The 72,089-nt window shown below is 37.5% G+C and overlaps 2 protein-coding genes and 1 long non-coding RNA gene across 8 annotated transcripts; all 3 read left to right on the forward strand.

The window, feature by feature from the left end:
* The first annotated feature begins 17,530 nt into the window (after window positions 1-17,530).
* Window positions 17,531-23,272, forward strand: LOC126726378 (uncharacterized). Of its 2 annotated transcripts, none has more exons than XR_007655845.1 (3): window positions 17,531-18,100; window positions 19,156-19,216; window positions 22,452-23,272. It is a non-coding gene; the product is annotated as an uncharacterized LOC126726378 (long non-coding RNA). The 2 variants fall into 2 exon arrangements; XR_007655844.1 differs by lacking the exon at window positions 22,452-23,272 and adding an exon at window positions 20,971-21,410.
* A 2,480-nt stretch (window positions 23,273-25,752) lies between these two features.
* Window positions 25,753-29,251, forward strand: LOC126726371 (protein SRG1-like). The gene is made up of 4 exons (XM_050431614.1): window positions 25,753-26,240; window positions 27,251-27,498; window positions 27,593-27,917; window positions 28,699-29,251. Exons 1-4 carry the CDS (start codon window positions 25,986-25,988, stop codon window positions 28,963-28,965), a joined length of 1,095 nt encoding a protein of 364 aa, XP_050287571.1. The 5' UTR covers window positions 25,753-25,985; the 3' UTR covers window positions 28,966-29,251.
* A 1,586-nt stretch (window positions 29,252-30,837) lies between these two features.
* On the forward strand, window positions 30,838-46,130 carry LOC126726372 (protein SRG1-like). Of its 5 annotated transcripts, none has more exons than XM_050431620.1 (5): window positions 30,838-30,956; window positions 31,134-31,345; window positions 44,217-44,464; window positions 44,554-44,878; window positions 45,728-46,130. In XM_050431620.1, exons 2-5 carry the CDS (start codon window positions 31,289-31,291, stop codon window positions 45,992-45,994), a joined length of 897 nt encoding a protein of 298 aa, XP_050287577.1. In that variant the 5' UTR covers window positions 30,838-30,956; window positions 31,134-31,288; the 3' UTR covers window positions 45,995-46,130. The 5 variants fall into 5 exon arrangements, with proteins under 5 accessions (XP_050287577.1, XP_050287576.1, XP_050287573.1 ...); XM_050431619.1 differs by having other exon boundaries at window positions 30,941-30,956; window positions 31,084-31,345; XM_050431616.1 differs by lacking the exons at window positions 30,838-30,956; window positions 44,217-44,464; window positions 44,554-44,878; window positions 45,728-46,130 and adding exons at window positions 32,089-32,336; window positions 32,430-32,754; window positions 33,452-33,949 and having other exon boundaries at window positions 30,963-31,345.
* Window positions 46,131-72,089: the final 25,959 nt, after the last annotated feature.

The following is a 72,089-nucleotide window of genomic DNA, read 5'->3' on the forward strand; positions in this document are numbered from 1 at the left end:
AGAGTAGATAATTAAAAGTTATTATTATATGTACTTATTGAAGATGTATTTCCCTGTCAATTTTATATATATAGACTGTTAGCGTGTATAGTGTTATGGGCTTTAGGCCCAACTAGATTACTTGTATAGCACACATTCTTATACTACACTCTTACTTGTACTGCACTCATATGCCTCCTATATAAAGGCACTCATGTGTATTCTTTTATGGTGAAATACAATATACTATCATTTAGTATTTCTAATATGGTATCAGAGCCATTGCTGTAACTTTCTTGTGTCTTGCAGTCTTGTCTTTGTTGGTATTTTCTACTGCCTCGACTTCTTCGGTCAGTAAACCTTTTTCGTGCCCTCTCTTGACTGCTCCACCGCCGTCAGAGGTGCCCAAGGTTGAATCTTCACCGCTAGAAGCTCGATCACTGCCACCAAGATCACTGCCTCCGTTGGATCTTCCACATCAGACTTCCGATTAAGACATAAGACATATCACCGTGTAGATTTTCAACTGATCTACACAACGTCGCCGGAATAATCATCATTTGAACCTACACGCGCCACCACGCGTCGGTCAAAGTTTCGACAAATTCTTCCATGCGCCTCACGCGCCATCAGTATTGCTCCGATCTTGTCGTCACCGCCGCTGTCGGAATCGTCTTTCTTTGATTTAGTCGGAGAAGAATTGGCCTCATTGGACGTCTCACGCGCCCTCACGCGCTACCTGAAATTCTCTGCAACATCAGTTACGCACCACACGCGCTACACACGCCGCCCTGTCGCCCACTGACGTCACTTGCTGACGTCATCTGCCACGTTAGCCCTAGTTGCTCGCTTGTTGATGTCACCTACTGACGTCATCATCCAGTCAACACCCAGTCAGCGCTTACGTCAGCCTCTATTGACCTTAACCGTTGACTTGACCGTTGACTTTAACCCAAAGTTGACTTTTTGCAGTCTAGGTGCTCCTTACCCAGTTTTTCGCATAGATTTCATTTTTGCAGTCCATTTTAGCATATTTTGCTTCTACATGAAGAATAAGGACAGGTCTTCTTCTTGTTGTAATAATCGTCGCCGAAAATCTAGTAAACGTTTTTGCAATTTTTGCAAACGTTTTGGCCACAATATTGAGACTTGCTATCATCGCAACAAATCAGCTGTTTCAATTTCTGCTGCTACTGTTGTTAACATTGAGAGTGTCCAACCAATGGCTCCCGTCTTTGCACAGTCCAACTCTTCAGGTCACACTTTCACCATGTCCACAGATGACCTTAAAAATATCATCACTAATGTCATTCGTATGGTTGGTAATGCATCTTATTCCTCTTCTCTCTCAGTTTTATCTGGTATGTCTCATTCCTCTTGGCTTATGGATTCTGCTTGTTGCAATCACATGACATCTCACTCGTCCTTATTTTCTGAACTTAAACCTGCACCACACCCTCTTAATATTCGCATAGCAAATGGTTCCACAATGTCTGGTCATAATATAGGTTCCGTTTCGACCTCCAACCTCTCGGTTCCTTGGGTCTTTAATGTTTCTGACCTTTCTTAGAATTTATTTTTTGTGGGACAATTAGCTGAGTTGGGTTATCGCATTATCTTTTATTATTCAGGGTATATTGTGCAGGATCCTAGGACAGGACAGGAGCTTGGAACTGGTCCCAGAGTTAGGCGTATGTTTCCCGTGGACAACCTTCGTCTTCCACTTGTTGCTCATATTTCTGTTGTTGTAGTTGCTGCAGTTTCTTCTATTCCTTCCCTTGCACTTTGGCATGCTCGACTTGGTCACGCATCTTCTTCTTGGGTACAACAATTGGCTTCTAGAGGTTTGTTAGGTTCAGTGTCTACAGAAAATTTTGATTGTGTTTCATGTCAGTTAGGAAAACAACCAGCTTTGCCTTTCAATACTAGTGAATCAATATCCACTGATATCTTTGACCTTATTCATTTTGATGTTTGAGGGCCTTTCTCTGTCTCTAGTATTGGTGGATCTCGATATTTTGTTGTCTTTGTTGATGATTACTCTTGCTATAGCTGGCTTTTTAATATGAAATATCGTTCTGAATTATTGTAAGTATATTTTAATTTTGCAAAAATGGTTGAAACTCAATTTTCCAAACGTATCAAAATTTTTCGATCTGATAATGCTCTTGAGTACACTCAATATGCTTTCCAAACTATTTTGCATTCCTATGACACTATTCATCAACTAACTTGTCCAGGTACCTCTCAGTAAAATGGTAGAGCCGAACGAAAACTTCGTCATATTCTTGACACTATTCGTGCTCTCCTTCTCTTTGCTAAAGTTCCTGCTCTTTTTTGGAGCGAAGCTGCTCTTCATATTGTTCATGCTATTAATCGCATTCCAAGTCCTATCATCCAAAATCAAACTCCATATGAGCGCCTTTTTGGGTCACCTCTAGACTATCACCACCTTCGCTCCTTTGGTTCTGCTTGTTTCGTTCTTCTTCAGTCACATGAGCATAACAAACTTGAGCATCGGTCAAGGCTTTGTTGTTTTCTTGGCTATGGCGAAACTCAAAAGGGGTATCGGTGTTATGATCCTGTTTCTCATCGTTTTCGTATCTCCCGCAATGTTGTCTTTTGGGAACATCGCCTCTTTGTCGAGCTTTCTCACTTCCGTGCCTCCCTATATTCCTCCTCTGTCTTAGATCTTTTTCCAGATGAGGTACATATTCCTTATGTAGCTGCTCTTGATCCTCCTGTAGTTGCTCTTGATTCTCCTGTAGACTTCTCTGTCCAACCACCAGATATCCTTGATCCCTTTCCTAGTTCACCCTTTAATGAACATGTGGAAGATGAACAGGTCGAAGACGAACTACCCAACCCTAAGCTTGGGTCCCCTGCTCCTGCTCCGCCTGAAGATCATGCACAAGACATTCCACCTCGTCACTCAACTTGGGTAAGATCCATTCCTGCACATTTACTTGATTATCATTGTTACACTGCCCTTGCTACACTACACGAGCCTCACACCTATTGTGAGGCTTCCACTGACCCTTTATGGCAGATTGCAATGAAAGAGGAACTTGATGCATTATCTAAAAACCATACTTGGGACTTGGTGACTCTCCCCCCGGGAAATCTGTGGTTGGTTGCAAGTGGATCTATAAGATTAAGACTCACTCTAATGGGTCCATTAAGCGCTACAAAACTCGTCTTGTTGCAAAAGGTTTTACACAGGAGTATGTGATTGATTATGAAGAGACCTACACTTCGGTTGATCGTATCTCATCTGTTCGTGTCCTCTTAGTTGTTGCTGCTGCAAGTAAATGAGACATTTTTCAAATGGATGTAAAAAATGCATCCTTTAATGGGGATTTAAGTGAAGAAGTTTATATGCAACCTCCTCTTGGTCTCTTTGTTGAATCAAACAAGGTTTATCACCTTTAACGTGCACTTTATGGCTTTAAACAAGCTCCATGAGCTTGGTTTGCCAAATTAAGCTCTACCATCTCTCGCTTGGGTTACATGGCTAGTCATTGTGATTCTGACTTATTTCTTCGTCGCATTGACAAAAGCACTGTTTTACTTCTCCTGTATGTGGATGATATGATCATAATTGGTGATGACCTCAGTGGCATTCAAGAACTCAAGGATTTTCTCAGTCAGCAGTTTGAGATGAAAGATCTCGGATATCTCAGCTACTTCTTGGGTTTTGAAATCACTCATTCTACAGATGGACTTTACATTACTCAAGCCAAATATGCCTCTGAACTCTTGTCTCGAGCTGGACTCACTGATAGTAAGACTGTTGACACTCTAGTTGAGCTTAATGCACATTTGACTCCCTCAGGGGGGGAAACCATTGTCTAGTCCCTCTCTTTACAGATGCTTGGTTGGCAGCCTAGTTTATCTCACTGTTACTCGTCCAGACATTTCCTATGTTGTTCACCAGGTGAGCTAGTACCTGTCTGTTTCACGATCGACTCACTATGCTGTTGTTTTGCGCATTCTTCGATACCTAAAGGGCACTTTCTTCCATGGTCTTTTCTACTCTGCTCAGTCTTCTCTTATTCTCCGTGCATTTTCTGATGCTGATTGGGTAGGAGATCCCACTGATCGCAGGTCCACCACTGATTATTACTTTCTTCTTGGTTCTTCTCTAATTTCTTGGCGAAACAAGAAACAAACTCATGTGGCCCGCTCCAGTACTGAAGCAGAATATCGTGCCCTTGCTGATACTACATCTGAGATTCTTTGGCTACAATGACTTCTCAAAGACTTAGGTGTGTCTACATCCTCTGCTACTCCTCTTTATTGTGACAACTAGAGTGCCATTTATATTACTCACAATGATATCTTCCATGAACGGACTAAACACATCGAGATCGATTGTCATTTTATCTGTTAACATCTTGTCCATGCTGTTCTCAAGCTAATCTCAGTCTCCTCTAAAGATCAACTTACAGATATCTTCACCAAGTCACATTCTAAGGGACGCCTTCGTACTTTGGTTGACAACCTCAAGTTGGTCTCATATCCATCTTGAGTTTGATGGGGGCTATTAACGTGTATAGTGTTATGGGCTTTAGGCCCAACTAGATTACTTGTATAGCACACATTCTTGTACTACACTCTTACTTGTACTGCACTCATATGCCTCTTATATAAAGGCACTCATGTGTATTCTTTTATGGTGAAATACAATATACTATCATTCAGTATTTCTAACATAAACAAATGGTTTATATATATATATATATATATATATATATATATATCTGTGTGTGTGCGTGTGTTACTGTCCATATATTTATGCAAAATGAGTGGTAGAGATCATGAAAATTTGACAATTAATTTTGATTGTATCTATTTTCAAAATTTTAGTATGAAAACCAAATTAATTCTTGGTTTTTATTTTTATTATTTATATTGATTACATTAGTTGGTTTATATAATACACATGTTTTAAATTATACAAGAAATAAAAAAAAAAAAAAAAAATTGCATACCAAACACCAAAAAACATTTTCAAGCTCATTTTTAAGGTCATTACCAAATAGGCAAATACCAGAAAATGAGATAATTTTCTAAAAAATGCTCATTGGAAAATGAACCATTTTCCAGAAAACATTAATACTGAAACAAACAGAACGTTTATAAATCTTTTATTATAGCCAAAATTCTTTTATTGCTGACAATGTTATTCTAGGAATGGGGGTGTCAGGTTCCATCCTATATTTTATGATTGAATACATGAAGTTACATATAAGGGGTCCGAAAAATAAAAATGAATTCAATCTTAAACCTAGAACTTCATTGATCCAGTGTCTTTTCAAAATCATGAATAACAGGCACCAGGTAAAGTGGTAACTTCTTATAAATGGTAAGGCCAATACCCTCTTCCACGCTTACATCTTCTCTCTTCATTAGGTTTGCCAATGTAACCATAACTACAGTGGATGCCATATTAATGCCCGCACACATCCTCCTGGCAGACCCAAATGGTAGGAGTTCAAAATTTTGACCCCTAAAATCAATGACATTGTCCTCAAACCTCTCAGGATAATAAGTGTAGCCACTTATATTTGCTTGTATTGTTGTTAAAAATAAAAATGCATGCAAGTTAATTATGTGGTTCATGTTAGAATTAGAATGCCAATCCGATGCTAAATCAGCAATCAGGTTTGGATCTTGACAAACATGCATTTTGAAATGTGAAATAAACTCTAACCTTATAAATCTCACTCTCACTTTGAGGGATTGAATTTCATGTCTTTACCATTGGAAAGAGGTCATGTTTAAAATACAACTCGAATGTTCATTGTGGTACACATTTTTTTAAGTGTACTGTAGTCTCTAATTTTAATTATTAATATATTATTATTGAATATTTATCAAATAAGATAATACTCTATGTTAACAATTTAGATTAGATAGGTATGACACACACAAAAAAGTGTGTATCGTATTTCTCTAAATAAGATTTATGAAAATTTAAAAACCCTTTTAAGTGGCCTAAATCCTATTAAATGTTTTGTTGATGATAGCATTCCATAAAAGGAAAAAAAAAAAAAGTGGGAAACTAGAGCCATGGCTTACCATGAGAACTGCTTTGATGTGTTCTTTTGTGGGATTAAATTGAGCTTTTTCATCATTTGACAAGCTTAGCATAACATCAATAACGTCCTGCTCTGACTTCTGCTTGGTTGGATCTAGATGTTCCTCGATCAACTTTTCAAAAAAAGAATCAAATCTACAATGGCAATACTCAATTCGTCGTGGAAGTCCAGTTAATGCATCCACCATCCCCCAAACCATGGAATAATGTCCGAGGTCGCAACCGTGCCAAATAGTTCCATGGATTCTTGAACGAAGGCTTTAAGTGTGCGTTTGTTTGCACTTTTAGGAGTTGAAAAAGCCCATATTATAAAAAGTTGAAGTTTAATTGCGTTTGGCTCAGCCAAAACGCAACTTTTATCAAAAAGTTGCATTTTGGAACTAGACAAAAAACGCAATCTAAACGCGCAAAATTTATGGACCTCAAGAGGTCCATAAATCAAAACGCGCATTCCGCGTTTGAACTGTTACCGTTGTCTGATGGAGAATTACGAAAATACCCACAAACACAGCACCACCCTCACCGGTCTACCCCCACAATCAACAAAACCCATTTCAACATTTGATATTCCGAACACAGAATCAACAAAACCAAACCAAAAATAACTCAAAATCAACACAAAAACAACTTAAAATCAACTCAAATCCCATTGGAAAACCCATCCCAAACCCAACTCAAAATCAACCCAAAATCCATAGAAAAAAAAAACCCAAAATCCTTATGTTTTGATCATCTTCATCTTCATCATCATCATCATCTTCTTCTCTGGAGTGTGAAAAAAAAAAGAATAAAGAAGGAAAGACGAAATAAGGAAATAAAGAAAAAGGACGAAACAAGAGATGCAGAGACTTCATATTCATCATCATCATCATCATTAGCTTTCGAACTGTCAAAAAAAAAAAAGAAAAAAAAAAAAAAGATGCAGAGACCTTGAGCCGGCTTAAGGGATGAGAGAGGGGTTTGAAGTGTGTGGAACATTCTGGAGTGGAGTCTGAAGTGGAAGGGAAAAATAAGGAAATAGAGAAAAAAAAAAGTAAGGGCACGTGTGTGGAGGAGAAAAAAAGAGGGGGGGAAAAAAAAAGAAGGAAACAAAAGAAAGAAATATGGATAAAAAAATAAAATAAAATAAGGGAAACATAAAATAAAGAATAAGAAATTAAAATTGAGAAATGCTGTTACAATATTTTCACAATAAATCTTAAGTGGTAGGTTATTATTAGTTAATATTGGTGAGAAAAAAATAATTTGTTTAGAAATTGAAAAAAATAATTATAATAGTATGTTCAAATTAAAATTAGTATAAATTATCACAATACTTTCACAATAAATCTTAAGTGGTAGATTATTATTAGCTAATATTGGTTAGAAAAAAATAATTTCACAATATTGATTTAAGTATGAAATAAACTCTCTTATATACAGTGTCCTTTTTGGTAATTTACCTTTCAAACTGCCACTTTTATAAGTGCTAGCCAAACACTCAGCTTTTTCAAAAAGCACTTTTTAACAGCTTTTACCAAACACTCAGCTTTTTGAAAAAACACTTTTTCATTATGCACTTTTTGAAAGCTCCACTTTTTCATTATGCACTTTTTCAAAAAACTGAACCAAACTCACCCTAAATTTACTTCCCTCAATTTCATCGTAGTTTTTATTGAATGCTATTTGACAAATAACTGAGTATGTCAAAGAGAGTGCCTTCTCACTGAGGTCAATTGGATTTGGCGAAGCCTGAGTGATATAGTTAATCAATTCAGCAATCTGGGCTTTCCTTTTGTACTCAAAGGATTGCACCCTGGCTTTAGAGAGAAGCTCCATCCTAAAAATCTTTTGCATGTTTTTCCAAGAATCATTGTAGGGACAAAATGCCAGGGTTAAGTAATTGTAAGTGAGCTTCTCTTGGGCAACTGAGAGAGGCCTGGTGCAACATTCAATGCCATGGGTTTTTAACAACTCTTTGGCCATTTGTGAAGATGAGATGACAAGAGTTGGGATTCAGCCGAGTTGTAGGAACATGGCAGGGCCATAATTTTGAGAGTTTCCATAGGGATTTATGGTTGAGCTTCCCAACTTGATGGAGGTTGCCAATGATGGGAAGCTTCGGAGGGCCTGGGGGAAGGTTGGTTGCTTTCTTGCCTTTTCTTTGTTTTAGAAGCAGTGACAAAGAGAGGATGGGAAAGAGTACAAGAAAGATGGTTGGAAGCCATTGTGAGGAAAGAAAGAACAATTCCATGATGTTTATGTCTTGATGGGGTGAAGTACAGAAGACCATAATTCCTTTTTATATATATTGTATTTTCCTGTTTTTGGTAGTACTGGTGGAAAACAAATCAAAGTAAATCTGTCTCTTGATTTCCCTTATTTAGGTTATGTTTGGTAGAGTGGATTTTAGAAAGAATTTTTGGAGGGTGGTTGGTTGGGAGGGGGAGAGGGAAAAATAATGGTGGGGTCCAGGTGTTTTTTTCTTGGGTCCACCAAAAAGTTCTTTCCCTAAAATGTGGAGAAAACTTGATGAGAGAAAATCTGATTGTTAATGACAAAAATGCTCATGTACAAGTTGCACATGGACCTATACTTTGCTCTTTTTATTTTTATTTTTCAATTCCAGTTATGGAAAATGTTTGTTTTTTATGCACATGGGCCTATACTTTGCTCTTTTTATTTTTATTTTTCAATTCCAGTTATAGTAAATGTTTGTTTTTTATTATCCTTCTTTCTTTTTTTTTTTTTTTTTTTTTAACTGAATGTTGCCTCTTCCTTCTTCTTCTTTTCATTTTTTTTTTTTTTTTTTTTTGTTTAGACGTAATTTTTTGTTTCAGGATGTGATTTTTATTTTTTTAATAAATGTGGGTGATTGTATTTTTTTGGTTGTTTGTCACATTTTTGTTTCAATTGAACATCATTTTTAATAAGGGTATATGAGTAAATTTATACAAATTCACTTTTTTAATCCCTCCACTTTTTGACTCTCAATCAAACAAAAAGGAGGGCAGAAAATATTTTAGGGCCTGTTTGGCTTCACTTTTTTGATCACTTAATTTCCATCACTCATCACTTAATTTTTCACATCCGTTTGGCATCATCACCCAATTTCCATCACTCAATATTTTTCACACTATTTGTGGGCGCATACTTGTTAGCCGATGTAGCTTTTTTTTTTTTTTTTTTTTTTTTCAATACCCAAACTCACCGAAGCTTAAAAAAAAAAAAAAAAAAAAAAAAAAAAAAGTCAAAAGGTGGTCAAAAGTTGCGGCTGTGGGTCCCTCCATGTGTGTTTATTTACGGAAATGCCATTGAGTTATGAGTTATGGAAATTGAAAACAATGTTTTCAGTTCCCATAACTCATAACTTAAAAATCAGAGAATTGAGTGATAAAAACAGAGTTATGTAAACAGAGTTATCGTTTGCCAAACAACCTTTTTGCTATGGGTCCCACCATTTTTGTGTTATGAGTTATGGAAACTGAGAATTGAGTTATCAAAATTTGCAATCCAAACAGCCTCTTAATTTCCCTCCTACTTTTCTATCTTTCCATCATTTTCTATTCTCCTACTTTCTCACCTCTCCAATCAAGCGGATCCTTAGTTTAGCATGAGATAAAGTTGTCCTCCTATAGTTTTCTGCTTTTTTAAATTTTTTTTTTTAATTTTTTAATTTTTGGTGTTTGGTAGCATAAGAAAAATGATTAAAGGAAAACTATTTCTTGACTTCCCTTTTTTAGCTTTTCATGAGATAGAGTTGTTTTCCATTTTTGAAAAACTTTACTCCACGTCACGGAAAACAAGGGAAGTCAAATGTACATAGAGTTGTTTTCAACTTCTAAAAAACTCTATCTTGTATAGTGGAAAAGAACCCTGTCCCACTCTAAGGATTCAAGCTAAATAAAGGAAGTCAAATGTAAATAGAGTTGATTTCAAAAGTGGAAAATAACTCTATTTCAAGCCAACCTAAATAAGGGGAGCCAAACGATAGATTTCCAACTAATTTTAAGGTTGCTACCAAAGATAAAATGAGATGGTTTTCTAAAAAATGCTTTTTAGAAAATGATTCATTTTCCGAAAAATGTTAATGTCAAAACAAAAAGAAATAAAAAACTCTTTTTTTATTATTTTTTATGAGAAACTTGTAACTCTATTAAAAAAAAAAAAGATAAATTCAGTACATAATGAGAAATGAAAAACTCTTTGGTGGCAATTTAAGCGTTTGATAAATTACAATGAATAATATTTTTATACTTTAAGTTTTTGAAATATAAACAATAAATTATAAAGAATTCTCTTAAAATCTTAAAATTTCATATTTTCCTTATAAAGTTTTTAGGAATTTAAATATTTCTCTTTTTGGTAGAATATAAGGTTATGTTTGGTAACAGTTTTTGTTTTCTTTTTTCAAAAACTTGTTTTTGAGAATATAAATAAAAAACAATTTTCTTGTATTTTTTAAATCAAAAACATGTTTGGTTGGTTGAAATTAAAAAGATAATTTTTTGAAGGAAAAAAATAGAAAATATTAAAAGAGAAATGCTATGTCTACAACATTTCTACAACATTTTTACAACAAATCCTAAGTGGCAAGTTGTTACTGGTTGTTTTTGTTGGGGCAAAAAAGTAATCTTAGTGTTAGTTTTAAATTTGAACCAATAACAACTAACCACCCATGATTTGTTGTAAAAATGTTGTAAAAATGTTGTAGACGTAGCATCTCTCATATTAAAATATGTTGTTATTAAGATTTGAACTTTAATGCTAACTCATTAAATGAGTTAGATTCATTAAATTAAATATGTGTTTTCATTGACTTTTGAAAATTAGAAACTGAAAACAGTCATTTGCATGTTTTTAGTTTCCTTCACAAATTGAGTTTTGAGAACAGTTTTTGTTTTCTATCCATTTTGAGTTACCAAACAAGTTTTTTAGTTTCAAAAATAGAAAATTGTTTTTGAAAACAGAAAATAAGGGGAAAAAACAGTTACCAAACATACCTTAAGGTTCTAACATTTTTTCCGTAAAGATCTTTTTTTAGGACTCGCTAAATGTAGAGCCTGCTAGAGTTTGTGTCCATATAAAGAAATATTATCAAAATTGGTCAATATAGTTAATAAATGGGTTTGGCTTACCTCTTGTTGGAATATTTTAATATTCATTAATTAAAATAAATGACTATGTAAATGTAAAGATGTGGGAGTTAATATGAAAAATAAGGAGTTAGTGAAAATATTTAATCCCACATTAAAAAGGAGAGGACTATTTTATTCATTTTAATTGTGGTGAACAATGAGCTAATATGAATTGACTCAGATGATGGGCTAGATAAGTGCGCAAGGAGGAGGTGAAGTGAGGATGTGTCAAAAATGGAAATGAATCAGCCTCTTGGATCCTCCTACTTGACAGTTGTTGTATCTTACAAGTTAGAGAAGGTTTGCACCAATTTCAAGGTTTAGCCAACTAAGAGCTTCAATCTCCTTAAAGAGAGCGAGTGCTGCACCTTGGTCCAAATAGTTTAATTATTAATATAATTATAGTGTTGTAAAGACTCTTTTGTTAGTTGGGATGAAAATATTAAGTGTTTTTATTTGGTAGAAAGAGTTGAAAAATAAGTAGAAAAGAATGTCAATTTAACACCACCAGTATAGTATATTATAAGTTAAATTAATAATTTGTTCCTTCAAGTATTGGCTTAATGTGAATTTTGTGCCTCAACTATTAATTATATCAATTTAATTTTTGAACAATTTGATTCACAAAAAAAATAAAAATAAAATAAAAAAATTCGCGAACAATTTAATGTGTTAATTTTATCCCTAACCCTTTCAGAATCAAGTCAATTTCTTCTTTCAATCTTCTCCTCATTTAAAATTTAATGAAATTAGCTACAGTGACAAATGGAAGAGGTCTTAAAAAGGTTATTATGGAAAATGTAAAAATTTTAAAATCAAAGAATTTCAACAACATATTCTTGTTAAAATTTAAATGCCAAGGGGAGTTAAAGGATGAAATTGATTTGAATTTGAAAGTTAAGGGACTAAATTGACACAATAAATAGTTAAGGGGCCAAATTGAATTTTAACAAATAGTTGAGGGTCCAAATTAATAATTTAATCCATATTGTAGATAGAAATTCTCATTTTATGATTTCATGTACAAATACATGATCATTGATGAGCACGATGCTAATGTGGCACCTCAAAGTATAGTGATAAAATGGCACCTTGGCTTTGTTTTGCAGGCAGCATGGTAATAATTAAATGATAGCTCATTGTGAGTGCACTATCTCGCACTAACGTGGTTCTTGCCCCCTATATTATGTACGCCTCAATTAAATGGTCAGTTAAATGGACCAAAGGTGGAGATTTTAGATTCATAACCTGGTTTGGGTTCAGAAACAAAATTGAGTCTTTTGGGTCACTTACATGCATAGATTTACATATCAGATTTTTGGTTCGGAGTTAGGAAATGGCTTAGCAATGTGTTAGGTAGCCAAGACATCTCGGCTTCTGGAGCAACTTCCATTATGTGTTGATAGGTCATATTTAAATAAAGAAGTTATTAAAAGAGCCCTAGTCCTAAACCTAATCATACATTATGAACTAAGACCATTCGCATCCGGGATGTAAAAAAACATCTATTTTACACTCCCAAAACCTACCTTATCTATTTTACCATCCCATTTTACAACACACCTAATATCTTAGTTTCTGTTTTTACATACAACTCATTAAAATAATATAAATTACACCATCAAATAAAATAAACAACTCACTTCTCTCTCTTCTCTCCCATCTCTCTTCCTTTCTTCCTCTCTTCCCTTCTCTCTCTCCATTAGATCAACATAGCCTGCAATCACCACCAAATCTAACAAACCCACCACCACCTACCATGGAAACTCAATCCAACTACCAAAAGCCAACTATCACCATCACCATTGAAACACCATGAAACCAAAAAAACAAAAAAACCACCCAACTAAACCAACCCTCGAACCACAATCTACCACCACCACCAAAATAAACCCAGTTCTTATGAGTCGATTATCAATAATTCGAGACCAAGTAAGTAGTGTAAAATCCTTTTTAGAAGCAATGATGGGTTACCTACAAGAGATTTATCCTTATGAGAAACATTTCATGAAGATTACCAAAAATAAACTTATATTCAATTCCTAGTTAACCATGTTGCTAGAATTAGAATACAAAGTTTAGAAAAGACCTAAGAAGATAAGACTCAAAAGGATGAAACTTGAAAATACAACAAAGAAGAAACTAAAAGATGACAAACCTTAACAATATATGAGCTTAATGCCCCTAGACAAAACCAAGCATGGGCCTAAGGCCCCAAGATGAGACAAAGATGAGCCTAAGGCCCAAGACACAATGAAGGATGGGCCTAAAGCTCCTAGACAAAATAAGGATGACCCTAAAGTTCTAGACACAACAAAGATGGGCTTATTGCCCCTAGAGGAGACAAAGATTGACCTAAGGCCCAAGACAACATGAGGATGAGCTTAATGCCCCTAGATAAGACAAGGAAGTGCCTAAAGCCCAAGACAACACAAGAATGAGCTTAATGCCCCTAGACAAGACAACAAAATGGACTACTAGAATAGGTCAACTTTTGAAAAAAAAAATTATTAATAAAAAACTCAAAATATATATTTTTTTTAAAGAAACTCGTTCTTGAAAACTCAATTAAAAAAAAAAAACATTATTTACAAAGAAACTCACTTAAAAAAACTTCTTAAATATACACACACACACATATATAAAGACCTCACTAAAAACTCACACTTAAAAAAAAAAATGTATTTTGATTTTTTTGAAAACTTCACACTTTTTTTTCTTGAAAATTTTTATTTAAAAAAAGGAACTTGAAAAACTTAAAATATAAACATTCGATTAATGACTTAGTTACTGGTCTTTGATCTTTTAGAAATTTTGCAAGTATGAAAAATATAAGAAAAAATATAACCTAATAATGAATTTGGAAAAATTCACATTTAATAAAAAGATATTGAGTGAAGTTGGAGTCATTGGCTACAACCAAGTTTGGATCAAATAATAAATAATATCAGATTGACACAATAATTTGATATGCATATTAAGAATATAAATAACATATAATCCAACGGTTAATTTTTCAAAATATGTGGTCATATTAATTTTTTTAGTGTGAATTGTAGTTTGTAATTTGTATCCATATTTTGTTCTTTAAAGTGTATTTGACTTGAAATGGAGAAAGTCCATTTCATAATTGAAAATTTAAGATTTTCTTTCCTAGATTTAATAATGTATTGTTTAATACCACCGACAATGGAATAAACAAGACTCATTATTAAATTTGTAATATTTTATACCCACAACAATGGAATAAACTCACTCCATTACAAAATAAAATAAGTGGAGAGGAAGAATTCAAATATATTATTGAACTAGTCGGAAACCCGTGCAATGCACGGGAACTTACCTATTTATAATAGACTAAAATAATTTTATAAAATTTTAAATTGAGTATGAAACTATACTATTGCGTGAATTGCTCCTATCTTTTTGAGTTACAATTTGATGAATAAGCCAAAAACTAAAAAGTTCTGATGTTAAAACGTTCGAAAGGGGAAAAAAATCAGAAAATTTATTGGCACTGCCTAGAAATTATTGAAACAAAACAAAATATATATGACTACCAAATAGAGAAATATAAGAGAAAGATATGTTACCTTCAAGAGAATAATCCATAGTTATAACAATTGAAATTTGCTAAACTATTTCAAATATTGCAAAAAATTGAACCCAAAAATTTAGATGGTCAAACTTTCAAAAGACAATAAAATTAAAAATCAAAACATTCAGAACCTACAAATTATAAAAAAAAAAAAAAAAAAAAAAAAAGTCATTATTGCGAGACAATTTCAGTAAGGATGGAAAGCTTTTCTAAGTTTTTTTTTATCCAATTCTTCCTAATTGATGAAAAATTTGGTTTAAATATTGTCGAACACTTTGAAGGTGCAAATAATATAGGCTTCCAACATAATCTTTAATTAATAAAAAAAGAAGCATGACACCATAAGAGAAAACATAAAATAACATATAGTGTATATACCTTACTCCACAGCTGTGAGAAAATATCCACACAAAAGGAATTGAAAACTTGTACATACGTCTCTATAAGGTAAAACTTAAGGTTATATAATCTAAAATAATATAGAATATAGCATCTTTGAACCACATAAAAAGTTAGCAAACTTACTACAATACTTGTAGTTATACTATATATTGTAAAGTACTACTCCATACAAAACAAAAGCAAAAAAAAAAACTAATTCACAAAAAAGAGAAAAAGCAATAGCAAGCGTACTATATATATATATATATATATAAGAGACTCCTGTTAGGACTCTCTCACTATTTAGTTTTAAAAATTAAATTTTTTTTTAAATTAAAATGATGATGTGGAAAATTGTGGGAGTTTCAAAGATTTCGGTTATATATATATATATATATATATATAGATGATTGTCATGTACCTCATGATCATCATGACATAATAAACGATAGCCGAACTTTTGATTGCCGCAAGGTAGGATATCGAAGTAAAATGTATTTATTTTGGCAACATCTATTTTGTGGCTACCAAACGATGGTGCCATACAAAATTTTACAGATAGTCAGCTAGCCTACAAGACATCAAGCATGCTAAAGAGTTGTGGCTACTTTCTTGGATGTTGCATTGAACCTATAAATTGTGGCTAATTTTTTTATACTTGCTAGTTACATAGATATGTTCCATAAGAAAGAATGTTATTCTTATGCATAAAAATTGTTAAAAAATGCGTGTAACAAAAACTACTCCATTTTACTTCTTTCTTATTATTATTGTTTTTTTTTTAAAGATAAAATACCCTATTCTTATTTGTGTAAGAAAAATTTAATTGATGTCTTAAGAGCACGGATATAAGAAATTTTTTTAGAAATTTTTTATTGAAAAAGAAAAACATAACTATTTTTATATATATATATTTCACGTAAAAATGGTCTATTAACAAATCTCCTAAAGGCATCCATACACTAATAGTATATATCATCTGTTTCTTGTAGTCTATTAATATATCTTCTCTTCTTATGGGATACATTATTAGAAGTATGTGTCTAAATAATTAAATTTATCATATTTCAAAAGTGTAAATTTTTTTAGAAAATTGATAATTTAACACACATCACAAGTGAAAATTGTGAAAGAACATGGATTTGTGGGGTTAAAGATAAGTTTTTGTTAAACAAAAAAAAAAAAAAATGAAAATCACAAGTGAAAATTGTGAAAGAACAGAGATTTGTGGGGTTAAAGATAAGTTTTTGTTAAGAAAAAAAAAAGGGGAGAAAATGAAGAAGGATTTCTACGTCTAGTTTTCGCTTTCTTTATTCTTCTTCTTCTTATTATTAATTTGGGAATCTAATAATAATGACATCTTGTAATTGTGTGGCAAAATTTTAAATTACACCATTTAAGTTTGGTCAATTGTGTGTCATTTTGGACCTTTTAAGTTTCATTTTTGTCATTTTTTTCCTGTACGAGCATTAGCATTAGGTGTGCTAAAACACTCAAAATGCCATATCAACATACCAAATTAAAAAAAAAAAAAAAAATTGGCAATGTATTACAGTAACATCCTACTTGTTAGGTTCTAAGGATTTAGGACTTAAATGTATTAGAACTTTAATGTGTAATATTGGCAAACCATAATCAAAACTTAGAGTCTAGATTTAGGCTGCTCAAAGTGATGTATGTATAAAGTTGGAATCGAGAAATTGCAGAAAATTACTATTCTATTTCTATAAGGCTCGATCGATCAAAAATTAGACTCGATTGATCAAAACTCATGCAGAATGTTTTTTCTGCAGAATTTCCAACTCAGCCCAAGCCCATATGACATGTAGGGTTTTATGTTTTTCTTTAAGTATAAAAGGAAAAACCCTAGCCACATTTTAGAGATTGTTGATATGCTGTGTGTGTGATTCTCTTGGGAAATTTAGAGGTGTTTGCCTTCATACACACTTAGGGTTATCAAGATCAAGATTGATGTCAAGACCTTGGTGATCACTTCAGTTGCTGCATAAAGAGCTTAAAGAAAAACACAAGTGGGAGTACTTGTGGTTGTTGTGAATCCAAGAAAGAAGTAGTCCGTGGACTCGGAACTGTCACATGATCGTGGTAGAAAGTTTTCTACTCGAGGTAGTAATATCTATATATTCTATATATATATATATATATAAAATAGCAGAAGTTGAGAGAAAATGAGTTCCTAAAATTAAGGAGGTAATGACAAATAAGATAATTGTTTATCTTAAATTCAGACACGTGTGCAATTTAAAGTTACAAAACCGCGTACGTTGCACCGTTTGAGAGCCTTAAATTTTACCAATTTACCGTGCACACAGTTTAAAAACAGAAACACCTTTAAATTGAAAGAGACTGAGAGAGACTCTGATAAACAGAGAGAAAGAGCCCATAGTTTCCGATAAAAAAAAAAAAAAAAAAAAAAAAAAATCCGCTTCCCAGTTCCTTTCAAAAAAAACTTTGTTTCCAGTTACGCTAAAACGATCTTTTTGCTTTTTGATTTTTCCAGAAAAAGAAGCAGAAGAAGAAGGAAGATGAAAAACAAAATCCAAAACTTAGATGAGAAAGAAGTAAGCGATCAGAGGTGCCATCTCCGATTCTCTCACACAATGGCCACCGATTCATCAGACCAACAATCTCAACCCTACTACTACTACTACAGAAGAAAACCTAAACAAACCCTAGACGACGACACCACTACTGCTGTCACGCCCATCAGATCGTCTCGAAGAAGAAGAAAAGGAAGAACCAACCGATGAGGCTTCTGATCAGCCTTCTGTAACCACCGTCGATTCCGATGCGAAGTTCGGCGAGGATTCAAAGAGCACTATAGCCGCTGCCTATAGCAGGGGATGTTGTTGATGTGGATCCGGCTTCCAATCGTTTCACTCCGCACTCCAAGTACAAATTTAGGTTTTTGTTTTAACTCTCTCTTGGATTCAGTTGTAGATTTCATTTGTCATTAATTGATTTCAATTCCAATCTGTGTAATAAAAAAGTAATGGGTTTTTCTTTAGCTTTTCTTTTTTTGGGTTTGTAGATGGAAAGGCAAATCATTGGAAATTCTGTTCTTAATTTTAATTTCTTGGGTTTTGTTTTGTTGATTATTGTTTTTTGGTTAGAACTTTTTTTTCCCTGTTTGGTAGATTTTGTTAGATTTAGTTCCTGTTTGCACCTGAAATTTTAATTCATTAAATTGTAGCATACAAAATGGTTAAGAATTATGCACCAATTTCTTTTCTTCATACCCTTTTCTTATTTACTTAATTTTCTGTTTTATTTCAGATTATGAGAGATTTAATTTTTCTGTATATAGGTTATGGTTTTATAATCTCTGAGCATCCTAAGACTCTTATATCAACATGAATTGCAAGTTTTGTAATATATGTGATTCTAAATTTGAACTCAGTTGTAAATGTAGATTGCAATTCATTTGCCTTAGATTGTCGTTTGGGAATACAAGATTGATGAAAATTGAGACTGCTATGAGTGTAATATCTGTTGAATGCTATTTACAGGGGACTGAGTGTAATATTCGTTATTGTTTCTGTGATGTATGTCCATGGGCTGTATTTCTGTTGCTGCATATTTTGTTTTCTGCAGAACACGTTCAGGATTTTCTGCATAATCTGTGCTTACAGGGGGTAATTCTAATATTTGTTGCTGCTTCTGTATTGTATGTCCATGGACTGTATTAATTTTGTTGCATATTTTGTTTTCTGCAGAACAGGTCTTTGTTCCCCTGTATTTATGCTTACAAGGTTGTTGTGTGTTTTTACATGGATTTCCCTTTTATCAAATAAAATTTCTATCTTTATCTAAAAAAAAAAAAAAAAAAACTTTGTAAATACTGCAGACTGCAATTCATTGGCACCGTTTGGTTCGACACTCATGGGTAGTTAGCATATCTTCTCAAACTTTCAAATGTCATTTATCTAAATCACTAATTTAAATTTTTTTCTTGCCAGAAAAGTTACTGGATTCTCTAATAGGAGAATTACCGTTGGGTTCTCTACAATAAAATGAAAGGTACGATAGCCTAAATTTTCCTCCTTATTTCATTGTTCAATGAAATCTCTTTTCCGTTCGCAATTGCTTTGATTTAGGACAAAGATTTCCTTAACAGCAACACAAATAAGACTATAAGTGCAAATGTTTTCTGGGAAAAGAAAATCTTAGAAAAGGAGATTTTAAGAACTTAACTAGAACTTAAAATAGATGGGTACATTTAAGGTTTTACTGTTAAGGTAGAAAATGTTGGAGGAACTATTGTTGGGTGAAAGGAAGGAATTGATCAAATGGGAAGTAAAACCAAACTTCAAAACATAGATTTATGACAAAGGACAAAAAATACAAAAACAAAAACAAAAACAAAATGAAGATTATCAAATTAACACAGTCAGACTATTATTTTCAAATTAAGCATATGGGCCAACATCAAAATGAAGATTATTTATTATGTGACTAATTAGTTAAGGTGAGGGAAGAGTACAAAAAATTAAAATGAAAACTTACTAGGAAATGAAAGAGCAGCCAGTTGTTGGCATGACAGCCCTTCTTTTTTTCTTATGTTTTTTTGCACATATTTTCTTTCTGTATTTCTTTCTCTTTCTTTACTTACTTTCCCATATTTTTTATAGCTTTTTTTTTTTTTTTTTGGGGCTAAATTTTAGTTGACTGCAGATTTTATTTTTAATTCTTTTGCTAAATGTTTTCCAATTGCAGTTTTTTTATTTTTTTTTTATGGGATCTAACAGTAGATTGGTCACGAATAAATGTGCCATTTTATTGGGTTTGGGATGGTATATAATCTGTTAGAAATTGACATGTCACATATATGTCTATTTTATAGAAAGGATTTAATAATCAATATATTGCTTGGCTTTAGGTTTTGCTATTTATAAATAATGTCATGTTACATTATTGGATGACATTTTCCAGAAAAAAGTAGGTGAAGTATATTGAGCTAAGTGTAAATTTCTTTGAAAATATTTAAAAGACAAACAACTATATAAGTTTTGATTGTCTTCTAATACGTAAATGACCAATAATGTTATATAGTCTCAACCTTTAGATGAATCAAAGGACATTTTTAGAGAGTGAAGACAAATAAATGTACCAAATATTATGTAAAGGTTGCTTTAGTCATCTGGCTTAAATAGTAGAATTATTTAAAAAAAAAAAAAATTTAGATAGTAAGGCAATGTGCAAACTTTGGCAATCATGCGTTGTCAAAGATTGGTTTGAAAATGTTGTTGATAAAAGGGGTTGGTATGTTACTAGGGATAGAGTTTAAAATTTCATTGATAGTATTCATCCTCCCCCCCGGTACTGAGTCCATTTTTTAAGGCTTTTGCCACTGGGATAAGCATTAAGTTATGTTTTTATATTAAGGTATATTTTTATACTTTTTGGTATCATTTTGTCATTTAGCATTGGAGTATTTTTTGTTAAGATAGAAATGGGATTACTTTATGATTGTGTACGAAATTTGTGAGGACTTTCTTAGTGACTTCTCCTCCACTATAGAGTTATGTACATTTTTTGTATGTACCCTTGGTCTATCTAATTGGAAGCCTTTTATTCTGGTTTTTCTTGGGTTTGAAAGGTGGTTTGGTTTGGTAACAGACACATTGTTAATTGGCTTATAGTATGCATCTTAGAGTTTGATAGGTTTCGTATTTTGGATGATGTATGTTAGATAATTTGCAGTTGGTTCATTGTGATAACTTTTTTTTCTCTCTCCAATCTTTCTCTTATCTATATATTTTTTTCTTCCTCAGGTCAAAGCTGATTGGTTGTGTTATGTGGAATCTACAACTGTATAGGAGCCTTGCTCTTTTATAGTTTTAGAGTTAAGACAAGGATAGGTTCCATGTACTGTTCCATCTTGCAAGTTCCTAGATGTAGAATTCCCATCTTAGCTACTTTTTGGTGGGAAAGCTTCCACAGTTTGAGTAGGACTGACAAAAACAGTTTAGCTTTAGGCTACTTGGTTCTAATATCTATAGGCTTGAGAGAGGTTACAATAGAAAATGGACTCAAAGTCCTGTATTTACAAAAAGTGATACATTTAGTGTAAATAAGACAGAGATTAGTCAATTCCACAATAATGAATTGTGAACCATAAGATTCACTTCCTATAGATTATTGAAATAAAACAAAAAATATATGTGACTACCTTCAAAAGAACAATCTACGGTATGATTGTTTTTATTGTGTATGTCTTAGTGTTTTGGATTTGAGTACTTATAGATGATTTACTTTTATTTATTTATTTTATGAATAGATGATTACATAATAATGGGTGAAAAGTTTCATGAATTCCATAACTTGGGTGTGTATGTATAATCTAATATATCTATTCTGTTTATCACTACGAGGTTTGTTATTAACAAATTTTCTCTGTATCATTGCAGCTTTTTCGGGATTGTGATTGTTTTTTTTTTTTTTTTTTTTTTTTTTTTTTGCAATTGAAATTTAGGATCAAGATTAAGATTCAATGTTGTTTTTATTGGTTATGACTTATGAATTGGTTTGGTTTTAGAATTTGAGATTCCCATCTACTATTGATTATGCATTTTATTTGTTGTAGATGGAATTCTGTTTTGTTTATATATTGTGGCTTGATTATGCACTACAACTTTTTTTTCTTTTGCAATGTCCCTTTTAAGGGTTATATATTGGTTTGGTTTTAGAATTTGATATTCCAATGTACTATTGATTATGCATTATTATTTGACTAATATTTTTCTGACTTTCAGTTTCACAAACCAGTAGCCATTTTTCTCTTTTAAACTTTTTGGTTTTAAAATTCGCTGACCTCATGGTTTATCGAACACTATATGCTTAAATATACTACGTTATTTAATATTTAAAATGATCCTGCGCATTGCGCGGGTTAAACACTAGTGATGTTAGTGGTTTAAGCCGCTATTGTAAAACTTCAATTCTTTCATAGTGGATCTGTTTTACCTTAAGAATAGCTAGGTTAAATCCTCCCCAAGTTTTTTACCGGTTTGGTTTTCCTGGGTTATCATATCGTGTGTTATTTATTTTCTGCATTGTTTACTTGATATGATTTACTTGTGATAACCTAGATTTGAATAATTTACCTAAGTAATCACTTAACTAAATAACTAGGTTAAACAATTTGTGTTTTAAGGGATCTAAAATGTACACTACTAGCAATAGTTACTGTAGCCATCTACTACTCTTTTTCATTCTTTTCTTATCTCTCATCACACCACACTCTCTCTCTCAGATAAATGGTGAAGATGGCATTGAGATTAGTGACGGCATGGTGAAGATCGGTGTGTGGTGGTTGTTAAGATTAGCGTTGAGATTGATGTGCTGTTTGTGGTGATTGTTGAGGTGGGTTTGCATTGGTTTTTTTTTTGGTTGGTGAGTTGTGGTTGTGGGTTGTAGTGGGGTTTCTTTTGGTGATGGTTGTTGTGGCGGGTTTTTATGGCTAGTTGTTTTATATTATTTTAAGAGGTTTTTATATATTATTTTAATGGGTAATATGCTAAAACAGTAGATTAGATGTAGGGTATATTGTTAAGTGGTATGTTAAAAATATAAAATAGATAAAGTAATTTTTTGGTGTGTTAAAGTTGCATAATTTTTTATCACACCAGATGCTAATGCTCTAAGAAGGACTAAAGGTGACATGCAAACTTATAGAACCAAAATGACAAAAAATAAAACGTAGTGGACCAAAATTACACTTGAAAAATCTCCCTCAGGAATACATGTGGTTAGATTTGACAAATCTTGTGTGTGATGATTTGGGCTTTTTAAAAAAAAAAAAAAATTTATTTTTATGGAAGGAGAAAAAGGGACTCGTAGCTATGATCACTGCCCTTAGCCTATACATAAATCTGACTCAAGCATAGTGTGGGATAACCTGTGCAATAGTAGAGTTTGCCACTGGCGTCGGATAACTTGGAAGCTGGGGTTTGACGGTGGGTTTTGGGTTTTTTATTGAGTGGATGACCAAAAGAGGCATCAACGTGTATAAGTTATAACTTAAGAAAACTCTTATTCAATTTCATTAGATTTTAGTCGATATTATTCTTAAAATCTTATGCATTAGATAATTAGTTGGATTATTTAAAAAAAAAAAAAACTCTCGGAGTCTTTTTATTATTCTCTTTGATTAACACAAGTAGTTGATTTCTATTCATATTTATTGACTTACATGACTACTTTTGAATCATGTTGTCCTATAATTACAAATGAGTTTCAATTTTAACTCTGCACTTTAAAATTTTCAAATTAATAAACTCTGTAAATTTTTAAAAGTTTCAGATTAACTTATTTGTTAGTTTCTACTATTATTGTTGATGGAAAACGACATTGGTTTTGCTGGACTTCAAATTATAATAAAGTTGTTTTCCATTAGCAATACGAGGAAAATTTAACAGATCAAGGATTAATTTGAAACCTTTAAAAATTTTAGAGTTTAATTTTTGAAACTTTTGAAAATGTAAAGTTAAATAGCATTACATTTGGGATTTTTTAAATTATTTTTTATATTCGATAGTTGGGGGTCGAGAGATATTGAATCCTGAATCTCTGTTGAAAACATTAAAATGTGTCAATTGTGTTACTAGGTTCTTGATTAAATTTGGGAATTTTGAATGGAATGGAAACAGATATGTCATATTTTCTCTTGTATGTTTAGGAGTTCATAAAATAATGAATGGAAAGGAAAGAAATATGTCTTCGTGATTATATAACTAGGATAAAATCAATACTTGACCCCAATTTCATCCCACTTTTAAAAGGGCATGGAATAGAATGAACATTCTCTCCTAAATATTTCATTCCTTCACATTAATTAGAGGTTGCAATTCGTATTCACGTGTCAGGTTTATGTCATGTTGATTTATGAGCATTCGACTATTCAAGTTGATACTAACCCGATACGTTTATTAAACGGATTAGGATTCATTAACTCTAACACAACTTGTTTATTAATTGTGTTAGTTGTGTCAACCCGTTTATTAGATTTGATCAAACTTTAGTATTAACCCAATTGAACTAAACTATGAAAAAACAAACAAACATATTTTTTAAATATAAAATTTAGAACTAATAAGTAATTGTATCACAAATAAACATTCAAAGCTAAATCATATCTCAATATCACAAATAATCAATCACAATATGTCAAACAAAATAAACCACAATAACTAATATGTTTATATTCCCAGGGTTTTGAAGATTATATTGGCAAAATGACATTTAGTTAAATAGGTCAATTAATGGACTCTGTAGGTTAGACAGAAACATGATATGTTTATTAAATGGGTCACGTTTAAACACGAATATAACATAAACCAATTATGCTTCAACCCATAGCCTGTTAACTTCGTATCGTGTTTACGGGTCATGTTGGATTATACCACCCCTAACATTAATCTCTTGAAAGATATCCCTTGAAAAATTCAAAATAAAAGAAAAAATGTAATAATCCAAAAAAAAAAAAAAACCTTTCAATCCATTTCATTCTGTCCTCCCTCTCAAGCAAGCTAGGAAAATAAAAAGGGGGTATTGCTATTGCACCTATAAAGACATCCTACACCAACAGATGCATCTTGTTTGGGCCAATGGCACTATGTGGACCACGGCTCCGCCAATATTTGACAGGGGATCCTCTTCTTAAAACCAACCCATCTTAGGCCTTATTAAGACATGACTCATGAGGGCCCAGTTTGATAACCTTCCAAATTCTAGAGTCTTTCGGAAAGATATAGGATTGGGTTAATAATTTGTTGCGAAGTGTTTGGGCACATAATGTTTCTTTTTTCACGGATAAGCCTCCAATTGAGCTTAACAAATGCAAACCAATTGACTTGATTTTGAGACTTTTGTGGTATTTAGGATTCAATTTGAATCAAATCATTTGCAGAATCATGGTCTAAAACTCTACTTTTTAAAAGTAATTTAGTGGTGTATTAACAAATTTCAAAGACAACTTAAGCTTTGTTTAGTTGGATGGAAATTGATTTTCAGAAAATATTTTCTGCTTTTATGGGTGTTTGGGGCGACTAAAAATGTTCATCAACTAAATTTTTTTTTTTTTTTTTTTTTTTTTTTTTTTCGGTTAATCGTAAAATAAAGGCATTTATGAGGAAAATTGATTTACACTTTCATTTTTCATAAATAATTTTTTTGCCTCACCCAAAACATATCAACTAATCCTCTACTCCCACCACCCCTCCACTAATGTTCTTGGTGTCTGATGGCCAACCACAGCTGCCACTGCCAGTCCCCAATCACGAATTTTGATCTGAAGTTTTTTTATTTTTATTTTTATTTTTATTATATATGTGCTTGGGTCGAAAGATAAGAAAATGTGAGAAAATAATAGAAAATATATTTTCTATAGCACTTTTTGAAACGTAACCAAATATTAAAAAATATTTTTTGGAGTTTTTAAAAAAATACATCCAAACACTTAAAATTAATTTATTTTACAAAAATTATTTTCACTTGAAAATATTTTACAATTAAAAAAAATTTAAATATTTTACGGTTAAGAAAATATTTTTCGTCAAAACCAAACACAACCAAAGACATCTTTCTCAAATATTCAATTTGACCTGATAATAAATAGGAATCCATGTCTATGAGACCATTGACAGCTAGTTACATGACTTCAGCTCCAAAATTTATATGTTCTGACATGGAGAAATTTTAAGGTACAGCCGAAAGTCTCTTTGTTCTCTATCTCATTTCTACTTTCAATTAAGCCTAGAAGAAGTTGGTTCAGCTTTTATCCTTGACCATGGAGTCACAAGCAGAAGTTAACTTTGGAAAATCTATCATAGTACCTAGCGTCCAGGAGCTAACCAAGGAACCCATCTTCAACATTCCAGCTAGGTACGTGCGAGATGATCAGGAGGACCCTTTGATTGTCTCTTATGACCCATCACTTCCATCTGTGCCGGTTATCGATCTTGAGAGATTGGATGTTGAAGCTTACATGAATTCTGAATTGGACAGCCTTCACTCTGCTTGTAAAGATTGGGGATTCTTTCAGGTGTGGAATGTATATGGGCTTTATATTTGGACTCAGGCCTTGTCCCAAATTTGTTATGACTGTCTGTAATGCTTCTTATATATATATATATATATATATATATATATATATATATATATATATATATTTTCTCCACACACACAAGCAAAACTGACATGGCTAAAAGTTGATAACTATTCATTAGCCAAATCAAGGAACTATCTCTATAGTTGTTTCCATTCCTGGTTTTTGAGTTGGGTCACTCTCTTATATGTAACTTGACACTTTTACATTTTAAAAGTTTCCAAATTGTTACTAGTATTGGTGATCATAAATGCCTTATTAAACTGCAGTATGCCAGTGGGTTATATAGTCTATACCAATCTAATAAGTTGCTTTGAACAACATGCCTCTTATGCCAAGACACATGAACTCTGCAATATAAATTTGATGGGCTGCAGTGTTTTATGTGAAGTTAGTTATTCATATCAAGCAAGATGTTTACAATATTTATGGTTGTAAGCAAAATGACCGGTATTTGAGAGAGAACAAAACACTAGGTAGGATGATTCTCACTATACTCCCTCCATAAGATATTATTTCAAGTGAAATTGAGACAATCCATTTCACGGCTAAGATTGTGTTCTTTGGATCTAACATCTTCCAAAGTGGCGTGTCATTTAAAATTTTAAATGATGTGACACTGGATACCCCTTTAGATTTGTAAATTTAATCAGAAACATGAAATGGAGAGGACCTTTTTCCTATTACATTGCCAACAAGTTCCCTGCCTTTATCTGTATCTGCTAGTCTTTGATTTGGTGATAGTTGTTCTTCCTGTTTTCAGTTTTACTGCTACTCTTGCACTGCTTAGCAGATGATTTTTGATCTTTGATTGGTTTAAATATATATAATATTCTGCACCCTATGCTTCTATTTATATAATATTGAATAGAATCATTGGATTCTAAGGTGTGTACACACACATATATATATATTGATATGTTAGCACTTTTATATTGTAAGTGCAGGTTGTGAACCATGGAGTTAGTACTTCATTGCTGGAAGAATTCCGGGCACAAATTGATAGTTTTTTCAAACTTCCATATGAAGAAAAGAAGAATCTTTGGCAGGAGCCAAACAATCAAGAGGGCTTTGGGCAGCTCTTTGTGGTGTCAGACGAGCAGAAGCTAGACTGGTCAGACATGTTCTATATAACTACCCTTCCACATAATATAAGGAGGGGTCACCTATTTGACAAGCTTCAGCCAAAGCTCAGGTCTCTTTCTATGTTCACCATTTGGTTTTGGAAACACTTGTTTCAGGTATTACACATGCACATGACTTCACTTCATCTTCATTTTGTGATATAGAGAGACCTTGGAAACTTACTCTATAGAAGTGAAGAAGCTGGCCTTGACAATCTTAGGACACATGGCTAAGGCTTTGAAAATGGATGTTGAGGAAATGAGAGAGCTGTTTAGTGATGGAGTTCAGTCAATGAGAATGAATTACTATCCTCAATGCCCTGAACCAGATAAGGCCGTTGGGTTCACTCCTCATTCTGATGCTGATGCTCTAACAATTCTCTGTCAGGTCAATGAAACTGAAGGCCTTCAGATCCGTAAAGAGGGGAGATGGGTTCTTGTTAAACCTCTTCCAAATGCTCTTGTAGTCAATATTGGTGATATCATGGAGGTACTAGTATTTTATAATCTTGATATAGTATTAGCTTAACCTCATTTTCAATCTCCAAAATATGGGTCCAACTGTCCAAGACTAATTGACTAATCCCTGAAACTTATAAGATTAGGCCACAAATGAGTCATCAAAATTGCATTATAGAAGCAAAAGAATTTGACAAATGGCTTTCCTTTTCACTGTTCTTCAGCTGTAGAAGCCAAAGAATGTGTCCTGTAAGATTATTTTAATTCAATTTAAGTATTAAGAAAGTTAGAACTCTTCCAGACTAATAATTCTAGACTAATGTGACCAATTTTCATGCATTTACTACCATTTGTATCCATTAATTTATTTGGGAAAAGAAAATCTACAGGAAACACAATCATTAACTTCCTTTTTAAGTCATGGCCTAGCTGCTAGAGCTTTTATGAAGATAGAAACTATGTCTGCAATGCAATATCTTGGATTAAACTGCACGGGCAAGAGGATTCTATTCTGACAATATGAATCTACATATTGGGTGATTTCTTCCAACTGCCAAGTCCTGGAATCAGTTATACTTGGCAACTGCACCAGACTCCTGTTTTCCAAGATCTAACTTAAGAAACTTTTATTTAGGACTTTTATCAATTAACTCAAACATTGTCAGAACTGAATCAAGTTAGGGAATTAATTGTTTGTTTTATGTTAAAATTAACACTGCGATTCCCAGTGGGACCTTTGTCATCCCCAACAACTTTCAATGCTACATCAAAAAAAAGAAAGTCGGTATAAACTTTTCTTGTTTACTCTGCAGATTGTGAGCAATGGCATATATCGGAGCATTGAGCATAGGGCAATGGTAAATTCAACGAAAGAGAGGCTCTCCATTGCTACATTTTATAGTTCCAATCTAGACTCGGAACTGGGTCCTGCACCTAGCCTTATTGGTCCTGGCAACCCAGCAAATTTCCAGCGAGTTCCTTTGGAGAAGTACTTTAAGGAATTCTTTGCTCGAAAACTAAGTGGCAAGTCGTACCTTGACTTCATGAGAATAGAAAATGGGGAGGGCAACACCAGTTGAATGCATTATTTATTAGCAAAATTGTGCAGTACTTGAGTAGCAAATGGTAAGTTGCAAGAATATAAGTACCTTCTATCATGAAGAGTGAAATTCAGTGGCTTCATCAATAATTAAGAAAATAAAATGCAGAAACTTCTGTAATATTCTTGTTCTTTATGATCCTGCTTGAAAGACCAGCAAATAAGGGACATTAGAGTTGCAAGGACTTCCATCTTCTTGAAGGTTTATTTGCAATTTGTAAAAGTACATTTAATAAATGTTGAATGTATAATCGAAATTAAGCAAAGAGTCGGGTAGTGGGTACTGAAATGGTGAGACACAAGAATTTAGGTCTCAATGTCATATCTTCTATCATGAAGAGTGAATTTCACTGACTTTATAAATAATCAAGAACATAAAACAACTTCTGTAATATTGTAATTCTTTAGGTTCCTGTTTGATCACGGAATGGACCCCACCACAAAAAAAGCCAACTATATTACTCCCAGAAAAAAAAATGCCCTTAATGGCTACCCACGAACCAAAGATCACTTCCAAGCTCAAGAGGTTCAAATCCACTTTTGAGAGAGAGATCTGAGCCTAAATGTTAGGAGTAGTACATTTGTTATTAGATTTATAATTTGATGGTTAAAACAATGGAAGAAAAGGGATTTGAACCATGGTTTCCTAATAAAAAATGAGGGGGTATACTATGATGTATTTCCTACTAGTATGTCTAGGAGTTTATAAAAGAATGAGGGGAAATGAAAGAAATATAGAATTGATATTCACCTTATTTCATTGAAAGAATGAGTCTTTCTGGTTTTTATGAATGGTTAGAAGAGAATAGAATGGAATAATACACTCTCCTGCCAATTTCATTCTTTTCCATTCCATTAAACTCTCAAACAAGAACATAAATAAAATATTCTAGAAAATTTCTTTGAATTTATTCCATTCATTTCCACCCTCCCAACCTCCCAAACAGGCTGAAAGAAAATAGAAATAGACCCACAGAAAAAGGCATTCTGGACCAAGAGAATGATGTGGCCTGATGATCATGATAATGATTCCAATGTTTGGGCCTAGGGGACTAGGAAACCGGTCCCTGATGTGTCCTGATCATGACAATGAGTCCAACCAATATTTGACATAGGGTCCTCTCCTTGAAACCAGCCAACCCATCTCAGTCCTCTTATATAGATATGAGTGCCCACTTTGATGTGAAGAGTTTGATCCCATAATGCTTGGCTGACAGCGCTACATCAATTTTTAAGTGGAATCAAATCCTCAGCAGATATTGCATGGCATACAACTCTACAAAATTTTAGGTAGTTTTTAACTAGAATTTTAGTTCAGTGGGGCTTCAGAAATTTTTCTCATACAATCTAATAAAAAGAGAAATTCATATATTGACGACAACAACAATTAAAAAAAAAAAACGTAAATACATAAAGTTTACAATTGTCTTTTACAAGTTTTCATATTTTAAAATCGTTACATGATAATCTCATTATCAATGCTACAAGCTACATCTCTTTCAATATACACAACCAAGCAATCATTCATCCACTACATGTAGAACAAATTATAGAACAAAATTTAATTTTATTGGCATAAAAAAAACTGAGGGTGTTCCCAAATTCTTTTAAAGGGTAAAAAATAAAAAATTTTAAATTATTATATATAAAAAAAATTCAGGTCAAGGTGGTCCTGGGACCACCCTAGCCTTAAGGTGGCGCCGCCTCTGGTTTAGTGCCATTTATTAACAAATTTCTATTAGAAAATGCTTGTAAGACCACGTTTGTCCAGTCACCTGACCTTAAGGTGGTGCCGCTCCTGATTTAGTGCTATTTATTAACAAATTTCTATTAGAAAATGCGTGTAAGATCACGTTTGTCCAATTTTTAGCTTGATCCGATGTAAGAGTAATATAATATAACATGCATGTCCCACGAAGTCAGCAACTGCAGCTCCAAACTTTACAAGTTTTGAAGTGAAAAAATTTTGAGGTAAGTTGAATTCTCTTTGTTCTCTCTTTCTCTGATCCTAACTTTCAACTATTGGCCAAGAGCAAAGAACGAAAGGACAAAGATTGTTTTTTTTTTTTTTTTTCTTCTCTACCTCAACTTGCTTCAGTATATCCATGGAGTCAACAACAGAAGTTAACCTTGGAAAATCTGTAATAGTGCCTAGTGTCCAGCAGCTAAGCAAGGAGCCAATCATCAACATCCCAGCTAGGTACGTGCGAGATGATCAGGAGGACCCTTTGATTGTCTCTCATGACTCATCACTTCCATCGGTGCCAGTTATCGATCTTGAAAGATTGGATGTTGAAGATTGCATGAATTCTGAATTGGACAGAATTCACTCTGCTTGCAAAGACTGGGGATTCTTCCAGGTATGTATGGTACCATGTTGTCTAAGAAATGTTTTTATATTGAGTTGGGTCACTCTTTTATGTGTAACATGGTCATGAGACCTATTTATTTTAATGTTTCAAAATATGGTATTCATAAAAGCCTTATTAAACTGCAATTTACTAATTTAAGTTGCTTTGAACATTGAAATGCCTCCTATACCAAGACAAATGAACTCTGCAATTTAGATTGGGTGGGCTGCAATGCTTTTACTTTTATGAGAAATTAGTTATTCACGTCAAATAAGATAGTTATAAAATATTTATGGTTGTAAATAGTAATGATCGGAATTTGAGAGAAAGAATAAAACACCAGGTAGATAGGGTCCATACAACCCAGGATGAATCCATTTTGTATTGCCATTTAAAATTTTAAATGACCATACACTTTTAAATTTGTAATATTTAACTAGAACCATGAAATGAAGATAATCTTTTTCCTATTACATTGCTAACAAGTCCCCACCTTTATTTGTATTTGCAACTCCTTGAGTTGCTGATTGTTGTTCTTCCTGTTTTCAATTTTTACTGCAAGCCTCTTGCGCTGCTGAGCAGATATTTTTTGAACTTTTATTGGTTTAATTTTTTTTTTTCCAAATTTGATGATGTCCTGCACCCTATATATGCTTCCATTTTTTTAGTATTAAACCTAATTATTGGATTCTAAGGCAAGCACACACATACTTAGAATCATTAGCAATCTAATTCTTCTATTGTAAGTGCAGGTTGTAAACCATGGAGTTAGTACTTCATTGCTGGAAGAAATCCGGACACAGATTGAGAGTTTTTTCAAACTTCCATATGAAGAAAAGAAGAAGCTATGGCAGCAGCCAAACCATCAAGAGGGCTTTGGGCAGCTCTTTGTGGTGTCAGATGAGCAGAAGCTAGACTGGTCAGACATGTTCTTTATAACTACCCAACCACATGATATAAGGAGGGGTGACCTATTTGACAAGCTTCCAACAAAGCTCAGGTCTCTTTCTACCTTCTTGGTTTGGTTTTAGAAACACTGGTTTTAGGTATAACACATACACAATTCCAATTCAAGTTCAAATTTGTGATGCAGAGGGGCCTTGGAAACGTACTCTATAGAAGTGAAGAAGTTGGCCATGACAATCTTAGGTTATATGGCTAAAACTCTGAAGATGGATGCTGAGGAAATGAGAGAGCTGTTTAATGATGGAGTTCAGACAATGAGAATGAATTACTATCCTTGTTGCCCAGAGCCAGATAAGACCATTGGGATTACTCCTCATTCTGATGCTGATGCTCTAACGGTTGTTTTTCAGCTCAATGAAACTGAAGGCCTCCAGATCAGGAAGGAAGGGAGATGGATTCCTGTTAAACCTCTTCCAAATGCTTTTATAGTCAATATTGGTGATATCATGGAGGTACTATTATATTTTGATCAATAGTATAGCTTAACTTCATTAGGCAACAAAGTTATCAGAATAGCATTGTAGAAGCAAAAGAATTTGACAAAGGGCCTTCTTTTTTGCTGTTCTTCAGCTGTAAAAGCCAAAGAATGTGTCCTGTCATATTACTTTAGGTCAACTTAAATACTCAGAATGTTTGGAACTTTTCCAGACTAATGCTAGATTAATATAGCCAATTTTCATGCATTTATTACCATTCCACTCGTTTTTTAGAAAACAACTACTCTATAGTAAACACAATCATTAACTTCCTTTGTAACTATTATGAAGATAGATAGAAACTATGAATGCAATGCAATGTCTTCGATCAAACTAAGGGGGCTAATAGGATGTTTATCCCATCAATATGAATCACTTTGTGATATATTCCTGCATATTGGGTGATTTCTACTAGGTCCTGGAATCAGTTGTACTCGGCAAGAGCACCACCAGACTCCTGTTTTGGAAGATTTGATAAAAAGAAACTTTCAATTAGGACTTTCATCAATTAACTCAAACACTGTCTGAAATAAGTCAAGTTTGGAATATAGTTTGTTTTATGTTAAAGTTAACATTGCTATTCCCAATAGGACCTTACTCACCCACCACAACAACAGTTTTTCATCAAATACAAAGTTAACATTGGTATTAAATTTTCTTGTTCACCCTGCAGATTGTGAGCAATGGCATATATCGAAGCATTGAGCATAGGGCAACAGTAAATTCTACAAAAGAGAGGCTCTCCATTGCTACATTTCATAGTTCCAATATAAACTCAGAACTTGGTCCTGCACCTAGCCTTATTGACCCTGACAACCCAGCAAATTTTCGAAGAGTTTCTATGGAAAAGTACCGTAAGGAATTTTTTGCTCGAAAACTAGATGGCAAGTCATATCTTGACTTCATGAGAATAGAAAATGGGGAGGGCAACACCTGTTGAATGCATCGCCAAATTATGCAGTTGTTGAGTAGCAAAATGGTGAATTGCAAGAATTTATCTTCAATCATGAATTCATGATTCATAAAGAGTAAATTCAGTGGCTTCATTAATAAGTATGAAAATAAAATGTAGAAACTTGTGTAATATATTCGTCCGTTATGATCCTGTTTGAAAGACCACCAAATAAGGGACATTAGAGTTGCAACTTGCAAGGACTTCCATCTTCTTGAAGGTTTATTTGCTATTTGTAAAAGTACTAACAAATGTTGAATGTGTAAGCGAATTTAAGCAAAGAGTAGAGAGGTGACTGGTGACATGAGAGAATTTAGTCCTCAATGTTGCTCCCAGAAGAAATGCCCCACTCTTTGGCACCCACAAACCAAAAGTCACTCCTTCCCAAGCTGATCTACTTGTTAGAGAGGGAGAAAATAAATAAATAAAGTACCTAAACATCGATTCTCTTAATAAAAGAGAAGACACTTGCCATTAAAGCTATAAGGCTCGTGGCTAGATCACTAGAGTGATATACGTCTAAAATAAAGCATTTTTTCAACCAAAAAAAAAAAAAAAAAATCATAACTAAGCACTACCCCTTTTGAGTTGCATTTTGATTCAAATATTATATTTTTCATTTTTAACATCAATTTGTATTCTCAATTTACAGTTAAGTATTCAATTGATTTTTAAAAATATTTTATCTAAATCATTCATAATTATATTTTGATTTTTTTATATTAGTTAATAATAAAATGAATGTAGGCAAAACTACACTATTAGTCCCTGAAATTTATCCTGTGAGCATATTTGGTCGCTCAAATTTCAAGTGAGCACTATTGGTCCCTAAAATTTAAGAAATGAGTGATACTAATCCTTTGACTAACTTCGGTTAAAAATATTGCTTATATGGCTAACGGAAAAGTGACGTGGTATTTATAATTTTACAGCAGGCACTTATAAATTGACGTGGCAACTTGAGTGTCCTACACCATATCAGCTATTTAATTATAAAGTTGCAATGTAATCTTTAATTGGATTTTATTTATTCTTATGCCATAAAAGAAGAAGATAGGATTGGCTTCAGCCCCTCAATCTCTCCTCCACTATTTTCCCTTTCTTTGCTTCACCGTTTTCCAGTTTTCTAATCAAGTGGCCGGACCACCTCCAAGCCAACAATAATTTACTGGAAACTCTCTTAACAAAAATCTAGATATGAGTTGAAGAGAACTGCCTTTGAGGATACAAAGTCCTTTATGTAACTCTCTTTCTAATCTAAATTGATTGGCCACAAATCCTGTCTTGTTAACGAGAGTAGTCTAGTGTCAGGAGCAAGAAACCAACAAATATTTTGAGAACAACAAAAGTAGTAGGCAAAAAAGATTCCCACAGTGACTACCATTGGTTCATGGCTGAGAAAGAAAAAGGACCAATTTATTTTTTTAAGGAAAATAAAACTTGAATATAATACTTCAAACATTTGAAGATTTATAATGAAAAAAATTTTAAACATTTTTCATGCTATTTATGAATTCTTTGGAAACAAATCTAGATTTATAATGAAACAAATTTAAACATTTTTTCATGCTGTTTATGAATCCTTTGGAAACAAATCTAAACAAAGAAACATAAAAATCTTTAGGAGATAAGCAGTCGATGGACATTCATGGAGAATGGCAAAGGATAGAGCTTGTGTTGGCTACTGCAGTGGCAACAAAGGCCATTTGGAGGAATCACTACGGTAGAGGAAGAGCGGCAGTTGCAGCCACAATGGTTGGGAGAATGGCAGGAAAGGAAGATGAAGTGCTTGGGTCACAGGAAGATATTGGAGAGTAAGATTTTTTTAGCAAAAAAAAAAAATAATAATGATAATGACTAATATGCCATTCATCAGTTTGTAAAATCACTTGTAATAAACTGTAAAAGATGTACCGATTGTAAATAATTTTGTAATTTTTTATTAAAAAAGCTACATCATTAAAAAAAAAAAATGACAATTCAGTATTCCATTAACCACATAAGCAATACTTCTAACTGAAGTTAACCAAAGGACTAGTATCATTCATTTTTAAAACTTGAGGGACTAATAGTGTTCGCTTGAAACTTGAGGGACTAATTGCGTTCACAAGATAAACTTTAGGGACCAATAGTATAGTTTCGCCTAAAATGTATATCTAGTCATTTGAGATTAGGGAGATACATTAACGTAAAAATTATGTGGACAGTGGACCTTAATTGAATCCTAAATGAATTTGTATAAAGGTTATTGCTTAAGAAGAAAATTATTCTTATAGGTTATTGCATAGATGATTGCTTAAGAAGAAAATTATTCTTATTAGCGTATCAATTATAGTTTATATTTTGTAGGTTTCAGTTAGCTCAACTAATAAAGTCTCTAATAGTTGAATAGGAAATCTGAGGTTCAATTCAATCCCCGCCTACACCAAAAACCGATTGGTGTTTTAGTTTAATGATAAAAAGTTATCATCAAGAACAGATGTCATAAGTTGAAACTTTCTCAAAAAAAAAAAAAAAATAGTTTATATTTTGTATAATAATTAAATTCATGTCTAATTATTTATTTTAGTAAAATATCTTTAAATTTATTTTTCTTATAACACTGTTTTTTTTTTATTCTTATCCCCTGTACTAAAATTGGAGCCCTACCATTGTATTTGATATACCTATGAAATACATAAAGTTGCAAAGACTTGAATCTTTCGAATAAGACATGACTTGAATCTTTCAAAAGAGTATCTCATGGAATGACCAATGTTGGCAATGAAACCACTCTCTCACAAGTCACAACATGTGAGCCCAGAAATGTGTGGACTAACGCACTTTGAGCAAGTATCTCCTGGGAGGTGCTTCATAAAATAATTTTTGGTTTTAACTAGTTTTTTACTATTCTTTTTTTTTTTGTATTTTTTTGTTTGTTTGTTTTTTTTTTTTTTTTTTTTTTTTTTTTTTTTGTTTTTGTTTTTGTTTTGTTTTTTGTTTTTTGTTTTTGTTTTGTTTTGTTTTGTTTTGTTTTGTTTTTTTTTTTTTTTTTTTTGTTTTTTGTTTTTTGTTTTTTGTTTTTTTATGAAAAAAAAACATACTACATATACAATAAATTTCACAACAATATGAATCCTTGGGCTCATAATCACCATGTGTCATGTGATCATGTTAAATGGGAACACATTGATTTGGGCCTATCATTTCACCTTGTCTATTTTTTTGAAAATTTTTCTTAAGGATTTGTTAGGGTCCAAGGAACTTCAAATTATTTTTTCATTTTTGAGGATTTGATAGCTAGGGAATGCGAGATTTGAACTTAAACGTCCTTTGTTTTTTTTTTTTTTTTTTTTTGGAGATTGATAGAATTCTACTTTGACCTAATCTAAGTATATATATATATATGTGTGTGTGTGTGTGTGTGAAGCTCTTGCTCCTTCCTGGATATTTAAACCTTAGCCATTGGCCCCACACCCCACAAGCATGTCTCATTTTGAAAACACCAAAAAATTATTTATTTATTTATTTTTTGATGGGCCTAAAAGATATCAATGCCATTATTATTATTTTTTTTTTTGAAGACAATGCCATTATTCAAAATGGCATTTTCCCAACACATGGATTTGGATGGAATTTTCAATTTTCAACTGCCAATCCAAAGTCTTTTGGCCATATTGGCCAGTAATTGTTTCTTCTATTTAACCAAGGATTTGAACCTGATCAGTTAACTGAAAGGAAAAAAGAAAAAAAAGAAAAAAAAAATTATTACTATGCATTAATAGTGTAATTACACACCATACATGTTATCAATCATGGTCTGAGAATTATTTGGAAATAATTAAGACAATACATCTAAATGCGGCCTAGTCCTCTCTGGTAGAATAGTATACTATCCTACCTATTCTTTTCCTTCCCAGTAAACTCCCAAACAAGGACATAAACAAAATATTCCAGAAAATTTCTTTCAATCCATTCCATTCATTTCATCCCTCCCAAACAAGGCAGAAAGAAAATAGAAATAGATCCACGGAAAAACACATTCTGGACCAAGAGATGACCTGGTTTGGGCCTATGAGACTAGGAAGCAGGTTCCTGATAATGGCCAATCTGGACAATGAGTCCAAAGTCCAAACAATATTTGACATGGGGTTCACTCTTTAAAACCAACCAACCCATCTCAGGCCTCTTATAAAGACATGAGTGCCCACTTTGATAGCCTTCCAAATTCTAGACTCTAAATTCATTATGGGCATAGGTAAATTATTTGTAGTAAAGAGTTTAGATCCATATTGCTTCCTTTTCACTGATAAGCCTCCAATTTAGCTTTTGCTGACAGCGCCACATCAATTTTTTATGTGGTATCAAATCCTTGGCGGATTGTATGGTATACAACTTTACAAAACTCTGTTCAAACTTTAATGGATGTTAGAAATGAGAAACTTCTTAGGGAGGATATAGAAAGCTTGATGGATAGGGAAGAAATCAAGTGAGCTCAAAAAGCTAGAAGCAATTGGATCATTCAAGGTGATAGGAATACTAAGTATTTCCAGACTATTGTGAATCAGAGGAGAGCAAGAAACAGGATTACACCACTTAAGAGAGAGGATGGGAGTAATACCAATAATAATGAGGAAATTGAAGATTTGCTAGTAAAGCACTTAAAGGATAGATTTTATGAACCAAACTCCTATTCCTTTGATTCCATTCTTGAAAATCTTAGTACCCTTCCTATTCCTAAATTGAGCCAACAACAAGTCCTTCAATTGGATTGTCCAATTTCAAATGATGAAATAGAAATGGCAGTATTCCAATTAGGAGCCCATAAAGCCCTTAATCTAGATGGTATTTCTGTAGGGAATTAACTTGAATTCCCAACCTGTGAGAAACAAAAAAATAGAGAAAACACATGCCAAAGAAAGCAATCATACGCACAAGACAATATTTACGTGGTTCGGCAATTTGCCTACGTCCATGGAGTTGCAGGGATTTCACTATTATCAAGGAAAAAATACAAAGTGCGGCTACAGTGTTTTTAGTATCTCAAGAACAACAACAATAAACTCTAATGACAAAATTACGTTTTCTACATCCTGCGCACAGGATTCACAATGGGCTACAAAATGGGCCAAAAATTTTTCCCGAGAGCGTTGCCCCCAGCCCAAGCCTCCACTCCATGGACTAAGTCTCAGTAAATCTCCCATTAAAAACCACGCAACATTATTCGAGTCGGGTCGAGTCGTCAACCGGATCAAACACAACTAGACTCCATAAAGCCCAACAATTCCAACTTTCTTCTTCCAAGAGTGTTGGGCAATGGTGAAACAAGATATATTTAACTCAACCCAAGCTTTTTTCCATTCAGGCTCCTTGCTTAAAGCCCTCAATAAAACCTTTATTATCCTCATTCCTAAGGTGAGTGTTCTTGAGGAGGTGACTCAGTTTAGACCCATCAGTTTTTGTAATGTCACTTATAAAATCATTACAAAGATTAAGGTTAATAGACTAAAGCCTCTCATGAATTCTCTCATCTCACCCTTCCAAAATGCCTTTATACAAGGTAGAAATATCTCTGATAATATCCTGTTAGCTCATGAAATTATGGACACTATGAGGAAGAAAAAAGGGCAGGAAAAAAGGGTATAGGGCTCTAAAAGTTGACATGTGCAAGGCTTATGATAGAGTGAGCTAAAACTTTCTTAGAGCTGTATTAACTTCAATGAATTTTAGTAGCACTTGGATTAACTGGATTATGGAATGCATTTCTTTGGTCTAGTATGCTATTTTACTCAATGGGAGTCCCACACAATTCTTTCACCCCTTTAGAGGATTAAGACAAGGAGACCCTATTTTCCCTTACTTATTCTTGTTGTGTACCAACATTCTGTCCATAGCTCTTACTTAAGCTGAAAGGCAGAAGCAAATCAGGGGTATCATAGTGGGAAGAAGGGGTGTTACTTTTACACACCTCTTATTTGCAAATGATTCCATCTTTTTCTTTGAGAATGATAACCAATCCTTATCAAAGTTAAAAGAGATTATCATGTGGTATTGCTCCTTATCTGGTCAGTGCATTAATTTTGTAAAATCTGATCTGTTATGTACCCTTAATATACCTCTTAACATTCAACAATCTTTGGCTAAAAGTCCGAGAGTTAACCTTGTCCTTAGGCCAAGCAAGTATTTGGGAACATATTTCAAATTGAGAGGCAGAAGATTGATGGACTTTCAAGACTTAGTGGATAAGATGTAGGCTAAACTTTAGGATTGGAAAGCAAAAATCTTGTCTCAAGCAGGTAGGACCACCCTCATAAAATCAGTCTTGCAATCAATGCCTCTCTACACCTTCCAATGCTTTAAGGTTCCAGAAACTATTTGTAGGAAATTAGATGCAACTATAAGGGCTTTTTGGTGGGGGCATGATTTGGGTACTAGGAAACTTCATCTAATTGGGTGGGATAAAATCTGCCAAGCAAGGAGCAATGGTGGACTTGGTTTTAGGAAATTTAGCACCTTTAATCAAGCTATGCTGACAAAACAATTTTGGAGAATTCAAAACTCCCCAGACTCTCTCCTTGCTAGAACCTTTAAATCAAAATACTTTCCTAAAACTCACCTGCAAGGATACATACCCAAACCCAACCACTCATGGACTTGGAAAAATATTGCAAAACCTCAATTTGTAGAACTGGGGAAAGGCGGATGGTTAGTTGGATCAGGTTATCAAATCTCTCTCAACCATCCTGATTGGTTTCATATCCTAGATCATATCCGGAGAGACCACAATCCCCTTTGAGGTACAGTGGTTGATCTGATACATCATAACACAAAAACATGGAATTGGGATTTGCTTGGGAAGTTATATGACCACAACACTTGTGTAAAAATCAGCAAGATTCCTATAGCTAAAACTGATAGAGTTCCAGACACTTTAACATGGAAGTACTCTAATTCGGGGGAATATAATGTGGCCAAAGCTTACTCCTTGATTCAACAAATCCAGAATATAAACACAAGATCAGATCACATCACAGAAGATATTCCTCAATCTGTTTGGAAAGCTTTGTGGAAAGTAAAACTTCCTATGAAAATTACTACCTTTATTTGGAAGTTACTGCATGATAGTCTACCAGTGTTAACAAACCTGATTAGAAGAGGCATTCAAACAGATAGCAGATGCCTAATGTGTGATGAAGGGGAAGAAACAATGTCTCACCTGTTTCTGCAATGCCCTTTTGCTAGGGTTGTCTGGTATGACTCATCACTTGGCATCAGGACTTTTGAGCTGAACATCTTTCTGTGAAACAATGGCTTCTCAATCATATCACTACCACCAACATGCCAGTTCAAACAAAGCAAAGTTCTCTTCAATCTATCTTCACTATTCTATGGACAATCTGGACCTATAGGAACTTGGTTCTTCACAATGGGAAAACTCCTAATCCTGTAGAAGTAATTCTCGCATCTTAATCTCTTATTTGCAGGTTCAAGGAGGCTTTTAATCTGTATAAGGGGTACAATCATTGTCTAAGAAGCAGGAATAGAACAAAGGAATGCGCATAGAATTGGCAACTTTTGATAAAGGTGGCAGCTACCGAGAACAAAAGAACCAGAAGGAGTGGATTTGCTATTGAAGCTAGGAGCTTGGATGCATCAATTTTGTTCAGGGGGGAGCAAGCAGTGCAGTTAAAACACGCCATCAAGCAGCCCAGGAAGCTCTTTTGTTAGCTCTGATGAAAGCAAAGGATATGGGATATCAAAGGCTTTATATTAGAGCATTCTTATCAGGTGTGCCAAATGCCAAATATTTGGCATTTGGCACACCAAACACCAAAAACAGACCCTCATGAGGTGTGCCAAATGCCAAAAATTTTGGCACACCACTATAGTACTGTCTCAAATATGAGACGGTACAGACATCAATGCTATAATTTTTTTGCTTATTTTATTTACTTTTTTCTCTCCTCCCAATACATATCTGTCTCTCCTCTCTGGTCTCCATGTCTCTGTTGCTCCCTATTTCTTTCTCACTTTCATTTTTTTATCTCTCACTCTCTTCCTCTCTCCGTCTACAACAACCATCACCACCACACTTTGCAACTTTCACACAAAGACCGAGATCCGACCCAATTCATATTGACGAGGCCGAGATCGGGTGAAACTTTGGTTTGCTCTCACTAATCCATAGATCTCTCTCTCTCTCTTTTGGTGGTTGTGGCAGTATTTCTAATGGTGGTTGGTTGTTTTGATTGTTGGTGGTTGGCTGATTTTGGTTGAAGGTGGTAGGTTGATCGGGTTGTGGGTGTGAGATTTGGGATGGTCTCAGATTGGGTTGTGGGTGTGAGATTTGTGGCTGTGGATGGGTATCACCAGTGCCGCCGTCGATATTGGTTGTGCTGGTTGTTGTTGTTGTTTTTTTTTATTTTTAAGGCAGCATTGGTGGATGTGGGTTTGTGCCGGTGGTGACTGTCGTTGTTGTTGCGGTAGTGGTTGTTGCGGCAGTTGTGCCGTTGTTGGTGGTGGTGTTGTTGTTGACGATGATAATGATGATGATGATGATGGTGGGAGGAGTTAATATATTATTTTAACATGCTGTAAATATTATTTTAATGTATAGAATTGAAGGATAAAACATCTGATAAATGGTATGTTGTAAAATGATGTGCTAAAATGATAAAGTAAGTTTTTAGTATATCAAAATGACATTTTTTTTATGAAAGAGCTGATGAGATTGCTCTTACCAATGATAAATATTTGGTTCTGATCTGCAACTACGTCAAGAAGGCAGGGTGGATGGACATTTAACCCAAAAAAAAAAAAAAAAAAAAAAAAAAAAAAAAAAGGGGTGGATGGACAGAACCTTTCTTTCAGACTTTAGCAACCTGCACCAACAAGGTGTGATCACTAAAATTTTGTTTGTTCCTAGAATAGTGATCAATTTTGTCTTAAACCTTGCAGACAAAACTACTAGATATCCGGTTCACTGTATAAACTAAATATCTGGACTTTTCTGTAATGCTTTATTAGTATTAATATATGTTATCCTTATTTACCAAAAATAAATAAAAAACTTTACAGTTTTATTTTATTTTATTTTAGTGCTATATATCAACAAATTTCCATTAGATACTAGAAAATTCTCGTAAGACCACGTTTGTCCAATTTGTAGCTTGATCAAACGTAGGAGTAATACAATATAATGTGTCCCACCAAGTCAGCAAATGACACCCGCTCCAAACTTTTATAAATTTTTGAAATGAAGAAATTTTGAGGTGAGCTGAATTCTCTTTTGTTCTCTTTTTTTCTGAACTTTAACTTTCAACTATTGGCCAAAATCCTAGAACAGCATATCCATGGAGTCAAAAACAGAAGTAATTCCTGGAAAATCTATAATAGTGCCTAGTGTCCAGGAGCTGACCAAGGAGCCCATCATCAACATCCCAGCTAGGTACGTTCGAGATGATCAGGAGGACCCTTTGATTGGCTCTTATGACCCATCACTTCCATCGGTGCCAGTTATTGATGTTGAGAGATTGGATGTTGAAGATTACATGAATTCTGAATTGGATAGACTCCACTCTGCTTGCAAAGACTGGGGATTCTTCCAGGTATATATGTATTGTTTGCACTATAGCCTTGTCGCAACGATTTTTCATGACTGAAATATGATTTTCATACATTAGCCAAATGAAGAAACTATTTCTTTGAAGGTAACATGACATCTTTATATTTTAAATTTTCTAAAAAAATTATGGTGTGAATACTCATAAAAGCCATATTAAACTGCTGTATAATAATCTAAGTTGCTTTGAACATTGAAATGCCTCCTATGCCAAGACACATGAACTCTGCAATTTAGATTGGGTGGGCTGCAATGTTTTTACTTTTATGTGAAGTTAGTTATTCACATCAAAGAAGGTAGTTGCAATATTTATGGTTGTAAATAGAAATGATCGGAATTTGAGAGAGAGAATAAAGCACCAGGTAGGATTAGATAGGATCCATACAACCCAGGATGAAATCCATTTTCAGTATGTTAGGTTTTATGGTAATTCAATAGAGCACATGTGATGATTCTTACTGTACTCCTACCATTAGATATTATTTCCAGTGAAATGGAGACGAGACAATTCATTTCACGGCTAAGATTGTATTTTTTGAATCTAATCGTGTATAACTATTTAAAATTTTAAATAGAACCATGAAATGGAGAGAATCCTTTTCCTTAACCAACTAGTCTCCGCCTTTATTTGTATTTGCCAGTCCTTGAGTTGTTGATAGTTGTTCATGTTTTCAAATTTTACTGCTAGTCTCTTGCACTGTTGAGCATATATTTATCGAACTTTTTTTGGTTTATTTATTTGTTTTATTTTTTTATTTTTTCAAATTTGATGATCTTCCCTGCCCCGTGCTTCCATTTTTGTAGTATTAAACTGAATTATTGGATTCTAAGGCGAGCACACAGACATATATTGAATCATTAGCAATCTAATTAGTTTAAGTGTAGGTTGTAAACCATGGAGTTAGTACTTCATTGCTGGAAGAAATCCGGACACAGAATGAGAGTTTTTTCAAGCTTCCATATGAAGAAAAGAAGAAGCTATGGCAGCAGCCAAACCATCAAGAGGGCTTTGGGCAGCTCTTTGTGGTGTCAGACGAGCAGAAGCTAGACTGGTCAGACATGTTCTTTATAACTACGCGACCACATAATATAAGGAGGGTTGATTTATTTGACAAGCTTCCACCAAAGTTCAGGTCTCTTTCTACCTTCTTGGTTTGATTTTGGAAACACTGGTTTTAGGTATAACACACAATTTTAATTCAGCTTCAAATTTGTGATGCAGAGAGACCTTGGAAACGTACTCTATAGAAGTGAAGAAGCTGGCCATGACAATCTTAGGTTATATGGCTAAAGCTTTGAAGATGGAGGCTGAGGAAATGAGAGAGTTATTTAATGATGGAGTTCAGACAATGAGAATGAATTACTATCCTCCATGCCCTGAACCAGATAAGGCCATTGGGTTGACTCCTCATTCCGATGCTGATGCTCTAACAGTTGTTTTTCAGCTCAATGAAACTGAAGGCCTCCAGATCCGGAAGGAAGGAAATTGGGTTCCTGTTAAACCTCTTCCAAATGCTTTTGTAGTCAATATTGGTGATAGCATGGAGGTACTGGTATATTTTGATGTTGTTATAGTATAGCTTAACTTCATTAGTCCAAGACTGCTTCACTAATCCCTGAAACGAAACCTATAAGATTAGGCCACATATGAGTTATCAAAATAGCATTGTTGAAGCAAACGAATTTGACAAATGGCCTTCTTTTTTGCTGTTTTTCAGCTGTAGAAGCCAAAGAATGTGTATTATGATATTACTTGGGTCAATTAGAATATTCAGGAAGTTTGGAACTTTTCTAGAGTAAAGTTAGATTAATATAGCCCGTTTTCATGCATTCACTACCATTCCACTCATTTATTGGAAAACAACGCTATAGGAAACTACGTCTGCAACGCAATGTCTTGGATCAAACTAATGGTCCGTTTGGATTGAGGAGGAGGGAGTTGGAGTAGAGTAGAGTAGAGTAGAGTAGATTTAGCACAAAATTAGCCTATTTTTAGCCAACTCTACTCTACTCCCCTCCACTCCCCCTCCTTCTCCCCTCCATCCCAAATAGGCTATAAGTGGGTTAGGAGGATGTTTATCCCATCAATATGAATCACTTTGTTATCTATTCTTGCATATTGTGTGGTTTCTTCTAGGTCATGGAATCAGTTGTACTCGGCAAGAGCACCGCCAGACTCCTATTTTGGAAGATATGACTAAAGAAACTTTACTTATGACTTTCATCAATTAACTCAAACATTGTCCCGAATTGAGTCAAGTTGGGAATATTGTTTGTTTTATGTTATAGTTTACATTTCTATTCCCAATGGGACCTTACTCATCCACTAAAACATCAGTTTTTTTCATCAGAAATGAAGTTAACGTTGGTATTATATTTTCTTGTTTATCCTGCAGATTGTGAGCAATGGCATATATCGAAGCATTGAGCATAGAGCAACAGTAAATCCTACAAATGAGAGGCTCTCAATTGCTACATTTCATAGTTCCAATCTAGACTCGGAACTGGGTCCTGCTCCTAGCCTTATTGGCCCTGACAACCCAGCAAATTTTCGAAGAGTTTCTATGGAGAAGTACTTCGAGGACCTTTTTGCTCGAAAACTAGATGGCAAGTCATATCTTCACTTCATGAGAATAGAAAATGGGGAGGGCAACACCTGCTGAATGTATCGCTAAATTATGCAGTAGTTGAGTAGCAAAATGGTGAAACTAAAATAAAATGCAAAAATTTCTGTAATATATTCGTTAATTACGATCCTATTTGAAAGACTAGCAAATAAGGGGCATTAGAGTTACAACTTGCAAGGACTTCCCTCTTCTTGATCGTTTAATAGTTTTTGCTATTTGTGAAAGGAACAAAGTTTAGTTATAAAACTAGTTGATGATGCCCAAAAAGTCACCAGTGAGCCACACGATACTTGCACACTCAAAATAGCACCTGCACAACACAAAAGAGAAGACCTTGCAGAGAGCACCAGTGTGGTGTCAGTCAAATACCCTCCGAAGGTCAAGTTAGAACTTCTCACCATTCTAGAGTGCTAGAGAGGGGTAAATATGCATACCTTGGCTAGTGAGGGTATTGGGGCTTTTATAATAGTAGAGGGTTAACATCTCTTCCTTGGCGTAGAAGTCTTTTCCTTATAGGAGTCTTCTTGGGCGTATTTGGCGGGATCATTTCCTTATAGGAATCCTTTGAGTAGCGTCAAACGTGGAAGGCAAGACATTTCCTTATATATGCAATCGTGGGTAGCAAGTAAACCTGTATTAGGGTCGTTAGCTTTATCCTACTTCCTTCAGCCTTACTGTCGTCAGTTTATTGATGTCGTCAGCCTTTAGTTGCGCCTTGCAAACTCTTCACATTGTCCCTATTAGAGCTTTGTTTGTTAGCAGTTACCAAAGCAAGTTGACGATTTTACCCGTAACCATTAGCTTGTGCCCAGTGACTTTATCTAAAACTGTTAGCTTATGTCTTATATGAGTAAGCACTTTTTTTTTATCCTTATCCACTGCCCCCTACTCCATATCCTTGTTGTTTTAGACTGACAGGTTATGGAGTTAAGTTTTTATTGGCTGATTATCTTTTGGTCCAAGAGAGCAGGAAAATCAATTATGGGCAATTCCTCGAGCCGCCAGTCATTTAATGCTTCGGACATGTGGTGCGCTCTCGTTGGCTTCGTTTCTGGACGAGGGCATTGCTTCGTCTCCCGTGCATTTTTCCTCCTATATATAACGAGCATCCTTCCCCTCATCCTCCTATTTCAACCTTGCTGACATTTCGAAAGAGAGAGCTCATCGCCTTTGCTTCCGTCAGCTTTGTTGATTCGTCAGTTGTTGCTAACGCCGTTACTCTTAAGGTTGCCCCTTCCTCCGAGGCTTTTTCAGTTGTAAGTTCTTTTTTTTTTCTTTCTTCGTATTTTTGCTCTAGCTGAACAATTTTTTAGTGAGGACGTCAATTTAGGTAATTAGAATGGATCTGTCACTTGTAGGTAGTCAGATGTCAAGTGACGCGTCAAGTGAACAGTCGTCAGTCTGCGATAGAGCGGGCTACAACGAAATTTTTGGTTCAGGTTAAGAGTCCGACCGCTTTTCTGGGTCATCAGAAAGAGAAACGTCAGCCCAGTCTCCAGGCGATGATGTAGAAGGTGACGTTGAGGGAGTTGAGGAAAAAGTAGTAGGTGAGGATGAAGGGAAGGGAGAGAGTGACGGAGATGAGGACGAGGATGAAGGTGACGAGGAATCCTATGAAGAGGCTTCAGTAAGTCCCAGAGGAAACCGTCCCTTCATCCTTCCCGAGGATTGGGCTGTCAACAAATTTTTGCCTAAAATGAGTGACAGGGTTTTCAAAGAATTACGTACCCGCTTCCAAATCCCAGATCACATCTCAATCCGTCTCCCTAGGAAAAAGGAAAAGTGCTATACAGGGAGGATCGCAGACGTCGACATGTATGATGCCATGCTTGTTGCTGGATTAAGGCTACCATTGACGACTTTGCACCGTCAGCTAGTTGACTTCATGGGGCTATCTGTCAGCCAAATTGCCCCCAATGCTTGGAGGATTTTTATTGGAGCGGAGGTTTTGTGGGGTCGTCTGAGCGGTGGGAACCGTCAGCTTTCCTTAGATAAGTTTTTCTACTACTACAAACCCTGTTAGATCGTTTCATTCAAAGGAACTTATCATTTTTCCGTCAGGGAGAATAATTTAAGGCTTGTATCTGACATGCCAGATTCCAACAGGAGTTGGAAAAGTAGATACTTTTTCCTTGAGGGGTATGATTGGGTATGCCGCCCAGAAGAGTGGGTTACCATGCCTCGTGGTTTTGATAATACCTAGGCACTAGTTAAAGCCTCAAGTTTTGACACTAATAGCTTTTGTTTTATCGTCAGCTTTTAGCCTTTTATTACTCCATTGTTTTAATGTCGTTGTTTTGTCTCTTTTTTTCAGCCGCACCTGTCCACTTCTAACTGCCGAGTAGGAGGCATTCATCCGTCACGTTCTCGAAATCCTATTGGAGAAATGAAAGTGTAGGGACTTAATTACCCTTGACACTATTCACTTGTATTGCGGGGGTCCAGAGCCGACGGCTGAAGTTCGTAGGTTGGACGAATTTTCTCGTCAATGTGAGTAGACTCTTTATTGCCTTCGTCAATTTACTCATCCCGTCTGTTGTATTAACGTTAGTTATTTTGTGCAGAGATGGAATCTACTAAACAAAGGGTGAGGGTTGCCGTGGCCCACAAAAAGGAGGAGAAGGAGTCGAAGGAAATAGAAGGGGGACCCTTGTCAGCCCCCAAGACCATCTCTAAGGTCTCGAAAAGGAAGCCTGACGGGAAGGACAACCGTCCTTCTAAAAAGGCTGCTGTCACTCCAGGGGACGTGTCTTCGAAGAGGAAGTCGCCCCTTAAGTCAAGCCATGGTGCGGGCAAGGGGGTAATGACTTCCTCTGGTCCTGTCATCGAGGGCCCTCGTTACCTTATGACCCATAAGGATTATGCCGTCGAGGAAGTGGGGTCCTTCATAAAGCCGACGGATATAGGGTCTTGCAATCTGTTAAGGACGGAGGACTTAAGGGCGTCGACTCTTTTCGACCTTGTTAGGGTATGCTTGCTTCCTTAGGTTAAGTTGGTTTCGTCTCTTTTTGATTCATCTGACTGACGCCTGTATCTTTTTCAGGCCTTGGTGCGTGTTAAGGCTCTTCAGGATCGTTGTGTTGCCAAGGAGGGGGTCGTCAGCCGAGTTAGGAAGCATAATGCAAACTTGATGAATGAGCAGGGGAAATATAAGGATGTCGTCCGCACTCTAAATAATGAGCTGAAGGAGACAAGGGGAAGCTGGAGGAGGCAGATCGTCAGAAGGAGGCGCTGCAGCAAGAGGTGACGGCGTTGCGTGAAAATGTGGAGATGGCTAGGACTGACGATGTCCAAGAATTTAAGGCGTCGCAATCATTTATTGACTCTTGTGCCGACTATTATGACACTGGATTTGATAATTGCCTTAAACAAGTCGCGTCAGTTTTCCCAGAGCTGGACCTATCTGGGATTACGATGGATGATGAAGGTGACGGCTCCCCTGAGTCCAATCCTCCTCCCAAGGATAACGGCGTCGTCGTTCTAGCACAACCTGCTATCAATCCTCCTCATACTCTTGCTTCCAACCCTCTAACGGTGTTTGTAGATGTTGAAAATCTTGAGTCTCAGAAAGATGACGGGAACCTTACTGACGCTCCTGCTACCTGATTTTGCTTTATGTGTATTTCGTTTATTTTGCAAACAATGTTTAAGTGCCCCTTTGGCTTTTGAGCTTTTATTTGTAGATAGTTTATCTTGTTATATGGCATGTTACTCCCGTCGTTTTCTACTTTTTAATTGATGATGTGTTGTGTGTTGGATGAATTCGTCGGCCTGCAATCCCGTCTATTCTGGGAAACTCGTAAACTTTAAGGGTGGTCTTGTTTATTATAAAAATCCATCAACAAGGGCTTCGTGCAACTTATGTTCTTTTTGAGCTCATCTATCTTATCCCTTGAGTTTGATAAGCTTGTCGGTTTCATGAGCTTTACCTCTAGGCATTTGATTGTGTTGCTAACCTTACGACCTCATCCACTTTATAGACTTTTAAGGAACACTATTTTTATAGGACCGTCAGCTTTATAGCTTCATCCATGTTAATGATCTTGTCATTTTTGTTATCCCGTCGGCTTTATAGCCTCGTCCATGTTATGGACTTAACGACCTTGTTATTTTTATAATCTCACCCATTTTAATGAGACCGTTGGCTTTATAGCTCCGTCCATGTTATGGACTTAATGACCTTGTCATTTTTTGCAATCTCACCCATTTTAACGAGACCGTCGGTTTTATAGCTTCATCCATGTTATGGACTTAATGACCTTGTCGTTTTTTATAATCTCATCCATTTTAACGAGACCATTGGCTTTATAGCTCCGTCCATGTCATGGACTTAATGACCTTGTCATTTTTATAATCTCACCCATTTTAATGAGACCATCGACTTTATATCTCCATTTATGTTATGGACTTAATGACCTTGTCATTTTTATTAGCCCGTTGGCTTTATAACCTCGTCCATGTTATGGACTTTATGACCTCATTTTATAGTCTCATCCATTTGATGAGACCGTCGGCTTTTGTGAACTTCAAACTGTCCACTTTTGTGAACTTAGTCGTCCACTCTAGTCGTCCACTTTTGTGAACTTAGTCGTCCACTTTTGTGGACTTAGTTGTCCACTTTAGTCGTCCACTTTTGTGAACTTAGTCGTCCACTTCTTGTGGACTGTAGATTTGTAAATAGAAATTTCAGCCATTTTTGAATAAACTCCTCTTATTGCCATGCGTTTGTAAAAAAAAAGTAGTTCGAAAATCAAATCCTGCCCTTTGGGCTAAAAAGGAAAAAAGGTATTGTTGCAAAAACTAAATGATAAAATTGAGGAGTATAACTAAAATTTGCTATGATGAACTGTAAAAAAAAAAAAAGGGTTGGTCTTCATGCTGCCATCTCTACTGGTAATACTTCCACAAGTGCTCGGTGTTCCATGGATGCGGCAGCTTCTGTCCGTCTAACGTCTCCAGGTGGTAAGTGCATTTCCTCTGCCATGACGTGATTTGGTAAGGTCTTTCCCAATTGGGGCCGAGCTTCCCTTAGGTAGGGTCTCTAGCAGCGCCCATGACTCTCTTGAGAACGAGATCTCCAACCTAGAAGTCTCTATGTCAGACCCGAGAGTTGTAATGCTTAGCCATGCGGTCCTGGTACCTTACGAGCCTTTGTTCTGCCGTTGCACTGACTTCGTCCACTAGGTCAAGGTGTAGTTGCATGGCCTCGTCGTTCTTGCTTTTGTCATGGTTGTGTACCCTGTAGCTTGTGAGTCCAACTTCGGCCGGGATGACTGCTTCACTCCTGTATGTTAGCCAGAACGGTGTCTCTTATGTGGGCGTCCTTGCCGTTGTCCTGTATGCCCATAATATGCTTGGCAATTCTTCAGGTCATATACCCTTTGCCCCCTCGAGCCGAGTCTTCATAATTTTGAGCAAGGATCGTTTCGTGACTTTGACTTGCCCGTTAGCCTGAGGGTGGGCAAGGGAGAAGTAGTGGTTTCTTATCCTTAACTGTGAGCAAAAGTCTCGGAAGGAGTTGTTGTCGAATTGCTTCCCGTTATCTGAGACTAAGACTCTAGGGATGCCAAACCTGCATACAATGCATCTCCAGACGAAACTCCTCACGTTCTTCTCCGTGATGGTGGCCAAGGCTTCAGCTTCCACCCACTTTGTAAAGTAGTCAATGCCCACTACCAGGAACTTTAGCTGTCGTATTGCTTTAGGGAATGACCCCATAATATCTAATCCTCACTGAGCGAACGGCCATGGGGCCGTCATTGGGGTCAACTCTTCGGTTGGTTGTCTAACAATATTACTAAACTTTTGGCATTTGTCGCAAGTCTTGACATAAGCCTCGGCGTCCTTCTGCATGGTGCGCCAATAGTACCCTGCTCGCACAAGCTTGTGTACTAATGACCTTGACCCCGAGTGGTTTTCGCAGATTCCCTCATGTATCTCCCTCATGACGTAGTCTACCTCTTCCGTACCTAAGCATCTCAGATACGGACGGGAGAAGCCTCTTTTGTACAGGACATCTTTTATTAAGACGAATCTTGCTGCCTGGACCTTCAGCTTTCTAGCGGCCTCCTTCCTGTCTGGCAAGACGCCATTCTTTAAGTATGAAACTAACGGTGTGGTCCAGTTACTTTCAGAGCCTATCTCCTGTACCTCGTCAGAATCTATTAGTGGAGAAAGCTGAACAAAAGAGAGTACATTACCGGGGGTGATCATATGTTCTGCTGAAGCGGCTTTGGCAAGACGGTCGGCTCACTCATTTTCTTCTCTGGGCATTTGGATGATTTTGGCCTCTAGATCATCTACCCTTCTCTTTGCTTGATCCAGGTATCTCTTCATCTTTTTGCCCTTGCACTCATAGCCTTCATTCACTTGGTTAGTAACGACTTGAGAGTCGCAGTAAATGACCACACTCGCGGCTCCTGCTGCTTTGGCGAGGTAGAGGCTTGCTACTAATGCTTCGTATTCCGCTTCATTGTTGGTGGTGGGGAAGTCAAGGCGGACCATACATTCAACCATGTCTCCTTCAGGCGACAATAGTACGACGCCGGCCCCCCCGACTTGCCTGTTGGACGACTCGTCTGTATGTATGCTTCATTGAGGGGACTCCCTTGCCCCCTTGTCTTCGTCGTGGGTGAATTCTACTATGAAGTCCGCGATAATCTGTTCTTTGATGGCGGTCCGGAGGCGGTACTGGATGTCAAACTCGCTCAATTCTATGGCCCATAACGCCAATCGACCTGCAGCTTCAGGGTTGCTCATCGCCCGCCGCAGGGGCTTGTCGATTAGGACAATCACCGTATGGGCTTGAAAGTATGGCTTGAGTTTGCGAGCTGCCGTAACTAATGTAAATGTGAGTTTCTTCATAGGTGGGTATCTTTCTTTGGCACCGCGAAGCGCCTGGCTGGCGTAATACATGGGCTTTTGCACTTTTTCTTCTTCTCTGACCAAGGCAACGCTGATGGCTGCAGGGGAGACAGCCAGATAGAGGAAAAGTTCTTCTCTCGGCTGCGATGGACTTAGCAATGGTGGGGAAGAGAGATAGCTTTTAACTCCTTGAATGCCTGTTGACATTCGGCAGTCCACTCGAATGATCTCTTTAGTGTGCGGAAGAAGGGCAAACACTTGTCCGTTGCCCTCGACACGAACCTATTTAGTGTTGCTATTTTTCCGTTGAGTCTATGTACTTCCTTCACATTTCTTGGGGGTGCCATCTCCATTATGTCCCGGATCTTGTCCAGGTTGGCCTCAATGCCCCTTTGAGATACCATGAATCCTAGGAATTTTCCCGTCATCACTTCGAAGACGCACTTTCCTGAATTGAGCTTCATGTTGTAAGAACGAAGGGTGTCGAATGTTTCCTTGAGGTCCTCCAAGTGATCTTCCTCCCTTCAGCTTTTTACCAGCATGTTGTCAACGTAGACTTGGACATTCCTTCCAATTTGCTATGCAAACATTTTGTTCATAAGCCTCTGGTACGTCGCCCCAGCATTTTTCAGGCCGAATGGCATCACTTTATAACAGAAGAGGCCTTGGCTGGTTACGAACGAAGTTTTCTCCTGATCAGTTTCGTGCATTCAGATTTGGTTGTAACCCGAGAAAGCGTCCATAAATCTTAACAACTGGTGCCGAGCTGTAGAGTCTACTAGAACGTCGACCTCGGGAGGGGATAGCTGTCTTTGGGGCATGCTTTGTTAAGGTCGGTGAAGTCCACGCACATCTGTACTTCCCACTAGCTTTCTTAACCATCACTACGTTCGCCAGCCAATCGAGGTAGTAAACCTTCCTAATGAAATTTGCCTTCTGTAGTTTGTGGACCTCTTCTGCGAAATTTGCCTCCTGTAGTTTGCGGACCTCTTTCGTTATGGCCTGATCTCGCTCCGGGGTGAACACCCTCTTCTTCTGTCGAATGGGTAGGAAGGAGGGCGACACATTCAGCCTATGTACCATCACTGAAGGGTCTATTCCTGACATGTCTTCGTGGCTCCAGGCGAATACATCCTGATTACTTCTAAGAAAGGTCGTGAGTGCTTGACAGAGTGTGGGATTAGTGAGGGTTCCAATTTTGGTTGTTCAGTCGAGCTTGGAGTCGTCAAGAAGTATTTCTTCAAGCTTCTTTATGGGTTTCGTCGCCATGCGGTGTTCTTCTATGTTCATAGCTTGGAGGTGGTCATCCATCTCCATCATGGCTACGTAGCATTCACGTGCAGCCACCTGATTTCCGCGTAGCTCTCCCACTCCATACTCGGTAGGAAACTTAATCATTAGGTGGTAGGTTAAGGTTACAGCCTTCCACGAGTTAAGAGTGGGTCATTCGATGATAGCATTGTAGGCGGACGAGCAATCGACCATTAGGAATGTTACGTCCTTGGTGATCTGCTAAGGGTAGTCACCCACCATGACAGATAATGTGACCGTGCCCAAGGGGAATACCCTTGTTCCTCCAAAGCCAACGAGAGGGGCGTTTGTCAGAATCAATCGTTCTTTGTCAATCCCCAATTGCTGGAATGCAGGGTAGTATAGGATATCCACCGAGCTGCCATTGTCAACCAGCACCTGGTGTATGTTGTAGTCCCTTACTCGAATGCTGACGACAAGTGCGTTGTCATGCTGGTGGTGAAGCCGTTGCGCATCTTCTTCCGAGAACCCAATGACGGGGACTTCTGTTTGCACTATCTTTGGCACGGAGCCCGTCAGCTGGACGCTCTGGACCATCCTGAGATAAGTCTTGCGGGCCTTTTTTGACAACCCAGTAGTTACCGTTCCCCCTATAATCATCCTAATGTCTCCTATGGGGGGTCTAGGGCGCTCATTATCCCGTTGGCAGGGCTGCTCTAGAGGAGGTGGATCCGCCCTCTCCTTTCTGAAGAACTTTTGCAATTTTCCTTACTTGATAAGGGCCTCGATCTGCTGCTTTAGGTCGTAACAATCGACTGTGTCATAACCGTGGTCACGGTGGAAGCAGTAATATTTGTCCCTCGATCGCTAGTTAGGGTCTCCCTTCAACTTTCCAGGATAGGTTAGGGTCTCCTCGTCCTTGATTTGCATTAGGACTTGGTCTGTTGGGGTAGTTAACGGGGTGAAGGTTGTGAATCTTCCTCCTGGGGGTCTGGAGCGCCTTTCATCCCTTCGGTATCCTGTTCTTGCCTTCTTTCGCCCTTGGTCTTGCCGCGTGTTTTCCTGCCTCTCCCTTTTCCTGGTCTTTTCCTCTCGAGCCAGTAGCATGTCTTCAGCATTCATGTACTTGGTGGCCTTGTAAAGTACTTCTGACATGGTCTTCGGGTCGTTCTTGTATAGGGAGAACAAAAACTTTCCCTTTTGCAACCCATTCGTGAATGCTGCTACAAGTATTTTGTCGTCGGTTCATCGATCAAGAGTGCTTCCTTATTGAAGTGGGATGTGTAGGATCTTAGCGTCTCGTCCTCTCACTGTCTAATGCTCATCAAGCAAGCCGTAGACTTTTTATACCTATGTCCCCCAATGAAGTGTGCGGTAAACTGATCGCTTAGCTCCTTGAAAGTGCTGATGGAGCCGGGCGTCAGCCGGCTGAACCAAATTCTTGCTGCACCCTTTAGCGTCGTAGAGAAGGCCTTACACATGATTTCATCTGCTACTCCTTGAAGGTGCATCAAGGTCTTGAAGGTCTCTAGGTGATCTAGAGGGTCCTTGACTCCGTCGTAACTATCTATTTGTGGCATGCGAAACTTATGTGGTAGGGGGAAGGAATTGACAGAGGCGGTGAACGGTGAGTCAGTTCGGTTAACGAGATCGTCAAGATCGTTGGAAACCCGTCCCTTAAGGGCGTTCATCATAACTTCCATCTGTTCCTTTATCGCCTGTATTTCTGCGGCAACATGCGGCGAAGTCACATCCGTGAGGGATGGGAGGCTTACATTTTGTCGCTCCGGTCTGCTCGGGGCGTTACTACCCTCTGGTCCCTCTTGGCCTCGTCGCTCGGCATTGGTACCCTCTTGGTCCTTTTCCTAAGCATCGTGTCCTGCCTTTCGGTGTAGTTGTTCTTCCAAAATCTGGTTTTGCTTGGTGAGGCGTTCCATGGCCGTAGCTAGAGTCTGCACTTGTCTTTCGAGAGTAGATGGTCGCGGCTCGTCTTCTTGAACGTTGTTGGTGGTCACCATTGATCGAGTAAGTACCATGCAACTCTTTGTCCGGGAAGCGTTTGCTATGACTTACAAATTCACTACAAAGTGACGATCCCCATAGACGGTGGCAGCTAATGATGCCGAAAAAGTCACCAGTGAGCCACATGATACTTGCACATTCAAAATAGCACCTGCACAACACAAAAGAGAAGACCTTGCAGAGAGCATCGGTGTGGTGTCGGCCAAATACCCTCCGAAGGTCAAGTTAGAACTTCTCACCACTCTAGAGTGCTAGAGAGGGGTAAATTATGCGTACCTTGGTTAGTGAGGGTATTGGGGCTTTTATAGTAGTAGAGGGTTAACATCTCTTCCTTAGTGTATAAGTTTTTTCCTTATCGGAGTCTTCTTGGGCGTATTTGGTGGGATCCTTTCCTTATAGGAATCCTTTGAGTAGCGTCAAATGTGAAGGGCAAGACATTTCCTTATATATGCAATCGTGAGCAGCAAGTAAACCTGCATTAGGGTCGTCAGCTTTTTCCTACTTCCTTCAGCCTTACTGTTGTCAGTTTATTGATGGCGTCAGCCTTTAGGTGCGCCTTGCAGACTCTTCACATTGTCCCTATTAGAGCTTTGTTTGTTAGTAGCTACCAAAGCAAGCTGACGGTTTTACCCGTAACCATCAGCTTGTGCCCAGTGGCTTTATCTAAAACTGTCAGCTTATGCCTTATATGAGTAAGCACTTTTTTTTTTTTATCCTTATCACTAGTTATAGCATAAAACTATAACTTTATTCAATAAAATAAACATTACTACATATTTTGAAAATCTAATTGTTGAATTACATGTTTATTATGCTCTTTCCACATCAAATTTTGTGTCAATCAGATATTATTTACTATATAATCTATAAGTTTATATTTTATGCATAAGTTTAAATTATAAAAACTTGCAATTTAAATAATTTATTAATGACATAGTTATTGATCTTTAATTTTCTAGAAATTTTGCAAGCATGAAAAATATAAGAAGAAGATGTAATCTAATGGTAAATTTGTCAAAATTCACCTCCCATTAAAAGATATTGAGTAAGGTTGCAGTCTAAAGTTACAACTAATTTTGTACCTAAACTTTGTACTTGTGATATTACGTCTAAAAAATATTGAATGAGTCAGCTAATTTAAGCAAAGAGTCGAGCAGTGACATGGTGAGATGCAAGAATTTAGTCCTCAATATTGCTCTCTGAAAAAATATCCCACCCAAGATGCCATGGGTTATCTTGCCTATGTGATTGATATTGAGGTTAGTGAGCAGAAGTTAGAAGACATCCTAGTAGTAAGAGAATTTCTAGATGTTTTTCCTAAGGAATTGCCAGGGTTACTACCAGATAGAGAGGTTGAGTTCTCTATTGATATTTTACCTGGTACTAGCCCTGTTTCCAAGGCTCTTTATAGGATGGCCCCAACAAAATTAAAAGAATTGAAGGTGCAGTTGCAAGAGTTACTGGACAAGGGGTTTTTTTAGACCTAGTGTATCCCCCTAGGGTGCACCAATTCTCTTTGTTAAAAAAAATAAAAAAATATAAATAAAAAAAGTAAAAAAAAGACGGAAGTTTGAGGCTATGCATTGATTACAGGGGGTTGAATAAAGTGACAGTGAGAAACAAGTATCCTCTTCCCCATATTGATGATTTGTTTGATTAGTTGCAAGGAGCAGTGAAATTCTCTAAGATTGACTTAAGTTCTGGGTACCATTAATTGAAAGTCAAGAAGGATGATGAGCCAAAGACGGCATTTTGAACTCGTTATGATCACTATGAGTTTCTGGTGATGCTGTTTGGGTTAACGAATGCTCATGCAGTTTTCATGGACTTGATGAATAGGGTGTTTCAATCCTATCTTGATCAATTTGTAGTGGTGTTCATTGATGATATCTTGATTTACTCTAAGAGTGAGATGGAGCATGAAAAGCATTTAAGGATTGTGCTTCAAACGTTAAGAGACCATAAATTGTATGCCAAGTTGAAGAAGTGTGAACTTTGGCTTGCACAAGTTTCCTTCCTTGGGCACGTGATATCCAAGGATGGCATCTCAATGGACCCAAATAAAGTTGAAGCTGTAGTGAATTGGGAAAGACCGAAGAATGTTACTGAGATCCGTAGTTTCTTAGGTTTGGCAGGTTATTATCGAAGATTCATTGAGGGCTTCTCTAAGATTGCATTGCCATTGACCAAATTAACTAGAAAAAGGGGCTACCCTTGAGTGGACAAATGAATACGAGCGTAGCTTCTAGGAGTTGAAGGATAAACTAGTTATAGCTCCAATGCTTACATTACCTATAAGCTCTGAGGGATTCGTGATATATAGTGATGCCTCTCATAAGGGCTTAGGGTGTGTTTTGATGCATAATGGAAAGGTAATAGCTTATGTTTCGAGGCAGTTGAAACCTTATGAAAGAAACTACCCAACCCATGATCTAGAGTTAGCAGTCGTAGTTTTTGCTTTGAAAATATGGAGGCACCTTCTATATGGTGAATCTTGCAAGATTTATATTGATCATAAGAGCCTCAAATACCTATTTACATAGAAAGAGTTGAACCTCAGACAACAAAGGTGGTTAGAGTTGGTTACTGATTATGATTACTCTATCGAGTACCATCTTAGTAAAGCCAATGTAGTGGTCGATGCCTTGAGTAGAAAGTCTTCTGGGAAGATGGCTTGTATGCTAACCACTCAGAAGCATATCCTTAATGATTTGCAAAAAATGGGGATTGAGTTTAGAACTAGAGGTTTGGGTGGTAGTTGTGCCTATCTTTCAGTGAGAACTACATTGTTATATGAGATTATTGCTTTATAGTGTGAAGACCCGCAATTGTGCAAGTTGTGGGATAGAGTGAAGAATAGAACAGTTCCTAGTTTCCACATTGATGAGAAGGGTATTCTAAAGCATGGCACTAGATTGTGTGTACTAGCAATTGGAGAGTTAAAGAGGTAGATTATGGAGGAAGCTCATAATACTCCTTATACAGTGCATCTCGGTAGTACAAAGATATATTTGGACTTGAAAACTAATTTCTAGTGAAGTGGCATGAAGGCCAACATTGCTAAGTATGTATCATAGTGCTTAATATGTCAGCAAGTAAAGGCTAAGCATCAAAGTCCTGTAGGATAATTATAGCTTCTCCCTATTCTAGAATGGAAGTGGGAACACATCACCATGGATTTTGTTGTGGGATTGCCTAAGACCCTTCAAAGCCATGATGCAATATGGGTGATAGTCGATAGATTGACAAAGTCAGCTCACTTTCTTCCTATTAGGATGAATTATTCTCTTAGTAAGCTGACCCAATTGTACATACAAGAGATTGTGAGATTGCATGGAGCTCCTATGTCTATTGTTTCAGATAGAGATCCCCGCATCACTGCGCACTTTTTGCAAAGCCTGTAAGCGGCCATAGGGACAAAATTGAGCTTTAGTACATTATCATACCCTCAAACAAATGGGCAATCTAAACATACCATTCAAACATTAGAAGATATGTTGAGGGCTTATATCTTGGATCTAGGAGGCAAATGGGATGATCATTTACCGCTTATTGAGTTTGCCTACAACAATAGCTATCATGCCATTATTAAGATGGCTCCTTATAAATCACTATATGGTTGAAGGTGTAGATCACCAATATGTTGGGATGAGGTTAGAGAAAGAAAACTATTGGGTCTTGAGATTGTACAAATCACAGTTTATAAGATCCGGTTGATACGAGATCGGTTGAAAACTGCTTAAAGTAGACAAAAGACCTATGTAGATAATCATCGTAGGGAAGTGGAGTTCAGTTTAGGAGATCATGTATTCCTTAAGGTTTCTTCTATGAAGGGTGTAATGAGTTTTGGGAAGAAGAACAAGTTGAACCCTAGATTCATTGAACCTGTTGAGATCCTGGAAAGGATTGGGCCAATTGCTTACCGACTAGCATTACCTCCATCATTATCTAAGGTACATGATGTATTCCATGTTTATAGGTTGAAGAAGTTTGTTCCAAACCTTCCACATGTCTTGGAGTATATTCCTCATCAGATTCAAGAGGACTTATCATATAAAGAAGTTTTGGTCAAGATATTAGATCAGAAAGAACAAGTCCTATGCAACCATTCCATTGGTTAAGGTGTTGTGAAGAAGTCAGTCCATAGAGGAAGCTACATGGGAAAACTAAAGAAAATATGAGACAAAAGTATTCACATCTATTTGATGGAGGTATGTTCTTAATTTTTGAGGACGAAAATTTTATAAGGAGGGGAGGATGTGGTGCCTCGCACCAATTAGGATATTAAATTAATTTAACACGAGTGATATATGCTTAGTAACTATTTAATCCTAAGTAAGTTAGTTTAAAAGTCAAGTTACAAGACAAAATGCTTAATTAATGGTATGATATATAAGTTACTATAATGTAATACCTATATTATATATATATATATATATATATATATATATATATATTTATATGTACGTGGTAACATAGTAAAATACCTTAATATAGGTATAGTAATTAGGTGTGATGCTTGATATATTATAACATGGTTAAGGTTGTAAATAGATAGTCAAGAGGAGGATGTGAGAGTGTCTTTTTCGGGATACTCAGGCCTAAGGATCCCGAGCCTGAGTGAAAAAGAAAGAGGGGATTTGATGGACTGGGCCTTGACTCACCGCAGCTAAATGGCTGTTTAAGAATCAAGTGAATACAGGGAAATGCTCCTGACAAAAAGATGACAAACAGGGATATCGAGGAGTGCCAGAAATTAACAACGTAAGCTCAGAAAAAAGAAAAAAAAGCAGGATTAGCAAGACAATAAAAGAGAAGTACTGTGGGGATCCCGGGAACAATATTTAATTAAAGCATTATCTATTCGATCACAACAAGCTTACTAGGACGTGATACAAGGTCCAATCAAGCTCAAAAATTGCAGCCTTGAATGGCTATTTCAGCCTTCAAAGTTTGCGAAGTTTGATTCTCGTTGGATCCGAGTATGTACCATAGTTGCTTTTACAGGATATCGGGAAGCAGTATTTGTTTTCCCTTGATATTTTCTTTCTGCCTAAACTTTCTGATAATTTTCTAGAGAATTTCTTCTTCCTATTGTGTTTTCTTTTCCCTTTTTCTCTGCCTTCTTCACAACCCATCCTCTCCTTTTATAGTGGAGTTTTCTGGGCGTCTTGGGGAACCGTTGGTTCCCCTGTTTTGGTCTTTTGCAAACAGAGTTCGTTCTGTCTTCATCATCTCGGTAAGTCCCCTTTTCCGTTTTCACTCATTCTTTCCTTCTCTTGGTTCTGGTTCCTTTGAAAGCTTCTGGTTGGCCATCCTCTTTGGGGCGTGCTGAGGTATGCCCTTCTCGGCATCCTCACTTCTGGTGTCTTTTACTTTTCCGTTTCTTTCCTATTTGGGCGGAATCCTGTTCTGCTCTTTTGAAATCGCTTTTGTTAACATTCTTCTTCCTTGTTTTGGTTCCCTGACGCCTTTTCTGTCTGTGCCATGAAGGGTCGCTTGCGTCCTTTTGTTTTTTTCTTTGTTTTTCTTTCTATCGATCTGTCCTGGTCTTCTTTTTTTTCTTCGCGCTTGTTGATGGTGCCCGAGGATCCTCGCGCCTTGTATTTTGCTGTGATGTTCTCTCTTTTTTCTTCTTTGGTTGCTTTTCCTTTTCTGGGCTTCGGGATCCTCAGGGCCTTTTGTATAATCCCTTTGGACTTGGTCTCTTCTTTTTTTTTTTTTCTTCTTCTGGGCTTAACTTACTCGTTCTTGGGCTTAGCTCATTCTTTCTTGGGCTTATTTTACTGTGAATTTTTTAGACCTCAACATTTAGCCCCCCGAGCTCGTGGGTTGCCTGAAGCCCACGCGTGAGTGATTTAGGTTTCCTTAGGTTTTTGTGGTATCCCCCTTTTCAACTTTTACTGGGTTCCCTTCCTATTTACTTGGGATCCCGGCTCTTTTCTGCTGCTTCTAGTCACCTCTCTTTCTCTTTTTTTTTTGCGTGTTGTATTCCCTTATTCTTTCGCAGCTTCCTCTTTATACGGGACGTGGCAGTTGGGTATTTGAGGTGAAACTCCTCTACCCACTTTCCTCGTTTCCCGTTACTCCTCATTAATAACTGCTGTAATTCCTACTTCAAATTAAATTCTTTGGCAACTGGCGCGTCTTTTCATAAACTGTTTTCCCTAACTGCTATTTGCGCCTTTATTGTAGCCGTTTCATCTTATCACTTTGCTTCTCTGGGTTATTTCGCTCTCTGTGTTTTCTCTTTCTTTTCTCTTCTTCTCCGTTACTCTGGTCTTCCCTTTTTTGCACCTTCAATTTCTTTCCTTCTCACAGTGTGAGTTTCCATGGCTTCTTCTTCTTCTCGGAAAAGGAGAGAGCGTACTCCCAGTCCTTCTGAGGGTGAAGGTTCTTCTGGTTCTGCTCCAAGCGACTCTCATGAGGTTGTTGGGCGTCCAGCCTTTCCTCTATGGGATCCTTGGTATGCTCCCAGTTTATTTTTTCCTCATATTTCTCATGGTGAGGCTCCTCCATCCCCTCACGTTTGGCTATTTTCTGGCCAAGCGGGTTTCGCCGGTTCCGCCCAGGTTCCTGACCCTAGAGAGATTTTTGATCTCCAGATCAGACAAGGAATCCGAGAGGCGGTTCCTATTTTCTTCGATTTTGTGGCGGGGAAGATTCAGGGTTGGCCCATATGGGTAGACAAGGAACTGTCTGATGCTGAGTTTGTGGGTCGTTTGGAGCGCGCCGGCATCCTAAAGGCAGTGGCTATTTCCAGAAACCTTGAGGGTTTCAGAGACGCCAAAGGGCTCAGGCATCTGGTACGTCGTTGGTGTCCTTCCCTTCATACTTTTTTCTTTTCTACTGGTGAATTGACAATCACCTTGGAGGACGTGGTTAATAACTTCCTTCTCCCGGTGTTTGGTGAAGAGAATCCCTTTGATATTGATCTTTCTAGTGAGGATCTTGTGGTAGAAGAGAAATTATTTGGTCATTTTGGTGGTCGCTCCGCCTCTCCTGGTGGTAAGCCGGCTAGGATGGGGAGATGGGTGATGACCCTCTCTCGTGAAAAGGATAAAGAAGTGAGGTGGGCCGGTTTCCTGGCCTTCTGGCTTAGTAAATTTTTGTTTAGTGAGTTCCCTGGGTACGGAGTCAAGTCTTCACTTTTTCCGTTGGCAATCAAATTGGCTCGAGGTACCCAATATCCTTTGGCCCCTCTGTTTTTGGGTCACGTTTATTCTCAACTGGACCAGCTTCACGGAGATGAGGCTGAGGGTGACTCTTGCTATGTGATTACTTCATCCCTTCACTGTGCCATTCTTCAGATTTTTATGTGGGATCGTTCTGCGGCTACCTTGGCTAAGTGTAGAAATTTGAAGTTCGTGAAGGACAAGTTCCAAGGATCCCCCGACATAGTGAAGGGTCTTTGTGGCAATTCTACTGATGCCTTTCCCATTATTTTCCGTTGGATTAGCTTAAAAGGTGGTGGCCTCAACCTTGTGGAGTTGTTTGACCAAGCAGGGAGCTTATGTTGGAGATCCCCTCGTGAGTTTGGTCCTGGCTTTGCGTGTGATTCTGTGTTGTCTTCTTTTTTATCTTCAACAGGTAATACCTTCGACTTGCGCCGTGGCGATGAGGGCAGTCTGGCTTATCTTGCCTGCATTAGCCCCTCCTGGCTTCCCGTGCCTTCTTCAAGTGGCCCAAAGTACACTCATTATTCAGCACACCGGGTGCTTCGACAGTTTGGTTTTGATCAAGATATCCCGCCAGTTTTCAAGGATGTGGTACCATCCCTTCCTTCCTTGGATCCTTTCTTGAGGCTGCAGGCCTTTTCTTATTGGTTTCGGAGGAGCCCCCAGTTCGTGGTGCCTAACTCCCAGAGAGGAGTCTTTGCTTCCAGTGGCTATACCGGTTATTGGAGAAGAGTACAGAAATCTTTTGTTGACTATGTTGGCACCGGTACAATTCGGGAAGTCCCGAACTCTAGCATTGTTTCTGCTCCGACAGCTAATAGACGTTTATCCCTTCCTACTGCTGGGATTGTTTCTGCTGCTGCAAGCAGCAAGACTGGGTTCGCAGAGTGGCATTCCTCCAGGGGAGGTTGGGTGACTTATGGACAGGATCTTCCTGAGGCCTGGCTGGGTGATAGTCTTGTCATTGGTACCTCCTCTGGGGTACCCATCAAAAAGGGTGCAACAGAGACAATTAGTGCTGCTACTGCTAAAGGTAAGGATGTTAAGTTGAAGAAGATGAAAGCTGCTGATGCTGGCGAAAGTGCAGGGGGTGTGGAGATAGGCTCTGAAGCAAAAAGAAGGAAAACGGGGAAATCTCAAGCACACTTGGCATCTCACGAAGGCAAGGATGTCAGGGAACCTTTAGTTTCAAGGACCCGGAAGAAGACCAAGGTAGAGTCTTCTTTTCCCCAGGTTCCTGTGACTGCTTCAGTCCATGGTTCTTTAGGATCCTCTGGTTTGGTATCCCAGCCTCCTTTAGGACCCTCTGGGCGTACTCGTAGTAAGCAAAAGACTTCCAGAGAATCTGTAGAGAGAGAGAGAAGGGCAAGACTTCTTTCCTTCTTCTCTTTTTTTTTTTTTTGTTGCATTCATTTTCTATCTTTGCTGACGAGTGGTGATTTTCTTTGCAGTCCAAGCGCAAGTCTGATTATAAGAAGGGTAAGAGTCAATCTTCTGGAGACGACGTGGTACGTGTGTTCCCCTTTCTTCTGTTCTTTCTGTATTGCTAGCATTCCTGCTGTTTTTTTTTTTTTTTTTTTTCTTAGTATTGCCTTCTCTGCTTCTCCCTTCTTTAGGTGGAGGTATCCCCTCCTGTGACTGGCAAGGTTCTGGGGGAAGAAACTATCACAGCTCTTTCTGTCATTTTTCCTGTTATGGGGGAGGAGCCCCCTACTGATGACCCTGCTGATGGAATTGGGCAGCCGATGCAAGGTTCCCAGGACTCTCAGGATCCCAAAGCTTCTAGGATCCCATCATCTCAAAGTCCCCATCTTGAACGCACTCCTAGTCCTATCAAGACTGTGTTTCCTCTGTCCTCGTCAGATAAAGATGCTTTGGGAGACACTCCTTTATCCAAACAAACAGGTAAACCTTGTTTCTTTTGAAATAACGTTATGTTTCACTCTTTTTCCCAGTTTCTCTTGAGTTCCTTCTTTTCCTTTTAGGTCAAACCAGTGAGAAACCCGCTCCCAGTGTTGCCTCTTCTTTAGAATCAGAGAGCTCAGAAGGTGAGTGCAAGCTGTTCCATTGTGTTTTCCTTTTTCTTTCCCCCCTTTCTTTTTTTTTTTTTTTTTTTTTTTATATGGCGAAGCCCCCTGCATCTATCCCTTCCTTTAGCCAATTTGCCATCGGTCCTTCACCTTTTCTTCAACTTGCCTTATGTTCTTTCCCAGAATCTCCGGGGACGTCAGGAGATCAGGAAGAAGAGGTTCTGCCTCAAGAAACTGGAACCGGTTTGCTTCTTCTAAATCTGTTCTTCCCCTTTTTTTTTTTGTTTTTTTTTGAATATTGATACAGGCTTTGTAGGTTCTGAGCCTGTTATCCCTGAAGGAATTGTGAGACCTGTTGAAGTTGCTGACCCTCATCCAGAACAAAAGGCTGCAAGTCCTCAGGTTTCTGCAAGTGGTGACGCGGTGATGGGGGATGCCTCGAAGGTGGCTGCCTCAGATATTGATTCAAGGCTTTCCTCTTTCCTGGCTCGCTTCGATCTTTTGGAATTCAACAGTCTTCCTGCCAGCCACTTTCATGTCTTTGGGTCTTCTTATGGCAGCTTCCTGCGCTTCTCTGTTCCTGTGGAGGGCTTGCCGCTGCTAGAGAGCCTGCTCAAGAGTCACGGGGATTTTACCAGTGGCTTTAGGGGAGGCATTTTTCTAGGCAATATTCTGATGGAGTTGCTGTGTGCTGTGTTGATTTCTCTAAAGAATTCCTCTGTTGATTCGTTGTCTGAAGAAAAGCTTCTGGAATGGAGAGGTGTGGTGCAGGACCTTCTAGAGGCCAAGTTTAATTTGTCTTTCCTGCTGGATCACTTGCGTCTGCTGGCTCATATGCTGTTTCAAAGGCAATCATTCAAGAGCATAGACACTGAGATAGCTGTTGCTGAGGAAGCTTTGGCTCATGCTCATAAAGTTCTACAAGATTTGAAAGTCAAGCGGCAGAGGATCCTTTCTTCTTTGGCTGTTCCTGCTATTTCTCCAGATGCTTCTCTGCTGGCTGGCCTCATTCCTTAGCTTTTTTTTTATTCATATGAACAATTTGGGGTTGTATAATTTTTTTTTAAACATTGCTCTGCTCTTTCTCTTTTGTGCTTCAAAACTGCTTCTTATTTCTTGGTATGTGAATCTGCCTTTTTCCTTGGATGTATATATATTGTCTTTACTTTCTTGTGATTTTTTTTTTTCTTTCCTGAGTCCTGGACCATGGTTCCCACAGGCTTCACTGTAAGTTCTGGTCCAGGTACCTGGTGATTTATTGTGCAAGTACTGAACTGGGTACACTAGTATCCTTCTCTATGCATTATTTATATTTTTTTTTTGAGATACGGTCCCAGTTCATGAACTTTTGACAGGTTCCCTTTTTTGCCAAGTGCTAGGCTAGGTATCCTAGGTATATTTTTTTTTATTCTGTGATCCTAAACCTATGCACTTGGAACTGTTTGCGGGATATCTGAAATTATTGGTGAGGTGGATCCTGGGCCATATGAAAAAGGGGTATTACATATTCTCCTCTTTTTTTTTTTTGACTCAGGTATCCTCCCTTAAATTTTTCCACATTTGGTCTTTGCAATAAGAAAAACTTAAACTTTGAAGAAACAGGAATTTCGTTAAAACATAATCATTTTTTTTTTGGAACAAAGCAAAAGTCTTTTGGTGCAGCATTGACCACAAAGTGTCAATCTATCACATGTTCCTGAACAAAATTATCTTAGGCCAGAATTCTTGATAAAAGCTGAAAAATAAAAGATAAAATAAAAAGGAAACTTAGCAGATGGTGAAGTTGGTGAAAGGATCCCGAGGTACTGGGAATCCCCTTGTCCTCATGCATAATATTGCTTCAGCCATTTCTCGTTTATGGGTTCTGTCAGGATTGTCCCATCCTCTTTGGCAAGGTAATAATATCCACTTTCATGAGCTTCATTGATGATGTAGGGTCCTTCCCATTTTGGGGTGAACTTGGAAGGCCCTGGCAGGTTCCTCCTCACGTGCTCCGCCATCCTTAGCACTAGTTGCCCTTTGGTGTACGCTCTTGGGCGTACTGCTTGTGCATATGCTCTAGTCATTCTTTGCTGGTATCTTTGACTCCTTTTCTTGGCCAGTTCTCTTTCTTCTTCTACTCCTTCCAGATCTACTAATCTCTTTTTGTTGCTTGCATCTTCACTTTCTCCCTGATTTTCCTCAAGAACTACCCTTGGTGTAGGAATGATTAACTCCACAGGACTGATGGCCTCTGTTCCATAAACCAGGGAGAACGGGGAGAATCCTGTGGCTGTCTTTACAGAGCTCCTACATGCCCAAAGCACATCTGCCAGATGGTCACTCCATTTTCCCCCATACTCATGCTTCATTTTCTTAAGGATTTTTAATATTACCCTGTTAGTAGCTTCAGCTTGGCCGTTTCCTTGTGGGTAGTATGGGGTAGATCTTCTATGCTTGATGTGGTATGCTTCAGCTAATCCCTTCACGTCTTTGTTTATGAATGGGGTTCCATTGTCGCTGATAAGTCTTCTGGGGATCCCGAACCTTGTGATGATGTGGTCTCGAATGAAATTTGCTACAGTTGCTCCAGTAGCTTTTTTCAAAGGGATGGCCTCTACCCATTTTGTAAAGTACTCCGTGGCTGCCAGGATCCATATATAACCATTGGATGGAGGGTTTATGGGCCCTATGAGATTGAGCCCCCAAGTATGAAAAGGCCATGGTGTCGTCATATCCTGTAGGACATTTGGGTGAGTGTGAATCGCATCTCCTAGGACTTGACAAGCATGACATGTTCTGACCAGCTCCTCAGAGTCTCTTTTCATCGTTGGCCAGTAATACCCCAACAACAGTAACTGCTTGTGCAGCCTTCTCTTTCCTGGGTGACTTCCGCAATCTCCAGAGTGCACTTCTCTGACCACTTCTCTGGCTTCCTTTGGTCCCAGGCATCTGAGGGGATCCCCGTGGTATCCTTTTTTGAACAAAATATCATTCTGCAAGAAATACCTGCACACCAGTTTCTTGAGCTTATGGGCCAGCTCCTTGTCGGTTGGCAGGATACCCTGAGCCAGGTATCCCATGAAAGGAACCCGCCAATCTTCTATAACAAACACAGCGTAGCTTTCTTCTTTATCGATTGCCAAGCGACATTCTTTACATTTCCCCTGTATGACTGCTGCTTCCTTGTCCATGTCTGGCCAGTAGTACCCCATGCGTTGCATCCTCCTGTATAGGCTGATTTTTTCTGCAACTCCACATGTTTGGGCGTGTAATTCTTCTAATTTCAACTTTCCTTCCTTCTCGGTGATACATCTGGACAGTATTCCTCCTGGCAGTCTTCTGTACAATTCTCCTTCTATCTGAGTGTAATCCATTAGCTCTTTGATGTTCCCTCTTGGATTTACTTCTTTCATCCTTTCTTTGACTTCGTCCCTCCAGTCCCACTGTTTGGATTCCCCTGGGTACATTCCTTGGAGGATCCTCACAATAGAATGCTCCTGCCTTCCGATTTTTATCAGTGTATCTCTCCCATCAAATGGTATTTGGGATCCCAGGGTGGCGAGAGCATCTGCGAACTTGTTTTCGCTTCTTTGAGTGTATTCTATGCTGAAGGTTTAAAACTCCATTTCCAGTCTTTGTGCCCAAGTTCTGTAGGCTGCTAAGCTTTGTTCCCGTAATGCAAAGTCACCTTTCACTTGGGAGACTACAAGATTAGAATCCCCCAGCACTCTCATGTGTTTTACTCCTATGCTGAGTGCTATAGCCAACCCAGTCAAGTATGCCTCATACTCAGCTGCATTATTAGAACACGAGAAACCAAGCTTAAAAGATAGGGGCATGACATCCCCATTTTCACAGCTTAGCACAATTCCTACCCCATTTGAAGTTGCTGTAGCCGATCCGTCGAACCTCATGGTCCATTTCTTTCCTGGGATCTCCATCACTACTACCTCACCAGGGATTTCTTCGCTCAGTGGGCCTTCTTCCTTCCCTGGGAATTGAGCTAGCAAATCTGCTATGGCCTGGCTCTTTACAGCCTTGGGAGTTCTTGTGCCTATATCATATTGTGAGAGCAATACTAGCCATTGTGCCATCCTTCCCGTGAGGAGGGGCTGGTGCAGTAGTGCTTTTATGGGGTGTGACTTGGTTACCAAGAGGATTTGGTGAGCTGAGAAGTACCTCTTCAATCTTTGGGATGCATAAACGATTACTAGGCAGGCTTTCTCTATTCTGGGGTACCTGGTTTCGGTATCCTTGAGTGTTCTGCTTACGTAGTATATGGGCTGCTCATTTCCTTGGTCATCTTCTTGTGCCAGCAAGGCTCCTATTGCCTGAGAGTTCGATGCTAAGTATAGTAACAGAGGTCGCCCACGTACTGGTGCCTGGAGGGTGGGCAGATGGTTCATAATGCTCTGAATTCTTTGAAAAGCTTCCTGCTGCTCTGTTTCCCAGGTGAACTCATTTCCCTTTTTCAGTAATTTTGACAAGCCTGCCGTAGCTGAGGCTAAACCAGGCACAAACCTCCTGATATAGGAGACCCTTCCCAGGAAGCTTTTGAGTTCTCTAACAGTAGTTGGTCTTCTCATCGTGGCAATAGCTGTGGCCTTGGCTGGATCCACGCTTATGCCTTTGTGATGTACCAGGAACCCAAGGAACTTTCCAGCAGACACTCCAAAGGCGCACTTCATAGGGTTCATACGTAACTTGTATTTCCTGCATCTTTCAAAGACTTGCTCAAGTACTTGGAAATGTCCTGTTCTGGTTTTTGACTTGACCACAATATCATCTACATAATCCTCCATCTCCTCATGCATCATGTCATGGAAAATGGCTGTCATGGTCCGTTGATACGTAGCCCCCGCATTCTTGAGGCCAAAGGGCATCACAGTGTAGTAAAAGTTCCCAATCGGAGTTCTGAATGCCGTCTTTTCTGCATCTTTGGCTGCCATGCGAATTTGATTGTACCCACTGTACCCGTCCATAAACGAGAACATTGAGTTTCCTGCAGCTGAATCTACAAGGAGATCGATATTGGGCAAGGGGAACTCATCTTTAGGACATGCCTTGTTCAAGTTGCGAAAGTCTACACAGCAGCGGATTTGACCATTCTTCTTCTTCACAGGTACAATGTTGGACAGCCATTTTGGGTGTTGGATGGGTTTGATAAAACCAGCTGTTAGTAATTTCTTGACTTCTTGGACTATTTGAGCTTCTACCTCAGTGTGGAAGACCCTGGCTGGTTGGACTACTGGCCTCACCCCTGGTTCCACATTAAGAGAATGGACCACTAACTCCGGGTCTAGACCAGGCATCTCATCATAAGTCCATGCAAACACATCTCTGTACTTTTGAAGTAAGGTTACCAGTTGTTCTCTTTCTTGAGCCACCAATTGACTGCTAATGAAAACAGGTTTCCGGGATCCTGGTTCTGTTCCCAGGTCTACTTCCTTCAGTTCTTCCTCGGGCTGAATCTGGGCCTCCTTAACTGGTTCTTCTGGGATTTCTTCTTGGGCCATCATGCAGCTTGGTGGTCCGGGACCTTCCTGCACAATGCATTCGGGTCCCGCGCACCTTCACAAACGATAAATTAGCCTTCCCCCAGGTTCCCGCACCACCACACATTCTCGGGATCCTGAAGAGCTGGGCTCCCTCTTTTGTCTTTTTCTTTCTAAAAGGTTTCTCAGGTCACGGGTGCCCCTTCCTCCTTCTTCTTCTTCTAGAATAGGTGCCCCCGGGGTCCCTGGGGTGGGGTTCTCATCATCTGGCTCCAACTCATCATAAAACATCGTTTCTGCAAAGTTTACTTCTCCCTGGCTGAAAGGATTATGATTGGCAGGGATCCTTATGGGCCTCCCATTCAGTCTCCCTTTAATGCATTGATGGAACGTGGATGGAATAAGGCGATGTTTGTGAAGCCACGGGCGTCCCAGCAGCACGTGATAAGAAACTTCTGCATTAATCACATGAAACCTTGTCAAAGCTACTATTGGCCCTACCCTTAAGGCTAGCTGTACGTATCCTTCTGTTGCTTCCACCGATCCTCCAAATCCTGTTATCTCCATGGGGGTCCCCAGGATCCTTCTGTCAGCTAAGCCAATAGCTTCCAAGGTACTCAAGGCTATGAGGTTGAGTGATGCCCTTGTATCCACCAGTGCTCTCCTGACTTGAACGCCGTTTATGGTGGCCATTAAATAAAGGGGTCTACGGTGGTCTGGGTGCTCAATCTCCATGTCCTCATCAGTGAAAGTTATTGCATTGGTTGTCTCCAGGAAAGCTCGGCTAGCATGTGACTCAGCTGTAAAACATTCCATCCCTGAATCTGCTGCTATACTCATGAGAGACTCTGTGGCCACTCTTCTTGCTTCTGGTCCGAATCCTAATTGATTGAATAGTGACCTGAACTTAGGATTCTTTTGGAGGGTCTTGACTGTACTCGGGTGGAAGGATTCTTCAGATTCTCCTGCCTCTGCTGGGTTCCCATGTATTACTACTGCTACCACCCCTTTTCCTTTGTGGTTAGGTAAGGGGTTCCTCTGCACTTCCGGTTCCTTCTGGGTGAGTTCCAGGGTTCCTTCTCTCAACTTTTTGTGGAATAATCTGCGAAGGGTCCAGCAGTCCTTAGTGGAGTGCTTCACATAGTTATGGATTCTGCAAAATAAAGGATTCTTCCTTTCTTCTTCGGTTGGCGGCCTGGACACAGTGAATGGCCTAACAACCCCATCTCCAATCCATTTGTCTAGGACATGGCTTAACTCCTCAGCTGTGCATGGGATCACTGGTGGTTCTTCAAACACCTTTCCGTCT

Source organism: Quercus robur, chromosome 5 (assembly GCF_932294415.1).
Source record: "Quercus robur chromosome 5, dhQueRobu3.1, whole genome shotgun sequence".
NCBI lineage: Eukaryota > Viridiplantae > Streptophyta > Magnoliopsida > Fagales > Fagaceae > Quercus > Quercus robur.

What these genes read in the sequence shown, in the direction of transcription:
- LOC126726371 (XM_050431614.1), top strand. Translation starts at nt 25,986, where the DNA reads ATGGAGTCACAAGCAGAAGTTAACTTTGGAAAATCTATCATAGTACCT. An exon ending in AAGCTTCAGCCAAAGCTCAG is followed by an intron (nt 27,499 to 27,592) that starts GTCTCTTTCTAT and finishes TTTGTGATATAG; the next exon opens with AGAGACCTTGGAAACTTACT. An exon ending in ATATTGGTGATATCATGGAG is followed by an intron (nt 27,918 to 28,698) that starts GTACTAGTATTT and finishes TTTACTCTGCAG; the next exon opens with ATTGTGAGCAATGGCATATA.
- LOC126726372 (XM_050431619.1), top strand. Translation starts at nt 31,091, where the DNA reads ATGGAGTCAACAACAGAAGTTAACCTTGGAAAATCTGTAATAGTGCCT. An exon ending in AAGCTTCCACCAAAGTTCAG is followed by an intron (nt 44,465 to 44,553) that starts GTCTCTTTCTAC and finishes TTTGTGATGCAG; the next exon opens with AGAGACCTTGGAAACGTACT. An exon ending in ATATTGGTGATAGCATGGAG is followed by an intron (nt 44,879 to 45,727) that starts GTACTGGTATAT and finishes TTTATCCTGCAG; the next exon opens with ATTGTGAGCAATGGCATATA.